Source organism: Lotus japonicus, chromosome 1 (assembly GCF_012489685.1).
Source record: "Lotus japonicus ecotype B-129 chromosome 1, LjGifu_v1.2".
Taxonomy (NCBI): domain Eukaryota; kingdom Viridiplantae; phylum Streptophyta; class Magnoliopsida; order Fabales; family Fabaceae; genus Lotus; species Lotus japonicus.
Window position 1 is genome coordinate 93,710,276 of NC_080041.1, and position 72,089 is coordinate 93,782,364.

General features: G+C 35.2%; 3 protein-coding genes, 1 long non-coding RNA gene and 2 pseudogenes across 17 annotated transcripts; 3 read left to right on the top strand and 3 right to left on the bottom strand.

Moving 5' to 3' along the window:
• The first annotated feature begins 3,077 nt into the window (after nucleotides 1–3,077).
• Nucleotides 3,078–9,048, top strand: LOC130727939 (uncharacterized). Of its 14 annotated transcripts, none has more exons than XR_009015493.1 (7): nucleotides 3,085–3,472; nucleotides 3,624–4,249; nucleotides 4,557–4,789; nucleotides 4,879–4,957; nucleotides 6,471–7,228; nucleotides 7,319–7,379; nucleotides 7,706–9,048. It is a non-coding gene; the product is annotated as an uncharacterized LOC130727939 (long non-coding RNA). The 14 variants fall into 14 exon arrangements; XR_009015489.1 differs by having other exon boundaries at nucleotides 6,471–6,616; XR_009015494.1 differs by having other exon boundaries at nucleotides 3,078–3,472; nucleotides 4,447–4,637; nucleotides 4,723–4,789; nucleotides 6,471–9,048.
• A 9,209-nt stretch (nucleotides 9,049–18,257) lies between these two features.
• LOC130727940 (GDSL esterase/lipase WDL1-like) lies at nucleotides 18,258–21,209 on the bottom strand. The gene is made up of 6 exons (XM_057579253.1): nucleotides 20,988–21,209; nucleotides 20,662–20,739; nucleotides 19,975–20,115; nucleotides 19,722–19,795; nucleotides 18,863–19,009; nucleotides 18,258–18,776 (listed from the first exon to the last, which is right to left on the bottom strand). The coding sequence occupies exons 1-6, from the start codon at nucleotides 21,096–21,098 to the stop codon at nucleotides 18,557–18,559; spliced, it is 771 nt and encodes a 256-aa protein (XP_057435236.1). The 5' UTR covers nucleotides 21,099–21,209; the 3' UTR covers nucleotides 18,258–18,556.
• A 4,048-nt stretch (nucleotides 21,210–25,257) lies between these two features.
• LOC130727941 (GSH-induced LITAF domain protein) lies at nucleotides 25,258–28,134 on the bottom strand. Its single transcript, XM_057579254.1, has 3 exons — nucleotides 27,791–28,134; nucleotides 25,758–25,884; nucleotides 25,258–25,652 (listed from the first exon to the last, which is right to left on the bottom strand). The coding sequence occupies exons 1-3, from the start codon at nucleotides 27,964–27,966 to the stop codon at nucleotides 25,569–25,571; spliced, it is 387 nt and encodes a 128-aa protein (XP_057435237.1). The 5' UTR covers nucleotides 27,967–28,134; the 3' UTR covers nucleotides 25,258–25,568.
• A 3,865-nt stretch (nucleotides 28,135–31,999) lies between these two features.
• On the top strand, nucleotides 32,000–38,640 carry LOC130727942 (uncharacterized; annotated as a pseudogene).
• A 1,169-nt stretch (nucleotides 38,641–39,809) lies between these two features.
• Nucleotides 39,810–44,997, bottom strand: LOC130712561 (aldehyde dehydrogenase family 2 member C4-like; annotated as a pseudogene).
• A 200-nt stretch (nucleotides 44,998–45,197) lies between these two features.
• LOC130712566 (uncharacterized) lies at nucleotides 45,198–46,037 on the top strand. Its single transcript, XM_057562396.1, has one exon. The coding sequence runs from the start codon at nucleotides 45,198–45,200 to the stop codon at nucleotides 46,035–46,037; it is 840 nt and encodes a 279-aa protein (XP_057418379.1).
• Nucleotides 46,038–72,089: the final 26,052 nt, after the last annotated feature.

A 72,089-nucleotide genomic window follows, 5' to 3' on the forward strand; every position in this document is an offset into this window, starting at 1 on the left:
TGTCCACCTCAAACACAAGATATGATATTAAGAGTCTATCCCGCTCTTATCATATCTTGTCTTTTTCCAGCTCCCTAACGTATTCTGCTCTTATCATATCCTGGCCATCAAACGGGCCCTTAAGGTTTGATTACTAGAGCTTTCTCTCGTCAATTTATGGCACAGTTTGGAAGAGCTTATTTGAGCTTATTTGACAGCATAAGCTCTTATGTCAGTGTTTGGGAGGACTTATGCAAACAACTTATGGCCTGCCATAAGCTATTTTCAGCTTATTTTCATAAGCTACTCAGGATAGCTTATGAAAAATAGCTTATGCTTATATACAACTTATTTTTAATTTATTTCAATAAATTTTTAAAAATAGCTTATGAGTCAGCGCTTATGTCATAAGCGCTTATGACCATAAGCGCTTAATTAAGTTGTTTTTTCAAATGGGACCTATATATCTCCAACTCTTAATACTCGAACTATCATTCATGGACGACAGTATTTTTTTTTTTTTGCTTCATCGGAAAGAGGGACGACAATATTTCATTTCTTATCACAATTAATAAAATTATATGGATGTAACATTTATTATCTTACATTAATGATTTTTAGTTAATATAGTACAATTCCATTAGTTAGATCGGGAATAAAACACCATTTAGAACCAGAAGATTTTCATTCAAGTAATAGAGCTTTATGTGTTGAAGTAATGGTTGATAAAAAAAAATCAAGAGTTACTATTTCTTTATCACTATATAGATAATTCACTTTAAATAAGATTTTCTTCCGTTTTGTTTAGTTAAAGGAACGTTGAGGGAAGCTAAATGACATTAACTTTAAGGAATTAGGGGAGACAAATTATTCCAATGTCGGACAATGTGGCTGAATTCGAGATACAACCTTGTCATCCAACTTATAGTCATGTGATTGAAGCCATGTGGCTTAGGTCGAGACATAACTCCGAGTACAAAGCATTCGAGGCAAGACCACCCAACGATACATAAACCAACAATGGTGCAAATTCCAATCATCTTATGAGATTATGAAAAGATTCCAAATTATTCCCCCTAACACCTTTTCTGTTCAAATTCATCGGGGATCACGATCTGCTGCTAATGCCAAATACGCTGCTCAAGGATAAGCTCCGAAACTCGACCTACTTCTTTCCGAACTTCAAGATACATAGATCTCGTCGAATTAAACAATATCTTTAGGTCTCGTCGAGTACATCCTCCAAGTTATGACCTACTTCTTTATGAACTCCGAGATATAATTTTTTTGTTGAGTTAAACAATATCCTTAGGTCGCATCAAGTACAACCTCTAGACCCAACCTACTTCTTTCCGAGCTCCAAGGTACAAAGATCTTGTTGAGTTAAAAAATATCTTTAGGTCTCGTCGAGTATAGCCTGCGAGACTCGGTGATAAGGTTCTGAAATGCTTTGATGCCAAATGAGATTTCACTCTGAACCTCTTGAATTTCGGATCTTACTAGGATTGTACGTAACTCAAGCTACAATATATGAAATTGAGTGATTAAACGGAGGAGAAAGATGGATATATGAACTTCAATTTAGACTTAAGAATCACTAAAATAAAATATGTATAACTCGAGATTTAAGAAAAAAAAGGACTCAAAACTTGAGAGAATTGAAAATAAAAATGATGCAAAGACGCCACAAGAAAAGGATGTGAGAAGGCGCCAAAATCAAAGATTGAAAAGTCAAAAGGAGAATTGCTACAAGAAATGAATTTCTTGATATGAGCGATAAATGGTTCACTGAAGAACCTAAGAGAGAATCCTCTCTCACGAGGAAAAAAAGTTCCAAATGATTTGAGCAAAAACCAGTCTAATTCTCATTTGGTACAATTTGTGTATATATAAGATAGCCACACTAACTCACACTTAAAGCACACTAGCTCATATTCAAATAATGAGGTTTAAAGATGAAAAACCTCCCCAAGGTGCAAATGAAAAGAGAAAAAGAAATCTGATTGGGCCACACTAGCTCATTTTTTTCTAACTATCACTTGGTGAGAATAGTAACAAACAATGAGAAAAAAATTGAAAAAATATAAAATAAAAACAACAATGATTCATAAACACTACGAGGTTCGTAGAGGTTCTAAAATCACTGCATTGTAGCCGGTCTTTTCTCACTTACTCTATGTGCTAGTTCATAGTCTAAAAGATACTAATCTTTATGTATTAATTTCTTACGCTATTTTTTTTTGTTGAAAGAATTGCTTACGCTATTAGGAACTTATTTTTGTTTGAATTAAAAATAAATATGTGTGATATTTTTGTATTTTATTTTAATTAACTTCTTATTTATATTGAAATCAAACAATTACACATTTTCTCTCTTCATATTAATCTTCATTACCTATTGAATATATACATTTTCTAATTTACCTTGTTTTTTTGACCGGGTTTTAAGCTTGTTAATTTCTTCATAATATTGATTCATATTCTTTTGCAAGTTGCTAGCCTTAGTTTTTAATGAACGTTAACTTTCCGGTTTGTTTATATCAAATTTATTGGTCAAGCCTTAGATGAATTTTGAACGTGTCTTCAAAGTTGTTGTATAATGTTATTTTCCTTTTTCTCTTAAAGAAATATTGGTCGAGTGAGTTTTATGATGATGAAAGTTTAACATTGAAACAATTTCACGATTTTATTAAGGGAAAAGAAAAAGAAAAAAATATTGGTCGGGTCACTGTTTCCAATGTTTAACTTTCATCACCATAAGGAAAAAGAAAAACAACGTAGTTAACGTTCATTAAACTTTGACGTGCATGCAACTTAGTGCAAAAGAATAAGAATCAATATTACGAAGAAAATAACATACTTAATACCCGGTCAAAAAGCAAGGTAAATTAGAAAATGTATATATTCAATAGGTAATTAAGATTAATATGAAGAGAGAAAATGTGTAAATAATTGTTTGATTTTAATCCATAGTATATACATTTAGGAAAAGATCTCAGCACAGTCATCGCTTACTTGGCATCTACTGATTGGTTAATATCAGGAAAAATCCTACGTGGCACTCAATCCTTCATTCTTCTTATCCTACACCTTTCTCCTTATCCTTCACTCATCTCTCCTTAATCACATTGATTCTAAACGCGTTTTACATCCTTTGCCGTTTCAACCTTCAAGATCATCTCTTCCGATCTGTATTAATCGCATTTCATAGCCCTTCAAATTCCCCTTCAATCGCATCTCTCTTCCCCTTTCGGTTCCTGTTTCGAATCAGATATTTTTCTCTCATCGCTCCCTTCCTCTCTTTCCCTTCAATCGAATCTCTCATGGCCCCTTCCAATTCCCCTTGAATCGCATCTCTCTTCCCCTCTCGGTTCCTGTTTCGAATCTGTGTAACTTAGATGTTTATGGGTGGCATAGAATTGATGACTTCGACTCTGTGTAAATCGCCCCTCCCAGCTTCATTCCTCTCAACGCCACGACGGCGACACCGCAGGTATTCAGGGCTTTAATTGATGTATGCTTTAGTGCCTGTATTTTGATTTTGATAAATTTGTGGTTTGATGTTTATATCAAATCCTGATTCTCTTAGTTAATAAATTCCTCACAACCTCAGACTTTGTTTCATATCTGTTTTGTTATTTCAGGGAGATTTTGTTCCTTTTTTTTCCTTGGCTTTGCAGGATATGACCCGTGCGTTCTCTTACTGTAATTCTGTATGAATCATATACTGCGTTTCTTCCTTTCGAGATTTTGTTCCTTTTTTTTTCCTTGGCTTTGCAGTATTATACTTCCTGCTCTTTCTTGTTGAATGAATTTACTCCTGGATCTAATTGAGAGTTGATATTGATTATAGTTTACTACTGCATGAATTTACTCCTGAGCCCCAACGTATTGCTTATAGTTTACAACATATACAAATGATTCATACAGAAATCCACTACGATCTAATTCTGAGTACCACTACTAGCAAATTATTTTAGAGCCTCCATTAGGATGTGTTTGAAACCGCAGATGATAAGTTTTATATGCTCTGTTTTGTACTTCAATTGCCAGACCACACTACACTTTGAATTTCAATTGCTATATAGTTATGGACTAGATTCCCCTTATACTATTTCAGCCATATTTATGTTTATGATTTAACCAATCTCTCTATCTTGACATCAGACATAAGCTTGAGGATTCCCCCGAATTTTATTTTCACCATTATGCCTTAAGTGATATCAAAAATTGCAGCAAGTTGCTTTTGGGCTATTGATAAAGAAGGCAGGTGAGTAACATGTTTGATAATTAAGAGTCTTTCATGTTAAGAGTCTCAAGTTTCTTAGAGGGATAATTAAAAACCAAAATTATCATGTACATCTTTCATGTTTAATATGATAAATATATAATGAGCAGATATTCTTACTGTTCTGAACATCATACAACACCACCAACTTATCAGTTAAGATATTTTCTACATTACAGTGTAGCTATATCAACCATGGTGATATGTCTAAACAGTATCAGTAAATCATTTGGCAAAAATCATTCAATTTTGTGCTGACTGCTCACCATCATCTATTTGTGACTGCAAGATTATCTATGCTCGTGCCTACACTTATGAGCATCAGTACAACCTCCTCCTTGGATTAGTTGCTAAAATGTCTGAAGAACCGGTGTGATGTTACTGACATTGAACAGAGTTATCTTCAATTGCAATATTATGGGATATGGAGAGTTAACAGAATTGACTTATGGCAGATTGTAGATTCAGTGGTTGCTTTGTATAGGGTGGACTTTTCAGGAAGAGGAGAGCTTGCAGCGCCAGGTATATGAATCGGTCATTTAAATTCCTTTACATCAACATTTTCCCTTCTCTATGTCATTTTTTGCTGATATGAAAAATAACCATTGCAGCCAAAACTGGCACAAATGCTTTCTTGATTGATAAAGATAGCTACAGAATTCAATGTTGCAGTTTACATGACAAATCAAGGTAAATTCTGCACTTGTGTATGAAACTTCCCCTGTTAATTCTTCCCTCTCAAGTCCCAAAACTGATAGTCTAAATGGTTTTGTTTAAAACAATAAGCAGAAGTACTTGATTTTTAGTTTATGGCTCTATAAGACTAATGCTTATCTACAAAAAAACAATTGTTTTGGTTGCAGTCATCTCTTTAGGTAATGCATAATATACCTTTTCTTTTCTTTTTTGTCTTTGTTCTGCTTTAGGTAATGTTCACTCTAGGTTTCTAAAAATCCTCCATTGGGATGTGTTTGAAACTGAAAATGCTACAGATATAAGTTTTATCAATTTGTTGGGTAGTTCAATTGTCAGTCTACACTCCACTTGGAATTTCAATTGCTATATAGTTAAGATATACTTAATTTTTTGAATGTTCACTAGCTGCTTTCTTACCATTATGTTGAATGTATTTCTTTTTTGGTTACTGAATGTATTTCCAAATATGTCTTTTGCAATTTCAAAAATTGATTCTATTAATCAGTGATTTGACTGTTATGTTTCTTTGACTTTTTTCAGAAATTAATTTAAAAAACATAATGACCCCTTATATTAAGGAGTGAAGTTTGCAGTTAAGGTAAGTCATCCATCCATAGTATATACATTCAGGAAAAGATCTCAGTCCAGTCATCGCCTGCATGGCACCTCCTGATTGGTTGATATAAGAAAAAATCCTACATGGCATGCATTCCTTCATTCCTATTATCCTACACCTTTCTTCTTAACCTACACTCATCTCTCTTTAATGTCAATTACTATTATCAAAACGCGTTTCTCCCATCTCTCATCTTTTCTCCTTCTCTGCGTTTCAACCCTCAATCCATATCTTCCAGTTTTTCCTCACCGACCCGTCCCTCCCTTCCGCAATCGTCCTTCTCTCAGGCCGCCGCCCCTGACTGCCATCTCCGCTTCTCCGTTCCGTGAATGACCTCTTCTCGGTCTGCGCCCTGCACCTTTGAAATTTCCCCCTCGAAGAAGGACAATATTGCGATACCAGGACTCAAACCCACACGAAAGCTTGCTCCATCATCGTCCTCTCCATTTCGTCTTCTACCGTCATCGTTCTCTCCGCTTCTTCATCCTTCTCATCATCCATTCAGACTGTCCCTTCTTTCGATCAACGCAGCGGCATTGCAGGCCCTCTCCGGTTGAAACGACGGTCTCATGGCTCCGCCTACTCAGATCAACCATCTCCTAACCGAGTCACGGATCAATGACATCCAAGCGATATTGTTTCTTGCCATTTTTCCTTCCAACCCTCCTCTCCTCAATCCTCATCTTTTCGAGGGCAAAGCTATAGGGATTGGAGACAGAGCCTGAATTTGACAGATTGGGGGTTTCTTCAACCAGTGGAGGTTTCTTAATTTAGTGTTTGTCTGAGTTGATTATTCAATTGTTTCTTTGTTTTACTATTTTGGTATGTTATTTACTGGTGATAGTGTAATGTTTGATTTTTCTTACCATGAAGTATTGTATCTTTGAACAGGTCGTAGCAGGTGAGGACGGAGGCAATTAGTGGTTCTCCCTCTGGATGTCTCTCAGGTGCGTTTGTTCCCTAATTTTCATCTCACAAGCGGCTAGGTCTTCCATATCTTCACCTTGGCTGACATTATGCCCTCATTGCCATCTCAGGTATCTTCAAGCTGTATTTAGTTTTTTCGTTTTTCAAATATTTTTAGGTGATTGATTAGTTTGCTGATAAGCTGCTGAATTGATTATTTGATTAGTTGCCTCATATATCACTTTGGATTGTTTACAAAAATTCTTTCATTGATTCCCACTTCAATTAACACCTACCTGTGTTATTGTTATTATTGCTCTGCCATATTTGTTATAATTGGCCAATCTTGCCAACCCATACATCTTGAATTGCTAGAGCCTTCTACTATAATAAGAAGTAGTTTTGACCAAATCTTCAACACTCTCCATCTTCTTCAAACTGCAATTTGAAAAGCATATTATTATTAGCATTTGAGATAGCTAGCTGTTGCTAGAGACATTCTTAAAGACCCAAAAATATTGATCCTTGATGAAGCCACGAGTGCATTGGATGCTAAAAGTGAACATAATGTGAAGGTCTGCTTCTGGAAACTACTCGAAGCCAGATGGAAATTACACACACTAAGTGTTAAAGTGTGTGGAGAAATATTAAGAAAACTTCAATTTCCATTATATGTAGGGTGTTCTTCGATCTGTTAGATGTGATTCTGCATCAAGGAGAAGTGTCATAGTCATTGCACACGGGTGATACTTTAGTTGTCACTTGTCAGTGTTAATTAGTGGTATTCCAATTCATAATTTTTTAGTTTTGAAATGTGTGAACTGATTTTACAGGCTTTCTACCATACAAGTAGCTGACGGGATTGTGGTGATGGATAGAGGTCATGTTGTTGAGGTTGGTATATTTTTCTATTATATTTTGAATACCTCAAATATTCTAATCAGTATTCTTTCTTGAGGTTTATTATCTTTCATACATGAGCCCCACTTTTTTTTTTGTTTCATTAACAATGTAAAAGTTCACACACATGTTGGGCTAATGCTTCTCTAACAATTCTCATTTCTTTCTTTTTTTCTCATTTCTCTGTCCACGTTTCTTGCAAATTTTCACACACATGTTGGGCTAATACTGAAGGTTGAAAAAAATGTTAATATAATTCAAAGTGAAATCATCTTGAGCCATAAGTATGTGGTGGTTTAGATGAGTTCTATTTTGAACAGGTACAAAATGTCAAGTCCTGATGGAAGAAATTATTGGATCAGCCATGAAGCAAATATTGGTGGAAGTGATGCAGATGATGCTTAATCATTCTGCCATTCTCAATTCAACAAAGTTGGACGGAGAAAGCCTTTCATGTGCTTTGTCTCTCAAGTAAATGGAATAATGAAATAAAAAAACTGCTGAAAACTATGTATTAACCAATACTTGGTTAGTTGATTTTAAGTTAATTTCTTCCTCAAATGGAATTTATTCAGTTATGATGCCAAAAAAAAGGCTATACATGTTGTGTGTTAATTCTTTTTTTTTTTTTTACTGAATTTGATTCCGGCTCGGTCATGATGAATATGGCATTTGATAGGACCATGTATACAGTAATAGTTAATGTGGAGATAAAACTCAGTTCATATTGCCCTCATAGAACTTTATGAGTACAGTATTGCTTCTTTAACATCCAATGCATTCCTGAAACTGTTTGGATTTCATTTGTTGAATGATATGGTTTTCTTTTTTCTTTTTCATTATCCTTTCTTTGCGTGACCTGAAACATAATTGTCATTAACTTCTATCATCGCAGAATGAAAGTCACAGGGAACTTATCTTAAAAGATGGTTTATATGCTTGGTTGACTAGAAAACAGGCAGATGCCATGACATTTTTTTTAGGCCAATGTTAGTTGTTAATTGTTAGTAAATTAGTTCCTTCACCAGGATTCGAACCCTGGCCCTTCACCCTGCAAATCCCTTCATTCCCTTAGCTCACCATGTGAGCTACCCTTACCCCCCAGGCAGATGCCATGACATGATTTGGGTTTCCAGTGCAGGTATTCTATTTTTCTTCTATATTCTTTCTTTTTAAAGTGGGACATTGCAACTTTTTTTTTACTTGCTGACCCAGGCATTTATAGATTATAAAAAATGGTGATGTTTAGCAAAGAAGAAAGCTGCAGCAGTTCTGGTTCTAAATGCATGGCGGCTTCAGAAAGATTTCACAGTATTAGGATTCAGGCTCTTAGGTTCAGCAGGATCATGAAACTTGTGGTATATTTGTTTTAGAAGCAGGAATATTGTAGAAATGTGGTTTGATGGGAGAAAATAAATTCCTATAAGAAGACATGCATCTGGACTCGTGTTTCTCCCTCTGCAGCAGCTTACATCTAAAACAAACATAGGCTTGCTCCATTGTAAATGTAATATTGATGTTCAACATGGATATTCAATTCATAGTCCAGATCGTCATCATGGTGGTATGACTATATAGACACTGTTCATTTAATATATGTAAATGTAATATTGATGTTTAACACTTGATTTGAAGAAATACAACTGGCCCATGATTGATGACACTTCATAAGCTCAAATCTATCAGATGTGTTTTCAAAGCTCTAATCAATATTTCTTTACCCATTTCCATGGATGGAAAACTTCATAACTATATATTACTTGATGGGGGAAACAAGTTTATAGCTTGAATTCTTCACTAAAATAATCATACTTTTCTCCATTACTTAAATAGTTTAAATACATTAATTACCATCATTTATTTTAATTATTGTAAATTTACAAAATATACTAAATGTCATGATTACCATCATTTAATTAAGTTATTAATCATTCACAAATTAATACATTTAATTTGTTGACTTAATTTAAAAAATAAAACGTATTACAACATTTAATTCAATAATAATTACTCCCTCCGTACCAAAACTATTGTAGTTTAAGGTTTTTGCACAAAGTTTAAGAGTTCATTAATCGATGTTATAATTTAACTGAAACACCCTTATTTAATGAGTTATATGAAAGAGAGAGAATGTAAATCATTGGTCAACTAATTGGTGAGAATTGTGATTGGTGGAAATAAGAGGTGATACTTGAGAGAAACAATATTAAATGAGGGCATGAATGGAAGAGAATGATATAAAGTGCTTTGGATATGTAAAAAAACAATGGTTTTGGAATAATATAAAAAAGTTAAAACTACAATAGTTTTGGAATGGAGGGAGTACTTTTTTTAAAAAATCAAACACGTTTTTTTGCCTTTTACAGCATACATTTAAGTCAAATTAGTTAAAATAAATTTATTACCAAATTAATTCAAAGTCAAACAAATAACAAATTAATACATTTAATTCGCAGACTTAATTTAAAAAGAAAACGTTAAACAACATTTAATTCAATAATAATTACTATTAAAAAAATCAATCACATTTTTCTGCCTTTTACAGCATACATTTAAGTCAAATGAATTAAAATAAATTTATTACCAATTAATTCTAAGTCAAAAAATTCAAATATTAATAAAATTTAATTCGTTGACTTAATTTAAAAAAAAACGTTTTACAACATTTAATTCAATAATAATTATTGATAAAAAAAATCAATCACGTTTTGTTGTCTTTTGCAGCATACATTTAAGACACATGAATTAAAATAAATTTATTACCACTCAATTTTAAGTCAAACATTTCAAATATTTCATCAGTTTCAAATAAAATAACATTACATTCATCATTGTATTTAAAATTAAAGGTACCAAATTTAATGCAAAACGAACGGCCATTTATTGTTTAAAAGTAAATACTCGAATTTAATGATAAAACCATAATTTCCTCCTTATAATTATAAAGAAATAAAAATAACTAAAAATAAATTTCGTGTGATAACATTCTAAAAAGAAAAATAAAACCACAAAAAATAGGCTGATTGGATAGCATCATTTAAGCGAACATCTATATATATGTATCTCCTTACTCATATCATAGCACCAAAGTCTCCTCCATTACAACACAAGTATTTTTTCATTTTCTTCTAAGAAATTACATCATGAATCCTCACGTCAGTAATCTTGACCAAATAAATACTACAACAAAAAACTGGAAAATTGTTGTGAGAGTCATCAAGGTGTGGAAAACAGAAGTGGAAGGAGAAGGGAATCCACCATCAACCTATAATCTGTTATTGATGGATCGCAAGGTTAATGACAAAAAACACCGACTTTTTTATTAATTGTCCTAATAACGTTTAATTTATTTTAGAAACTTACATCGATATGAACCTTCACCATTTGTAGGGTCAAACAATACATGCAGAATGTTGGCTAAGCAGTTCAGAATGTCATAAAAAAAGAATCAATGAAGGATTAGTATACAACTTTGAATATTTTTTCGTATGGCATAACTTCCAAGGTTTAAGTTCATCAAGACACCAATATAAGATACACTTGCTGAATAGAACAATGATATTTAAATATGATGAAAGTATGGTTCCTTTGCTTGAGCTGAAATTTGACAACGTGCATAATGTTCTTAACGATGACATCGATGAGAGATACTTGGTTGGTAAGTAAATCAATTGATTCAAATAAATTCACGTAGGTTATCAATTTCAAGCATTTACATTAACATGAAAATAGATGTCATGGGGGAAATTACGCACGTCGGAAACTATCAAGGATATGAGTGGAACGAAGTGGCGAGTGATATCAGAGACATTGAAATCAAATCTGAAGGGTAAGTTATTAGCTATTATCATAAAAAACCGAGAAAAAAAAAAGAATATTACCTACCGATAAAAAAATTAAGCGTGATTAATTTATTATTTTTGCAGGAAAAAATTTAAATGTTTGTTATACGGCGAATTTGTCAACAATTTAGATAAAGTTCTAAGTGGAGAAAATAACAAACATGTTGTTGTTATCATTTTACTGGGAGCAGTAACAAGGCATCAAGGTACATTTTATAATTTTGATCTAATTTCTAAAATAATCTTCTCTATAAAACAGTAACGGGTTTAATATGTAAATAACATCTGACCAAAAGTCATGTTCAATCCTAACATTCATGAAGCGGAGTGCTACAGAGGCAGGTTTGTCAATGCAAAATATTGAATAATCGTTTCAACAACTTTTAATGACAATTCCAACTAATAATATTTATTTACAGGTTATTTCAATGTGACGCAGTCCCTACTCAAGTTATAAATATCCTGCTTCAAAGCTTCAAAGTTATTGAAGAAGATGAATTTCTTAAACTATTTCCACGCACAAACATTGGAAATTTGGTTGCGTGCAGATCAGTATGTTTTTCACACTTAAGTCCTTAAATAATTTTAGCTGTATTTATAAAATATAAATTTAAAAAAAAAACCGGAGCATGTTTCCTTTTGTATAGAACAAAACGTATTTTTTTGCCATTCTTAAAAAAAAGCGTATTTTTTTACCTTTACTGATTTTTAAATACATTAAATTTTAATCAATTAAAAAATGCTATATTCCTCTCCTATTTAACGGAAAAATTCTTAAGATCGGCTATTTGACAGTTTTTATATACATATATTAATAATAATTTTATAAAAACAATTACTTCTGTATTACCCTTTTTAAAAAATATATATAATTGGTAGAGTTAATTGCGTATTTAACTCCTGATATATTTATTAAATGATAACAACATTAAGAACAAAATTCCATTACTTTTATGAAATAAATTTTATTAGTAAACATATTTAATGTTTTTTTCACACATAAAATTTTAGCTAAATAATAGCAACAAATACTACCATAATACATACATATTTTAAAAAAAACATGTTATTAGGTAGGTACATTTAAATGTATTAAATATACATATTTTATTATCATTATTAATATTACAAACAGTTGTTAATACAACAAAATTCTAAATCAAATATTCATTACTACAGCGCACAATATTCATTGTGTATGCTGCGATTGAGAAAATTGTGAGCACAGATGATTGGTATTATCATGATTGCAAATGTCACACAACAACATACTCTGATGGAGCACTATATTTTTGTCCAAAGTGTAACAAGCTCATCACTCCTACCATACGGTAAACTCCATTTTGAATAAATAAATTATTTTGTTCAATAAACATTACATTTAGTTTAATTATGAATGTTACTTTCAAAAAAAAAATTATGAATGTTTACCTAAGGTACAAGCTGTTGATACATGTTGCTGATAATACTGGATCTGCAACTTTGACAAATTTTTATAGCGATGGTTGTCATCTGATCAACAAAAGAAGCAACGAAATTTTGGATGAAATGGAAAAAGATAAACATATACAATTCAAATTAAGCACTTTTACGTTGAAAAATTAATTCATAATATATTAATTTATTTCATTTTATCTTAAATAAATTCTAGAACGACTGCATGGAACACCCACCAAAAGAAATTGTTGATTTGGTGCACAAGGAATTTATTTCCATGGTCGAAGGGAAAGATAGATTCGGAAAGTGGTTTAAATCAGCATTTAATGTCCTGAAAATTTGCATGGAACCACAAATTATTTCAAAATTCAAATCCAATTTACAAGTGCACATATGATGAAGAAGATCAAGGTGGAGAAGATGTAGTACCATTCCCTTAATGTTGCTTACGCATAAATATCCTTTGTGCTAAACCTTGCTTTGTATTTCTTTATCCGCATTGAGAATTTATATTTTTTTTTGGGTATATTGACCTCGGTGGTCAATTTGAATCATTTTGACAATTTTTAATATTTCATATATTTACCACGGTTGTCAATTTTTCAATAAATCGTTGTCTGTTTGGAAAATCTTAGTGCAAAGTAATATATATGTGTTATTCACCAAAAAACAAATTGATATGAAACAACCACAGAACAATTGCCCATTTTTCGGTACAATAAACCTATACACTAAACTAAAACAATAACACCCAAAATTATTTAAAAAAACTTAGAAAAAACAAAGAACATAACTGTATTTAATAAATAAATATTAAAAAAATTGTTCAACAATTTTTTTTTTAAAATAATAGAGAATAAATTCCCCCGTGCAAGGCACGGGTATAAAACTAGTATAATTAAAAAGTTAATTAAAATCAAATACAACAATCCCCTACATATTTATTTTAAATTCAAATAAAAATAAGTTCCCAATAGGTGCATCATCCTTTTTTCTCTTTTATTAGTTGAATTTAGTACTATTTTGAAATTGTCTCACCAAAATCATAAATATATTCAAGAAGTAATTATAAAATAAATAAGCATTAGAAGAACTTATCGATTCGGAGGCATGTAGAGCACTGGACTGAAGAGTATCTCGTTACAACACGTATATGACTAAATGCAAATGACCCTCCAGGATACATCAATCACTTCCTAGACGTAAAGGGGATACACTGACAGTGTAAAGTCCCTTTACACAGATATCCAATAGCCAGTGGCGGAGCCACCTTGAGACCCTAAAGGTCACAAATTAATTATTATTATATATAAAACAATGTGTAACATATCAAGAAAAGTGTGTTGTTCCAATAATTGGTACCTGTGCTCTTTCACCTCTAGGTAGTGTGTTCAATTCCTGTCCAAGACATCTTCAATTATTTTTCCATTTTGACATACAATGACTTACTGTCAAAAAACTTGGATACAATTAATTAGTACAAGAATTAAAATATTATTTTATTGCAAGAGGAAGGCTAATAGTCTTGTTTTGGTAAAATAAAAAAATAATAGTCTTAGAGGTTAGAGCATAACATTAATATATAAATGTCTCTAAAAAGCCAATGACAAAAATAATTATATTTTTTCAAGAGAAACATTTAAAAAATATAACCTATAATAAATTTTTAATGAGTATATAATTTAATCATTATTTTTTGTATATATGAGTCTACGGTTTCCTCCATCGTGAAGCAATCTGGTGCACCACTGTTGGCTTCCTTTTCATGGACGAATTTAGCAACCTCTCAAACTCAGACACATGAACCCAAATGTAATGTCAGCAACGATGAAAGCTGGACATAAAACCAACAAGTTCAGCGTCATTATTCATGAGTACAAAGGCAAATTCATTCAATTAAGAAAGAAAAAAATGACATATTCAAAATCTAGTTGCTTCCAGATCAAATTATTCGTACCTAATATCCTTCCTTCCTTATATAATCATGTTTCAGTCCTTTACATCCATCAGCAAAATGAAATTCTTGAATCCAATTTTTATCTGACGCCGAACAGAAACAAAACGGAACGTAGCACTGGTGCACCAAAGACAAGAAAAACGGAACGCAATATGCCCTGGTTTTCATCGTGACCCCTTTTTTTCACTTTTTTAATTAAAGAAAATTGTATTAAAATATAATCTGACGTGGCAAAAAGCATAAATGCTATTGAATGTCTGTGTAAAGGGGTTTTACGGTGTATCCACATTAAAATCTAAAAAAATGTATTCAATAGGTAATTAAGATTTATGTAAAGAGAGAAAATGTTAGAAAGGTTGTTTAATTTTAATATAAATAAGAAGTTAATTAAAATAAAATGCAATAATCCCCCGCATATTTATTTTATAGTCAAATAAAAATAAATTCCCAATAGCGTAAGAAATTAATACATAAATTTTAGTGACTTTTGAATATTAATTTACCTTTAGGATTATTTACTTTGGGAAAAAATTGGGTTTAATACATAAGTTATAATTTGAGATTTTTTTTTTGAATTTCTGTTTCATTCAATAATTTGAGATTGCCTCTATGGCTTCTTCTGTTACACATCATTTAGGGAGAGGGTATATATACCAGAACCAGTCCTTGTATTTGCTATGTTGTGATTGATATCCTGTAATGGAACTCCTCTTTCCCCTGTTTCTCTATTCTTTCTCTGATTCTATCTTCTTCTTTCCCTATCTCTAATTCTATCCCTATCATTGGTATCAGAGCACCGATCCGGTGCACCTGAACCAGAAAATCAAAAAGAAAAAAAATGGAAGCGTGGTGGATTTCATTCGAACAGATGTGCGAGAAGAACAAGCAAGAAGATGAAGAAAGACGCCGGCGTTTGGAAGCGGCAGCGGCGTACAAGAGACACGTCGCAGAATACGAGCGGTACATGGCGGCGTATGAGCGATACGAGGCAAAAGCAGCGGCGGAGGCCGTGCGCATCGCCGAGGAAGAGCGTGCGGCGGCGGCGCGAGAATCGTCGTTTGAACGATTTTGCACAGAACTCACAACGACGGTGACGGTTGAGGCTGAAACTATCGCGGTGGAGGACGTGCCGGCGGCGGAACGCGAGGCAGAGGTGCTCTCGGTGGCGGAGCGTGCGACGACGGTGAGGGAGGCTGAACTCGAAGTCGTTCTGGAGGCTGAGGGCGTTACGGCGTCGAAGGTGCCGGCGATTCAAGAAAATGAAGAAACATAGCGTCCGATCTTTGTCCAGAAATTGCAGGTCGGGTCTTCCTTGGCGATTCCGGCCCAAAGCGGTGGCTAATTGGAGTTCATCAGAGTCGTCGTTCCTACAATTGGTGATTCCAGATTCGCAATGTTGCAAATCAAATATCTAGGGTTCGTGGTTTCACCAATAATTGTGGATTTTGAGATTGACAGAGGAAGAAGACCTCCAAGGAAGCCACCGGACGTGTTTCTTCCCGGCGGAGACCCCTGCTGCTTGGTCAGAGATCGTTACCTTCTGATCTTGTCCAACCATCTACCGGCGAAGTCGCCAGATTCGTTCTTGTGTGGCGGTGCTTTTGTAGTCGTTGCCGGAGGTTCTTGCTTGCTGGTCATGGCGCACCGGCCGCCGGCGAAGCCTCCGGATTCGGCGGAGGACGGCGGCGAAATAAAGGGAGATGACAGCGTGAAAGGCTCGATACTCACTGTTACAGTGAAGGGGAAGAGGCCACAAAAGAGTGGGTGCCTTCTGAACCCCTCTTCCATTCGAGTGGGTCAAGCTTAAGCTGCTCAAAGAGGGAATTGGGCTTTGCTGGAGTTGGGTGAGATGGGCCTGGATGCATGGATCAGAAAGAAGATGGGCTTGCTGTTTCATTTGTTTTTTTGTTATGTTTGTTTCATTTCAATTTTCATGTTATCTTTCAGCTGTATTTTTTATTGTTTGAGGTATGTTCCATTCCATTGTTGCTTCGAGTCTTGTACTCTTGTTGCATTTAGTTTAGTTGTTCATTTTGTGGATTGGATTTTTTCTTGTGTTTCCTTGAGGGCAAGGAAAATTTTAAGGGGAGGGATATGTTACACATCATTTAGGGAGAGGGTATATATACCAGAGTCAGTCCTTGTATTTGCTATGTTGTGATTGATATCCTGTAATGGAACCCCTCTTTTCCCTGTTTCTCTATTCTTTCTCTGATTCTATCTTCTTCTTTCCCTATCTCTAATTCTATCCCTATCATCTTCTTAATAATTTGAGATTGTAGAACAAAGTATAAAACATAGATTTATGAAGATTAACAATGTTGTTATTTGATTAAGGCTTCGTTTGGAAACACAACTTAATTAAGCGCTTATGGTCATTAAGCGCTTATGGTCATAAGCGCTTATGACATAAGCGCTGCTTATGACATAAGCGCTTATACATAAGTTATTTTAAATTTTTTATTGAAATAAATTGAAAATAAGTTATATATAAGCATAAGCTTTTTTTTCATAAGCTATCCTGAATAGCTTATGAAAATAAGCTCAAAACAGCTTATGGGAGGCCATAAACTTTTTGCATAAGCTCTCTCAAACACTGGCATAAGAGCTTATGCTATCAGATAAGCTCAAATAAGTTCTTCCAAACGGGGCCTAAATGTTAGTCGGTTAAATCATAATCTATTGTATTTTTAGAACAAAGTATAACAAAAGCTTGGCTTTGGCTCAAATCAAAGAGTAGGAACTTTAATCATGCTTTGTCAGAATGGGTAAGTGAACCAATTGCTTGCTTGGAGGATATGTAGTGTATGCATTCTATGTGTTGACGTTTTGTGTGCTGCCTGGGGATTCATTGCCATTATACAGAGGATATTGTGCTTTTAAAATGGATAGCTTTCAAGTATTTGCTGGTGGAATACACGGTGGAGCTGGAAGGAATGCGAAACTGTAGTTTCTTGATGGTTTGGATTAGCTATTGAAGGATTGATTAGGATCAGAATCTGTATTTTAATTCCCCTTGGAGGTTTTGTCTGTGTCTCTATAATCTATGTACTCTTTTTCCATCTAGGTTTTTATCCAAGGGGGTTTTTCCTAGTATGGTTTTAATGAGGCATTTTTTATAGAGTCTTACCTCCATGGGGTTTTGTTTCTTTCTCAGCAGGATTATGGAGCTGTACTTTTTTTGTTCAAAAAAAAAAATTGGAATTAAAATTTAGTTTTGTAAAATGTTAGTCTTTAAAGATCTAATAACACGTGTCACATTTTTATTAGTTGAATTTAGAACTGTCCCGGACAGTACCCAAGAGGTCACCAAAACCAAGGAAACTTCTAATACTGCCTCATTCGGAGTTTCCAGCCCCCGTGAAACTTTTCTAGTTAGCTAGTGGTTTCCTTTATCATGAAATGAGGTACTGAAGCAAGTGATTGATCCTCGGGTGAGTAGCAAGAACGATACAAGCAAGCAAGCAACTACTATATTTAATTTGCTGGAAAAATGTTTAACAGTATAAACTTTGGAGAGAAATTGGATGTCTCCGGTGGTAACATGTCAGACAAAAAACACAAACTTCTTTTTCCCCCCTCTTCAAATAGCATAATTTTGTCGGGTTTTTAATCCAATCATCTTTGCCAAATATCTTGTTTTTGGTGAACACTGGCTTAATCAATGTAGACCACACCAGTTCTTAAATATAAAAGGTTAAAAGCTATTTCCAGTTCAACATTCAAACCAAGTTTTAGATAACCATGAGCATGTCCCTTACCTAGTTTTCACACGATGGTAACAATCTTCAGCCACAACCCCCACAATCAAATGAATCAATCATATGTAAGTTCTCTTTCTTAGGCACCTTTCTAAATATTCCTGGTCTTTAGTAATTGTTCCCTAAGAATCCAATGAATAAGGGCCTGTCTATAGTTTTCAAATGCACATAAATCTACTCCCAATCTTCTGAATTTTCCCCGAAGGTCAAGTTGCTGGAGACATTTATAGTTGTGATTCCATCAGGGCCAATTGGATCATAGGGTGAATCTTCTCCAAATTCAAATGGCATTGACTTCCAGTGCAGGCTAGGTTCCCATTCTGCTTCTTTGAGGACCTTCAGTATCTCTTTTGCAACTATCTTACTCCCCTCAGCTGACAGATGAACCCCATCCCTATCAAACATTCCCAATTAATCAAATGAAGGATAGGAACCTTTGAACCATTTCATTTAAGGGATATAATAAGGGATCATACTCACGTGAAGCAAACATCTAGCCAGTCTTCCCTTTTCTGGATTGCAGACCACAGATCAATGGCCTTGATATTCATCTCCCGGCATAGCTCCAAACATGCTTCTGAATATATTCGACACGATTCATTATTCCTTGACCTCTTCTGTACACCACTGCAAGTTCCAAAATTTATTAATCAGTTTGACATTTGATCATTTAAGATTGTTAATTTTTTTTGAAAGACATTTAAGATTGTTAATAGTTTTAGTAAACCAACAGATCCCCTCTTTTGAAATTATATGGTAGTACTGTTAAATACAAAATCATTTGATTTGGTTTCAGGTGATAATATAATATCAGAACCTAAGGTCTAGATGTTGGTTCACCGGCAAATGTCCCGTCCTGCAAATCATATATTCTAGATGTCTAGTCTAAGATATGAGCAGTATGTGCATATGACAAAAGTACACCTTTAAGTCCTCATAGTGCTTTGGGAAATGCTTCCCCTTGAGCTAGGTTTTGGTGTTGAGTCAAGTCCAATTTATTCTAAAATTTTCCTCTACAACTATGTCTGATCCTAGTTGTTCTATCATTCTAAATAAAATTTAATTTTCAGCATGAGTTTGGAGGGGTGTAGGGGGGCGTGTTGCTATTGTTTTCCAGCTCAAGATTTCTATTTTCAGAAATCAGCCTAACTCAAGCTAAGCTCAATTCTGAAGTACTAACATGACTCAGGTACTGGTTTTATTTATATAAAACAAAAACTATAGTTCAGAAGTTCTATGTACCAGTAACCAAGTAGTCTTAGTGTCGGCATAAGTGCAAGAATCAATTTCTTGTTTTTTAAATTATAATAATCAAATAGCAATTTTGTGTGGTCAAAACCTGTTTCCATAAATTTGTGTCTCATTGACGGCAGGAGCACTGAGAAATATAAGGCGAGTCTTCTTTGAGAGGCTCTGTCAATCATTAGGATTTGTGTCAAACTATGCAGTAATAATATAAGAGGTAAAAAGATGAATATACTGCTACTACTACTAGTGAACAACAAATTAATACTTGAAGGGTGACAGATTTCTTTAAAATACTAGTAACTAAGGTAGAATGTGTGACCATAGTGTGAACTGTGAAATTTTACCTTGAGATGGATAGCAATCTTCCTCATATTTTCGATGTATTCTTGGAGAGGAACATGTTGACCAAGGCCACTTGGATGTGGAAGAATAGAATCATTACCGCCAAAGTAGACAATTACCAACGATGGTTGCTCAGTGGCATTCTATGTTAAAGATGACAGAGCAACAGGGTGATTCCGTATTTTATTAGTCTGAGCAAAAATCAAGTAATCACGTCTTGCAACCCTGAATCTAAATGGGAAAAAATGTGCAACCTACAGATTCTGATAATTAAGAAGCTCTTTGCATAAAATTTAATATCATTATTCAATATGGTTTCTCTAACCTGCAGTATTACATAGGATAAAAAAGTAAAAAGTTTGTGAATTTGAATGCTCTCCATCCAAATCGCCCTCAATTTTCCATTGATTTTATATCTAACTGGTGAGAAAATCTCAAGGACCATGAGCTAAGACAAAGTGAAACTTGGACATTTTTTTACATTCTTACACAACTCCGATCTCAGATTGAGAGAGATGCAAAAGGATCTATCTGAATGGAGAAATCAAAGTTGAAAGTTTCCATTGAAAAAGAAAGCATTTACAAGTAAGCATTACAGGAACTACTTGTTACTCAATGACCACACAAAAACAAAAAGATGCTGAAAATGACTTTGACTGACAGGGGCTTAACACTAAGGTTCACAATACCTTAGGAAAAATTGTTTCCAGAACCTGCAGAGCGCGCCTTGAATTCCAACCCGAGTATCCTCGCAGAACTATATCTGCCTGTCATGATAAATTAAACTCATTACTCATTCACCATCATAGGATTTACTCCCCCCCCCCCCCCCCCCCACCAAAATAAGGACACGTCACATTGCATACAATGTTGTTGTTGTAGATCAAACATAAGCCTTATCAAAAATTTGACCAAGCCATTCTGTAATTACGATCATACTAGTCATTATCTTTCATGGATTCACCACAATTGAGTACAAATTGAGAAGAAGAAATGGAGTGCGTGCGTGACGTACCTTACGAGCATACAAGTGTGAAAGAATAGAAACCCAACCTTCTTTGGCATAACCGAACTGAACAATGGAAGAACCAAACAGAACAAATTGAGGTCTCACTGGTCCAACCATATCTTCTTCTTCTTCTTCTTCTTCTTCTTCTTGCACACACACTCACTCTCTGATTGGGAGTGAAGTGGATTTGGATCCGAACCTATTTGTGAGGTGATATGCTATTTTCAAACAAGCATGGCCTCGTACCGTAGGTAGGCCCAAAATAATTTAGTTACCCAAAGAATAGGACAATCCAGTTACATCGAAATGTGTGAGACTTTTCGCACTAGGATTTATTTATTTATTTTTAATGACGATCACGGAGATTTGTTTTACTTTTTTTTAAGGCTTAAATACTCTCTTGGTCCCTGAAATTGTAAAGGGAATCAAATCTGGTACTCGTAAAATTTTCACATCAAATTAGGTCCCTAAAATTATTTTTTTAATCTAATTGGGTCCAAAGTGTGTCAGAGTCTGATATGGCTTGTTTTTTATCCCACTCAGCTTTTCCACGTGGCTTTTATTTTTCTTTTTAAATATAATTAATTGTTATTCTTTTTTTTTTTAATTCCAAATCATCATAAAAAAAAATCTAATCTAATCTGAAGAAGAAAAAAAAAACCTAACCTAATCTTAAAAAAAACCTAATCAACGATTTGACAGAAAAAATCCCTGAGTTCTAATTTCCCAAAACCTCATTAACACAGATTAAATTCCTGGGTTCTATTTTTTCCCAAATCTAGCATCAACGATTTCTTTGATTTGAAGTCGAAGGAAGGAAGAGGAAGCATAGGTGAAGAGACACGTTCTGGGTCCTCAATCTGAATTTGAAACCCATATGACAGAGGAAGAGAAACCCCAATTTGGATCTGACACCCAGCTCGAAACCATTGTTTCATCTCCATCTCTTAACCCTAAACACAAAATCTTTCTCTTCCCTCTCTTTCTCCTCTCCCTCCTTTCACGCTCGTTGCAACTTTCGAGTTTTAGAGAGCGATGGAGGAGGAACCACAAAACCTCCTTTTCAGTTTCAGGGGTTCTGTTCAGAGAGTGCCAAAGGCATGGTGAAACGACATCCCTGTTCGATGAAACAACAATGGATGTTCTGGTTCCTCCTTGGGACGACATGTTCAACTTCCAAGCCACCGATTACCTTCTTCTCTTTGAGGAAGAAAGAGAAGCAGAACCCATATCGAGTTATGGGTGGGTCATGGAAGCACCAACAAAGTAGATCGGGCCTTCGTCTCGTCGCCTCCCTTTGTTCTTCCCCTCTTGTCTCTTCTTCCCTCTTTCTTTACTCTCTGTGAACGCTGCCCCTGATATTTACTTCCCCTTTTTTCTCTTTCTTCAGAAAGGTTGGGGTTTTCAATTTTCCTGGGATTGTGGTGAAGAAGGGTTACTTTGATGGAGGGTGGAGAGATTACTGAGTTTTTTTAGAACGTAATGAATGGGTTTGAAAGTAATGATTTTTGTTTATGATTTGTTATATGATGAGTTGGAATTAAAAGAAAAAGAAAAAGCTACGTGGAAAAGCTGAGTGGGATAAAAAACAAGCCACATTAGATCGAGACACACTTTGGACCCAATTAGATTAAAAAAATAATTGTAGGGACCCAATTTGATGCGAAAATTTTACAAGGATTAGGTTTGATTCCCTTTACAATTTCAGGGACTAAGAGAGTATTTAAGCCTTTTTTTAATTTTCTTTACCAAGTCAAACCAAGTCTTATATATTTAATTTTTTAGGTGTATAAGAGCATCTCTAATGCTAGTTCTTATTTCTTTAGTTTTTAGCACTATTCATGTGGGTCCGTATTGCCACATGTGTTTAAGCAACTCTCAAACAATTTTGCTCCAACCATGAGTTCTTAGTTCTTAGAGCAACTCCAATGCCAAAGTTTCTTATTTGGTTTCTTACACACTATTTAGCATTATTCTGCACTATTCATGTGGACCCATACTGACACATCAGCCTTAAGGAACTCATAAGGAACTGAACCAGATTTTGCTCCAACCCATGGTTTCTTAAATTACTATTTGAGGGGTCTCACCCGTGTCCCACCATACAACATAAATTTATAATATTTATTTTCACCCAATTTAGATTTAAAATTTAATACTAAATCAAAAATTTAATTATTTTCTTTTAATTTTCTTAATACTATAATTAAATATTAATAATTGGGCTGAAAGTTATTTTTATTAAAAGTGGGCTGATCAGAGGAGCCCAAATGGCAAAAAACCGGTCAAAAAGGGCCTAAATGACCTAAAAACCGGCTCCAGCCGGTCAAAACCGATCTAGAGCCGGTCCTAACGGCTGGATAACCGGCTGAACCGGTCACCACCTATATAAAATTTCCTTCTTTCCCTGCTTCAAACCCTAGCCGTCAACACTCACCTTCCTCTCACGCTCTCTTCTTCCTCTGTAATCTCCGGCGACCTCCACCCTTCTCTGACCATCTCCACCCCTCTCTCTCCTCTCTCTCTCTCTCTCTCTCTCTCTCTCTCTCTCTCTCTCTCTCTCTCTCTCTCGCTCTCTCTAGCACAACCCGCCTCGATTCCACCATCAGGGCCCCAACCCACCACGATCCAACCATCTCCGGCCGTCACCACCCCTGTTTTTCAACCTCTGAAGGTCTTCAATCTTGCAAAGGAGGTTCCTTTTCACACATGCAAGGCAAACTGAGGTGATCTGAGGTATGTCAGTGTTGATTTTGTTGCTTTTCTTCTGTTCTTGTTACTCTTCTTCTGAAACCCTCTCATCTCCCTTCCAGATCGGAGCAAAACGACGAATCAGAGCTTCTGTTCTTCCACCACCGTCATTCTACAGTCAAGACCCAAGACTCAAGCTTCTGTTTTTTTTTTTCCTTTTTTCTCATGTAAAAATTTCAGCTTTTGTTCAAAAAAATCTATACAGTGTTGAGTTTTGGTTATAAATTTCATCTTCTGTAATTATTCGGTTATAAATTTCATCTTCTGTTCTGGAATTTTTGTTCATATTTCATCTTCTGTTGTTTTTCCCTCTGAATTCAGTTGATGGAAGTGAGAGAAGTTAATATTATTTTAATCTAAGAAATCAAAAAGCAGCAAGGAACTCTGCACTATTGTTAAGAAACCAAAACTGCCAAGTAGGCAAACTCCAATGCAGCCACAAAATAAGAAACGTTTCTTAGCAACTCCAGCTGGGTTAAGAAACCAGCGTTGGAGTTGCTCTTAGTTCTTACCACTATTCATTTGGTCCCACCAACCACATTATTTATATTTTTTATTTTCATAAAGTAATAAAACAAAACTCATAAAGTAATTTGAATGAGAGAGAAATAATTAATATTTTAAGCTAAGAACTCAAAAAACAAAACTCCTTATATAAGAACTGAGTTCTTATTTTTAAGAACTAAGGAGTCAATGTCAGCACCTCCAATGGTAAAATTCTTAGTTCTTAGTTCTTAACTCTAAAATAAGAACTAAGAACCTTGCATTGGAGATGCTCTAAATGATGCTAGATAAAGTTTGAATTAAATCACACTAGTTCTAGATAGACTAATGATATTTAAGATAAGTGATAAAATGTGAAATTTTTATCCACTTAGGATTAAAAGGCAATTTAACTCAAAAGATCCCGAATATACTTCTGTTGAGTAAGAAGGGCACCACGAGAAGCAGATTTCACCTCAATGCCCATCAAATAATTGAGGGAACCAAGTTGCTTAAGAGAAAAGCTTGAATCAAGCTTGCCAATGAAGTCTTGAAATAAAAAAGAATTCCCTGAAATAATTGTGTAGGAATACTCTATATATTCAGAATCATCAATTCATTCATGTATAATTCTCTGCATGATGTCAAACATGCAAGTTCTTCATTTGACCATCCCATTTTTTTTGGAGCACGAAGCACCCCATTAAAATGAGAGAAAGGTTACAAAATCAGCTCCATATATTAACTTAGTGACGGATAGATCCCTAGTAAAAAGCACAACAGGGGAGGGATGCAAAACCATTCTTTTGCCTTTAATACCACAAAAAAAAAATTCGGTTCTAGAAGTGAAACAGCTTGCCTTGGAAGGGGGAAACAAACTACATGAAAGAGCTAAATTCTCGTCGCTATACTTGAGCATTATCAGCTTATCAAAAAAAAAAAAACTTGAGCATTATCACAGACACATCCAATCTTTTCAGTAAAATTAACACGAAAATTGTAGTAGGAATATGAGAGGTTGAATATCTCCTCAGCACCAAAATAAACAATTCAATCCAACTATTTCCTTATTTAACTTCAAACAAGACAACCAAGGCAGAAACAAACCATGCTGATAGTATATACCTGCAATTCTCACTCAACTAAACATGAGTATATTGCTGCTATACAACAGATGTAAAATTAGATAACAAAAGTCCATATCAATTTCAAGAGCAGAAAGCAACTAGCATTCTTCTCTTTGTCGCATGCACATGTAACAGGTAATTGTTACGAAACTTAACAATGAATAATGCACATCCAAAGTTACAACTTTCAGACAATGCCCCAAATTCCAGTAATACAATTTTCATACTATCCAGACAAAGCATAGCTCTCCTGCGTCCAATGTGGTGGATCCATCACAGCACAGGGGTCTGATTTCTCAAAATCAGCAACCTATACACGAACATAACAATGATGACGTTAAGTTGCAATTTAACATTTACATTAGCGATATTCATGCAAGAGACAGTCTTATTGGATGAATTACAATGATACTACCTTTTCATGGCATTCTGGACAGTAGTGATATTTGTGCCAGAGGCAGTCCATTGAAGGACAAAGAAAGCAAACTCCAAGCATCATTGGCATCAAGCATCCAACAAATGCTGCCAGACTGGGTTTTGATCTGTGTTTCAGATAAAACAAAATAAATTCATAAGAAAACCAACTCAATCAAGTTTAAAAGTACAAAAACTTGTAAAATTCTAAATGGGCAAAGCTGTGGGATTCTCTTTCATGTTATACACACTCAACTTATATTGGAAAGCAAAAAGAACATACATAACGTAAAGAATAAATAAAGAGAGACAAGTTTTAAAAATAAAAAGAATTGCATAATTCTACTCATGCTTATCAATCCCAATTTACTGGTCATCAAGAGACTCAAGCCAGTGCCTCTAAAGGTGAACTTTGTTTGCAAAAAAAAGTAAAGGATAAGACAGCATAAAAATACTTAATGCATGTATAACCTAAGCACAATATAATCCAAAAGTATAAAAATATCCAACTGTTTTTTCTTTCTCTTCTTGATAACTCTCTCTCTCTTGAGTCTCCTGCTCTCCCTCAAGTATTGGTGATGGGCATTAACTATCAAATTGCAAACAAAATAAAATTTGCCCTTCTCAACTATTTATATTGTGTTGTTGAGCTTTGCTAGCTGTGCCTCAGAGTGCATCATGTTTGGTTCAAAAGAGGGGAGGGGAAGGAAGGGGAGAGTTTTTAAATAATATTGTGTGTTTGGTTACTTCAATGACCCTTATTTTAAAATACATTTACTTCATTGGTTATAACCTCTCCTGTCAGTATTAACATTTCTGCAGAAGAAATTGGTTTAATGAGAAGTGCATTGAAGGTTCTTCTGGTATTAATGTTCGTGTATGAAAAAGATCAAAAAGTGTCTGTGACTATTGAGGAACAATGCAGCAGGTGGTGTTGTTCAACTCTCGTTGAATGTGTCCTAGGCTGTTTCATTCAGTGAATGAAAGGGCAAAACAATTTGGTAGCTACGCTGTTTCAATCAGTGAATGAAAGGGCAAAACAAATTGGTGGCTAGGCTGTTTCAATCAATGAATGAAAGGGCAAAACAACTTGGTGGCGGTGAGCATTTTGTTGCTGGCATATAGGTGAAGGCATAAGCAATTTGTTTGATCAGGTCTTTCTAGAATATGGTAGAGAATAACAGGTTGGGTACTGTCATGTTTTGGGGGGCTTTACTAAATGGCCATACGCCCATATCTTGGTTCTGTTTATTGGGGGTGTAACAAGAATTACAATGTTCATTTTGCTTCTGTGGTATTCTAGCAGCTGCCTCTGATTTTTTCTTTTTCTTTTTTCTCTTTTTTTTCCCTGTCTCATCTCTGACTCTATGTTGCATTGGGTTGATGTACCCCTTTTATTTCTCATTCAATGCATTCTTTAGCTTCTCATAAAAATAAAAATAAAACATAAAAGCCTTTAGGACCTGGAACAGTGAAACGTAGGTGTTGTTCATTCACCAGAATGGTTAAACTGGGACCTGCCATGACAACGTCACACCAAAAATCCCATCCCGCGGTATCTGAACTAGTAGCATTGAAAGCAGATGAGGATATTTTTGGAGAAGACACAAAATTGAGTTATGAGGGGTTTTGGTCCCTTCCTCTCTCCCCTCCTAAAATTTGAACAAAACATGATAAATTAAAAACAAACCCTCTCCTCCCCTCCATTCTCCTACAACCATAAATCCTTCTTACACAACCTAAAGATTGAAAACATGAATTACACCAACTTTAGTGTATGCTCTCTGACTCTCACGCATAAACCTCAAGCAAGATCATCTTTTCCAACTACCTACTAATTCACATATAAAGAGCCAATTTTACCCACACATACAGCCAGAGATAGCACAAGATAAATGAACAAACAAAACAATATATTTGTTATCTTGCATACACGCCTAATTAACATGATTAGAAGTTCAAAAAAAAAAACATGATTTGATCAGAGCAATGAACATAATGAAATGGAAATTAGAAATTTAATAACATTAATACCTGACATTAGTGAGACCGGTGTTACCACAAAAATGGCAGTTGAAGGGAGCAGGAGTGTCCCTGTAAATTGTTTGCTGGATAGGGATGCCCATGGCCTTGGGATCTCCGACCACCGCCTTAGGCGGCATCCCTCCCACCGGCACTCCCACCGCTACCTCTTCCCCGTTTTTCTTCATTCTTTCTCTTTTCCTATTCCTCACAAGTCACAACTAAATTTTCAACTCTTTCCTAGTATTTATCAATAAATAAAAAATTAATTAATTTCAAACCAAACCAAACGCGTTTCTTACTTCCCAATCCAAATTGCAAATACTTTTCTAGACCTTCTAGTTCCTTTTACTTTCAGTTTCCCCCATTAGACCACCGTGCCATACATGCTAGGAACAATCAACAATGGGATCACACCAGCTGTCAGAGTAGAATTCCAAACAGGTTGGTTCTATCAATGGATTGTTATTGTCACCAATGTTCTGAAAATCGGACCGGTCACTAAACCGGTAAAGACACTGATTTAAGGTTTAAAGATTCAATCGGGATCAAACCGGGGTCCAACCGGTTATATTTAAATAGTATTTAAAAAATAAATATTTATTATTAATACTATTAAAAATATAATATATACTATATATAACACTTTTTGGGTCACATCTACTATATATATATATATAGTACCACTTAATTTGACAAGTTTTTTTTTTGAAAATAATTTGACAAGTTTTTTAATATAATAAATATGACAATTTAAATACTAAAGTTATGTTTAAAAAAAATAGAACTTCGTAAATGATAGCGAGCCCCACCTAGGTTTTTTTTTAAACTACCTAGGTGATGATTCCATTACATTTCAAAGTATTACATTGCATTTTTTTTTACAATCGTTGCACAATCTTACAATATGCTTATATTCTTTTTGTTTTTTTAGTCAATGGAGTAAGTAGTAGTAAATGCTCTATTTCTTTTTTTGAAACTAGGTAAATGCTCTATTTCAAAATAATAATAAATGTTCACAGCAGTCTTTTATGGAAACACCCAATATTAATGACTGGAATGCGAAAATCAAGGGGGTACCAGCTTGAAATCAGAGCAGATACGGACAAGTCTGATTGGAAAAATAAATTTTTTAACTAACCGGTTGAACCACATAATCGCCGATTTTACCGGTTTTTACCGGTTTTGACGGGTTTTGACCGGTTTGATAGTACCCCGGTTTTAGCAGTGTTCAGGACCGATGGGATGTCCGGTTCCCGGTCTGATCGGTCGAACCAACCGGTCCGGTCCAGTTTTCAGAACATTGATTGTCATCATGTTAGAAATCTCACACTGCTTAGAGATAGAGCATAGATAATATTTATAAAGGTAGTGCAAACCTTAACTCTTGAGCTAGCTTTTATGGTTGAGTATAAGCCTCCCAATTTCTAATATACATCTATTCATACACTCCTTAATTTTGAAAAAAAGACTAAAGAGACCCTTAAATTTTTTCGCTTGCACAACCACTATCAAGTTCAATTTCTGAAACTCTCAATTTCCAATAAATACATATGTTAAACATTATTTTGACGGTTAATTCATATGCTTCATCAGATGCTATATATAGAGGTTTATGTGTTTCTCTTTCTCACACAATTCTACTATAATTTCTTCTACTTTCTTCTTCCTTGGGTATAATGCATGGGGTTGGGTTCCTTGAATTTCATTCCCAACATTAGCAAGTCATATTTGATGTTGGATATTTTGATTCAGATATGAAACTTGCTATCGTAGGTCTTGAGTATCCCTTTTCAGATATAACAAACTTGCCAAGGTTCACTCTAAACAAGGTGGTTCAACAGGTTGTGTCCTTAAGGCAACAACAACTTGCTTGAATCAACAATCTCAGGAGCTAGGAGACTAATGTCAGTTCTGGAGAAATGATCAAGAGGATAACATTTGAGGAGGGAGTTAATTGTCATAACATGTGTATGGCATAATGTAACAACATCTTGTCTGGATCAACAATCTCAAGAGATGACAGATATGAAAAACTTGCTAATTTAGATTGTATGTAAAATTGCATGCATTTGTGCTCGTTTGGGCTTTTAAGTGCGTTACCATCCCACTTTCAAGCGCGTATGTAATGCACTTAGCAGTGCGTACATAACACTTTTTCTAAGTGTGTTATCTACACACTTAGAAGTGCGTTACCTACACACTTGAAAGTGCGACATGCCTGCGAACTGCGGGAAAAAAAACTAAGCCATGAACTGAACATTAATATATGAAACAAACATAACTAATACAAACTTTCATACACAAAGCTAAAACAACCATCAACCAAAGTCCAAACACCCACAATTACAAACTAAAACATTCGTACACCATACACATAATCCACAAAACAAACATAATTACAAACATATCCTAATGTCTTCCACCCCTTGAGCTAGGTGAGTCTTCCTTCCTCTTTTTCCTCTTCCTGCCACCGCCACCGCCATTGTCACTCTCACCCTCATCATGCACAACCTGTTGTATGATGGCGTGCATGTTCAGGTTTGCCTCCCATATCCTCGTTCTTTCATGATATCCTGACTCATCAAGGTTCACGGTTATTAAGAACCATGTTCTAAATTTCTCAAGAACACGCTGATAAAATGTAGAGCAATTCAATATAAGTGTTATACTAAATCCATTTAACGTATTTGCATCACAAAGAAAAAAGACTCACCCCTGGAGTCGATGCACCATCATCCCTAGTCTCTGGAGGAACCACTATGGAGTGGAAGACTCCCATATACCTCCTCAAGTAATCGCCAAATGCTTGAGATGGGTATTTGGAGAGTGCCCCTTTAACCGTGTGCCTAGCAAAATCTCCAAACTTCTCATCAACATCCTCACATGTGTGTTTATCAAAGGGTGGTAGATTAGGACCAGTCGGCACAAACCAAAACTACCTCAAAACTCCCTCCTACAAGAGAGGGTGTATCATGCCAAAGTGGCGGATGAACCCGCTACAAAGGCTAACCGGGTAAAACAACATGTGCTGCCTGTGGCTGGTGTAGGGTGCCCAGATGACGGAGCCTGCAGAAAGATCATCCAAGGCAATCCTCTTCAGGTGGATGAACATATTCCCCTTCTTTGATTTCCATCGCATAACCCTCGGCATGGCCTCAATGTAGGTAGGAAAATGCTCAAAGATCCAGGCCTGTAATCAAACAAAAGTAATTATACTTACTAAAGGAAAAATGTTAATTTAAGAGAAATCAACAAACAAAATGTAATAAACCTGAAACAAATTCAAGAACCCTCCATAACTGTTGGTGATGTCCCTACTAGCATCCTTAAGATGATCATGCAGAAAGGCTAATGCAGCTGCACCCCAAGCATAATTCCTTCCTTAAAAGTAGGAACTTATTTTTTACAACAAAACTACATAATTTCTTGTAGCACGTGGTTTATCAAGGGATTTTACTCAGATAACGGACTTAGGTCAACCACCTTCCACATTTCAAGGCTCACATCGACTGACGGCTAATTAAGCTAACGACTAACTGACAGCCGATCCAAAACGGCTAACTACCTGGCCGCTAATTTCGGATAGTCCAAATTAACTCATTAACAACTCATACTTATTTAGCCGTATTTTCCCCTATTTTTGAGTGCCAACATTTATATTGAGCAATGAAGACGTGCATATCTCACATATGAGTTTGTTTCTTGCAATTATGGTAGTAGAATGGTGGTTTCATCAAGTAAGATCATTATTCATATTCATGGGTAGAATGGTGGTTTCCTCATTCTCATGACCCAAAACTTCACAAGAAGACCCCTCGTTTTGAAAGACCCATTGAACCCGAATCGGAACTCCAATATGTACTCAAAGGGAAACATTTGGTCAAGGTAGCAGCAGAACTAAGAGGGTAAGCTTCCCTAATTGTCTTCACGTACGACATGTTTACTGAAATAAGCACACACAAAAACAAAATAGAGATATGGACCAACTTTTTTTTTTTTGGTCAATGAGATATGGACCAACTTAAGTGATACTTCTGTGCCTTTGTTTCAACTCTTATTTACTAAGAAAATCACTTTATCAAATATTTAAAAAGGACATTAGGGGCGGATTTATGGCCCGCAAAAAAAATTATTTGGGCCGTAGAGAAAAAAAATGGTGTTTTTTTGTTTGTTAAGCCTGGTCCATCCCTCAGTCAAAATAAAAAAAAAACGTAAAAACTTTCTCACTCACCTCCTTCCTCTCTCAGCCGCAAAAATCCCTCTGTTTCAAACCGACTCCACGGCCGCCGCTGCCAGCCCTCACGCCGAACGCAGCGGCGCAGCCCCGGCGGCGCGCCCACACGCACCGCACCTACCACACCTCTGTTTCGCAGAGCCACCACAGTCCACCGGCCCACACAGCCCTGGCTTGATTTTACAGGTAAAAGCTTTGATTCCATTGATTTATGTGAAACCTTGATCCTTGAATTATCAATGGAAGTAACCGAGTTTGATTTTTTCTTAGCATATGCATCACATATTTTAACTTGTAATGACACATGAATTTGTTCACTCAGCAATTCAAGTTCCTCACCTGATTAATGTGTGTGTCGTTACTTATATTTTAAGCATCTCAATTGCTGCTGGTTATATATTATTCATAGAAATCTAAATTATGGGACTGCCAAGTTCATGATAAGATATTTAAGTTGTTGTAAACAAGGTTGAATCTCTATTTTATCAATATATTACACTGATTTACACTTATATGTGCCCTTCTTGTGATTGAGTCATTCTTGCTCTGCTTTTCATTTTTGTTTGCTCTTTGGTATATTTTTGGCATGCATATCATATCAACACACATAATTGTCTTGGCGGATTGCTGATGGTAAATTTTCCAATATCAAGTAATTTTTTCTGTTTTGGAACAGGGTGGGAAATTCAGTGTCTTGTTTTTCAATCACCATGATGTTAGGTTCATCAGCCATGGAGATTGAAGCTGGAATGTTCACTGTTCACCAAACAATCAGCAGTGTTTTGTGTTGCATATGTGGAATTCCCATGCAACCCAACGCTGCCAACATGTGTGTCAAGTGTTTATCCTCCCAAGAGGACATCACAGAGGGGCTCCTGAAGCGTATTAAAATCTTTCACTGCCCTGAGTGTGATAGTTACTTGCAGCAACAGAAAACTTGGATCAAACATCTTCAATTGGAATCCAAGGAGCTGCTCAAATTCTGCTTGAACATGTTCCAGAAGAAGTTGAGTACCAAAAAAGTGAGGATGGTGGATGCTCGTTTCATCTGGACTGAGCCTCACTCCAAGAGGATTAAGGTTCATGTCAAGGTTCAGAAGGAGGTTCTGAATGGGGCGATTCTCGAACAGTCTTATATCGTCTAGTATGTTCAGCAGGAACATATGTGCGATTCTTGCACCAGGGTGGCGGCTAATCCTGATCAGTGGATTGCTGCTGTGCAACTTAGGCAACACGTTTCGCATCGCCGAACCTTCTTTTATTTGGAGCAGCTGATTCTCAAGCATGGTGCTGCGGCCAGGGCTATAAGGATAAAACAGATGCATGAGGGCATTGACTTCTTTTTCTCCAACAAAAACCATGGTGAGGAGTTTGTGAAATTTTTAAGGAAAGTAGCTCCTATAAGGAGCAATGGTGATAATATGCAACTTGTTTCTCATGATACAAAGAGTAATGAATACAATTACAAGTTTACATTTTCTGTTGAAATCAGCCCCATTTGCCGTGAGGATTTAATCTGTCTGCCTCATAATGTTGCTCTAAGTTTGGGAAATCTTGGCCCATTGGTAATTTGCACTAAGGTTACCAACAACATTGTTCTGCTTGATCCATTTACCTTGAGGCACTGTTTCTTAGATGCTGATAAGTATTGGAGGGCCTTCAAGTCTTTACTTACTAGTAGACAGTTAGTGGAGTATGTTGTGCTGAATGTGGAGGAGGTTGTGCCATCTGAGGTGGTTACTGTTGGCGGCACAAAATATGTTTTAGCTCTTGCTGAAGTGGCTCGTGTGTCCGATTTCGGAAAGAATGATACAAGATTTTCCATTAGGACTCATCTTGGTCATCTTTTAAATCCTGGGGATTATGCTCTTGGTTATGACCTACATGGGGCTAATTGTAATGACATTGAATTGGACAAATTCAAAGGACCCCTTCCTGAAGCAATTTTAGTAAAGAAGAGTTATGAAGAGAAGCGCCTGAAGCAACGTGGGAAGCCTCGTTCATGGAAGCTTAAATCACTCAACATGGAGGTTGATGATAAGGGTAGAACTGACCCAGACAAGATGAACTCAGAATATGAACAATTCTTAAAAGATTTGGAAGAAAACCCTGACCTGAGGTTCAACATATCATTGTACGAAAATAAAGAGTACCAGCCATCAGATATGGCATCTGTGACTGATGGGGAAGAGCTACCTTCTGTTCCACTGGAGGAGTTACTGGCTGATTTTGAGCTGGGTGAGGAGGATGAAGATGAAGATGAGGAGGAGGACTACATGATGGAATAAACAAAACAAAAGCAGCTTTAATTTATCCTAATATAGAATTTTATGAATCTTGGTTTTGTTTACTTCAATGGTGTTTTTTTTAATGTTTGTTTTAATTTGTCATCTCTGTTGATGTTTTGTTTATTAAAAAATGAAAAGATGGTTATTTTGCTGGAGATAGTAATAATACATACAATTGGGTGTGTTGTTTTAAGTTTCAACAGTCTTTTATCAATCTTGGAAAGAAAGCTGTGATGTTCTTGATGTGGCGTCTATTTTATTGTACTTTCAGCAGGGTCACTTGCCATGGCAGGTCTAGGTGTGCAATAGAATCAAACCACACCTGACATGACCAAAGTATATAATTACTAAATTCAGCTTACATTGCTTTCACTACCCTTTTTTTCATTGTTGAGTGGGTTTGAGTGTGATCAGTGGTTTGGTTGGTCTCATTCTCTTGCGGATGTATGCTTCATTAGTTCATTCTATTGTAGACTGGTATTGAAGGTCATTTCCTACAGGTTTGTCACTCTCCCTTGGCTTTTTGGGTTTGCTTGAACTATCATGAACCAAGTCGTGCAGATGTCATTGGAAAATTGTTAGTAGGAGAGGTTTTTGGCAGTTGCTGTCAGTTAAAGGGTTCAGATGCTATAACAAAGTTTATGATTGTCTTGCACAATGCACTTGGTGGACAAGATACAGATAAATTCCCTTTTTCATTTCTTGACCGGCATGGAAAATATGTGCAAACTTTCTTGACTGCAAATAAGAGGGTTAACATAGATGGTCAGATCATTGGGGCTTTTTGCTTTTTGCAAATTGTAAGTCCTGATCTTCAACAAGCTCTGAAAGTCCAGAAACAACAAGAGAAGAATTGCTTTGCTAGGAGTAAAAAATCCCTTGAGTGGGATACGCTTTACAAACTCTCTTTTGGAGGCTACAGGCTTGACTGAGGAGCAAAAACAGTTTCTTGAGACTAGTGCTGCTTGTGAGAAGCAAATGTTAAAGATAACACGGGACATTGATCTGGAAAGTATCGAGGATGGGTGAGTTTTCTAAGCAATCATTAAAATCTTAAAATTGTGCTGGAAGTGAATGTTAGTGTTGTAACATTTGGCTATATAAATCCGGCATCCATCATATGAAACCTGCTAGGCTTGAAACGTGACGAATTGTAGGAATAAAATTTAAGTTATATCGCATTGAAAAGTAATAGCTTTTGTTTTTAGAGCAAATGGTACTTTGCCATGGGATTAGGCTACCAAGTTGTCCTAACTGTTCAATCTTGTTGCTCAACAGTTCAGGAACAAAAATGTCAGTATAAAATTGTGTGTACATTCATTACTAGATAACTTTAATTTCTGAGTCTGATATCCCCACACATGGCTTGCAGGCTTTTCATGTGAGGGATTTAGAATTGTAAAAGCTATTCTTAGGCCCTTGCTTAGTAGTTATGCTAAAGGTAAAGAGACTTTCTCTAATGTTGTAATAAGATTCATGAAGGCATGATATTATGCTAAATGGGTAAGAAATTCGCACTTGTCAGTCAAGGTATATGATTATTGAGAAATGCTAACAACACTATCTTTTCAACACACACTCTCTCATATTGGTTGAAATTCATGTGGGGTCTACTAGGTCACTCTCAAATCTCAATTTGATGCAACCCCCATGAATTTCAACCAATAAGAGAATGAGTTAGGAAGAGTGTACGGCTAGACTCCTCTTGATTAATTTATTTCAAATGAACTTCTCATGAAATGCTAAAAAAAACCTGGTTTAGTTATTAAGTTCACTGCATCGTCTTTCCCCCATATAATAAGATAGTCCTACTCCTGATACTATTAGATAATACTGACTGGTTGATGATAAAGAATGAGAACATGAGAATTCAATTGTCTGTTAATGATGGAAAGAAATAACGAGTTGAATAATACCTTGTGTTCTCGAGAATCTAGGTAAAGCATGCTGGTACATACTCTTGCTGATCATAACAAGATGAAGATCTAATCATGTATGTTATGTTACAATTTTATTAACTAACTAATTGAGAAATTGGTAGCTTTCTTTTCTTTTGATATTGTTCGTTATAACTGAGGTTAAAAAGTCTCAGTTTATGTTGTCATTTAGAATTTTCTAGCATTCTGCAAAATAGTGTGCAAATTAACTTAATGCAGTCAATCCAAGGTCTTTTAGAATTCTTTTTTTCTGATTGGCTTTGTCCCTATCCATGTTTAATCAATGTCATGAAGTTTTGTGATGTTTTGCTTTGATCTGACAAAATAGAGCAACACCCTAGATTATCAATAGTTTGTCAAAGGTCCATGTTTTACGTGTTTGTCAATGATGTGATTGTGAATCAATTTCACTTGTCTTCTATGATTCTATTAAATAGACTATCTCAGCCAAAGCACTTATTAATCAGATAAACATATATACTGCCTTCTTGGCTGGATATGTACACTTGGAGAATCATATCTATCAATGAATCTAAAACATCAATTCTATCCTAAATTACCAGGGTTTGCTAGTAGGTTGATACTTTCATGTTTTGAGGTCTTTGGTAGTCTGCTTATTTGATTTAATGTCCTTCTAAACTTACTGCTTTGGTTTTCCTTCGAGAAAGGCGGGATTCATGTCTTTATTTCCTGTTGGAGTTAGGTCCCTGGAGCTTGAAAGGGGAGAATTCTTGCTTGGGAATGTCATAAATGAAGTAGTTAGTCAAGTAATGGTCTTGCTAAGAGAAAGAATTCTACAGTTGATTCGCGATATTCCTGAAGAAATCAAAATATTGGCCGTTTATGGTGATCAGTTGGGGATTCAAGTTCAACAAGTATTGGCTGATTTCTTATCAAATGTTGTGCGGTATGCACCATCTCCAGATGGCTGGGTAGAGATTCATGTATACCAAAAATTAAAGCAAATTTCAGACGGGCTCACCCTTCTCCATGCTGAATTTAGGTACAGTGGCATGATCTTCATGTTAACTACTTAACTTCATTACTTTTTTCACTCGAATAAGGTTTTATGAATGATAGTTACATCTTTGGTTTACAAGAACCCCAGGTTTACATACTGTTTTAACATGACAATGAAGTATTTGAATATTCTGAACCATTGTAATGTAGGCTGTTCTAAAATTTGAATTTCCCATTTGAACTCACCCTTAAGATGGAAGATACCAATACCTTTTAATTAACCATTCAGTGACTAGTAAATTGTGGATTACTGAAAAGACCTTCCCTATGCCTCTCTGGCAGACCATAAAAAGAGGTTTACTATTAGCATCCCATATGTTCACTTGACATTTCACATAATTTTTCAATGAGATTACATAAAAGAAGATAAAGTTGCAAATGCATTGTATCATTCCAGTTCTTAGATGTATATATATTTAACAACTTGTAGTTTAGTGCTAAAAGAATGGTGTTTTTCTGTCTTAGAATTTGGGTTGGGTCTAACTCTACCCCAAAAGCTAGCTTAGAGCTGAGGGTTGATCTACCCTATATAAGGATTTATTAGTCATATCTCTAGTTAAAATGAGACTTCTTAATACACCCTTCACGCCCAGGACTGGACATAGCGTAGAATTTGCTAGAATAAACATCTGCGGGTGGTCCATCCATATATGGGTGGATTCTAATACACAGATCTAGGACAAACTCTAATACTATATTAGAATTTGGGTTAGACCTAACTTTCTGTATAGTCAATTTTCACCTGGATACTATTTTCAATTGGATACTATTTGAGAATGTTTGTTTTATTCCATGTTATGTGAAGGTTGGTATGCCCTGGTGAAGATCTTCCTCCTGAATTGATTCAAGACATGTTTCATAACAGTCGGTGGGCGACTCAAGAAGGCTTAGGGCTATGCATGAGCAGGAAGATTCTGAAGTTAATGAACGGCGAGGTCCAATACAGATAAAGAGAGAGAAATGCATATTCATTTGTTATTCAGAAAAGGCTAGCTTTCACCAAGTTCCAAAAAAATACAGGGTAAACCAGCTTTTATTACAGAGAAGGAAGGAATGTACAGGTGATGGTGGAAGAGCAATGCAAGGACAGGGGAGTAGAAAAGCAACAATGCGGATTTTTGCAGATAAAGATTATACAATTATTAGTAAACATGTAAACAAGTGGTCTAAGCTGTTACTTTCAGAACAGAGCAGGAGATGCAATGTTGTGAAAAACTAGATTCTACGTAGAATCGGAGAGGGGGTTCAAAATCGTATAATCGTATAATCGTAAATTGAATCGTAAGATTCTACCATAAATAGAAAAACAAAAAAATAGCATTGATATCTTGTAAGTCACATCATTTAACAAAAATTGGAATAAAAATTCATCAGATTAACATCCATATAAGTCATAATCTCAATCCAAAATCATAAGAGTACTAGAACATGAAATTAAAAGATGAAACAGAGACGTTGAAGAATGAAGGAAAACAAAGATGTTGAAGAATGAAGAGAAAACATAAGAAGAAGAGACCTAGATAGAGACTACAGAAAACAGAGCATGAATGTGTGATTCAATTCACTCTACTATGAGTGAATTAAATAGGCAATTAGAGGCATGAAAACGGTCACATGGGTTGATTTTTCGAAATATACAATCAGTTATTAATTCTTGTCAATTAACCATTCAAATTTGGCAACTACAATCAATTAGAGCTTCAATTTCGAAATCCCCTAAATGCTGGGTGGTGGGTTGTTTTTTCCACAAAGTTAAAAAACTCTCTAGTTTCCCCAATTTTAGGAATCAGCTTCAAAAATTAAAAAAATACTAGAATCGTAAGATTCAATAGGATTTTACGATTTTACGATTAAAATCTAAGATTCTACGGGATTCCACCAAAAAAAGATTTTGCATGCGTTTTGAATCGGAACAGTGCTGCAAAATCGTAATTTGCAAACATTGAGGAGATGAATGCAGATCAATCCAAAGAGTAGTTTCCATTGCAGCTGCTAATGAAGTAAGCATTTTGCCTGAATTGTTTTGCAGTAAACCCACTTGGCCATGAAGATGTACACATACCGGTGACACAGCCCTTCATCTACTCTGCCATTAGTTTATCAGTAAGATTTAAGGTTACAATTAGGTACAGATTAACTAGCCACTCTTGCCGCACTGAACAAGTTTTGTCAGGGTGCAGAAATGGCAACCAAATTTGATATAATTAATTGTCACAGGGATAAGTGGAGAACTTAAGATGTTAATATTACATTTCTAACATGGCCCCTCACACAAGAGACTATTGAGCAACTTTTTATTAGAATGATAGAAGGGAGCCAACAAAGATCGCCATTTGGTCATAGAGACTCTTATACTATGTCATGAACCAACTATTCCGAAAGCTTTAGCAGTTGGATCAAGAGACATATGGGTGATTTTCTATTATATTTCTGACTTGAACATTGTATAGCACTTCTTCGTAAACAGTTAACAGGAAAACCATAAAGTTGATTTTGCACAAGCCTCTTAATTCCTAATTCAGTCTTTTGATAGCTTAGGATAACTAAATTTCAGTTCAATAGGCTATTAGCATATTTAATATCGAGCAAACTACTAAATTAGTCCTTCAACAAATTTTAGGGGAGCAAATTAGTCCGAGGGATCTTGAGGGACCGGTTTCGCATGTGAAATAAGGTTTGCGGTTATTTTTGCAGATGGATTTTGTGAAGTCTATGTTCTTTATCTCAGGTTGTGTTTGTGTCGTAAGATTTTCTGCACTGCAGGGCATTTCGGTCCCAAAAACTATTTTTTCTGGCGGTCTCGGATCAAGGTTGCGTCCATAAGAGTTTTGATATGAATCCAAATTCCTTCTCTGGTATTTTATTTTGAATTTTGAATTTTTTTATTTACCTATAAATCTTCAAATATTCTATCTCGAGTTTCACTGTGGTGGTCCGATAATTTTTAAAATTCATTATCATCACTAGATAACGCCAGAAACTTTTATTGTTCAGAAACCAGAAGAAAGGATAAGACTTAAGCAGTTAAAGATACTTGTATGTTTTTAGTGTTTACAAGCACAGATGAAAGTGTCAAAGCCATGGAGAATTGTAAATAGGAGGTGCAACTGATTTTACTTGAAGAAACTTGTGAAGTGCTTCCAGTCCGTAATCTCTTCCAAATCCGCTCATCTTGTAAGGTATGAAACTTGAGTTCCACATTGGAATTTAGAAGTATCACATTCTAATTTGAGGTTCATAAAATCTTGTACTTTCTAACTATAACGGCTAACTTTTTTTATACTAATTGAGTGATAAGAAAAAGGAGTATAACGTTTATACTTACTTGAACTTATACCATTACAGGTCCAAATATTTCATCTTTTACTATTACCATGTGACCATGTCCTCCTTAACATTGGTGAAGATAGTAGGCTGAATGTAATATCCCATGTTTCCCACTGGCTTGCCCCCAGTCAACAATGTGGCTCCTTCATTCTTTCCAGGCTCAATATAGGAAAGGATTTTATCAATTTTTTCCTCACTAGTCTGCATAGAAAACCATGTGCAGAGGAGAATTATGTTAACCTTTTTCTTTTTCTGCAAGCTGCTACATGAAGATAGAAATAGAATACAATGGGAAGCTCAAATGGATCAATGTTTTCACAGTCGATTTTGGATAAAATGGATTTTGATAGAATTGATTTTAGTACAAGTGGGTTGAAAGTGAAGTGATTTATGCTGGGATGGATTTATGAATGAAGTGACTTTTGTAGGATATTGTCGTGAAATCAAGTTGTAAAATCTCTCAATTGACTATGTTACTCGCAAAAGCATCTCTTAGCTTCTAGAAGAATTTATTTTAGAACTGAAATCAATTCTAAAAAATGACTATGATATATTGCCGCTCAGAATTGATTTTACTCTCTCAGAAGTCGCCAAACAAGGAACCAAGCATACTAAATTTTGTGCTAATTTGAAGTATCCTTACTTGGGGTCCTTGCTGTACTTTAGGATCAAAAGGGTCTCCCACTACCCAACTTTTGGCCTTCTCCCCTACCTTCTTCTCAAACTCATCATATATCCCTTCCTGGACAAAAACTCTGGAGAATGCAACACAGACTTCTCCCTGAATATTAGAGTTAGTTACTTGGGGTATAACGAGTCTTTGTTCTTTTTCTTGTGACAAAGATTTCCTTGAAAGAAACTACCTTGTTGTGTAGGATGCAAAAGAGAGAAAGTTCAACCGTTTTGTCTACATCAGCATTGTCAAAAATTAAGACCGGCGACTTGCCTCCTAATTCGAGTGAAACGGGTAAATGGCCAACTTGGTCCCTGAATGTGTTAGCCGCCTTCAACTTGGTCCTTAAACTTCTAAAATGTCTCTCGTGGTCCTTGAAAGTGTCAAAACTCATTCATGCTAGTCCCTGGGTTAAAAAAGGCAGACAGACGTTAACGGAAGTCTGACCTGAAATTTTTTTTTGTCATTATTGAAACTTACGTGACAGTTAACTGTTAGAAAAGTTTTTAAGACTTCAATCTAGTCCTTGAACTTGAAATTTTTTTTTCACTCCCCCATCTTCCTCTACCTCTCCCCACCACCATCACCCTCTCTCCATCTCCATCTTCTTCTTCCCACTCTCATCCCCTCCCTCTCACGTTCTCCCTCACCCCAACTCTTTTTCCCTTCCAAAAACTAAAATCCTTCAACCCAAAATCACAAAACCAAGAAATAAACTTAAACCCAGAAATTTAACCCTCTTCCAAAATCATTTCCATAGCCACCATACTACTGCACCTTCAATCTCAGAAAAACAAACCCAGACAATTTTTTTTTTAAAAGTAAAAACTCATTTTAGATGAGCTGTTTCCAAATCTGTTACTGTGTCTATTACAAGGTGATTGCTAATTAAGCTATTAAACTCTCAACGAACACGAAGCATGAGAAAGCATATATTTTTACATACTCAACAAGCACAGTTTTCTAAATACAAAAGTGGAACTAGAGAAATTGTAGTGGTATATTGGTGAAGAAGTATTAGCAGCCACACCTAATTCTGATGATGGTGTGCAGCAGATCTAAACCCAGTTAGGTACCGTCTTGCTGGAGGCAATCTTTGAAGGATCATCCAAAACCTTAGCAAGGGAGCGATACTGCAACTTTACACTCTCTGCATTGTCCAATGTCTTCACCATACCATCCAACAAACCAAAAATCGCAGATATGCTGGCTATCAATCGGCCTCCACTCCTTGGTCTGAATCTTCAACTCAATTTTGTGAGTCAAGCGCATAATACAAACACGAAGATACAAGATCAAGCTTGTTAACCACAATAGCAGCAATCATCATCGATACAAGAAGCTATTTCAAACAGTTTGTGATTTTGGTGAGGGAGAGCGTGAGAGGGAGGGGATGAGGGTGGGAAGAAGAAGATGGAGATGGAGAGAGGGTGATGGTGGTGGGTAGAGGTAGAGGTAGAGGAAGAGGGGGAGAGAATTTTGTTTTTTTCAAATTCAGGGACTAGATTGAAGTCTTAAAAACTTTTCTAACAGTCAAATGCCACGTAAGCTTCAATTATGACAAAAAAAAATCCAGGTCAGACTTCCGTTAACGTCCGTCTGCCTTTTTTAACCTAGGGACTAGCATGAATGAATTTTGCCACTTTCAAGGACTATGGGTGACATTTTAGAAGTTTAAGGACCAATATGAAGGCGGCTAACACATTCAGGGACCAAGTTGGCTATTTACCCCGAGTGAAACAGGTTTCAAGTTGCTCATGGCTGCAGCCTTCATTACTTGACGACATGTTTCTGTTGAACCTGTAAAACTGACCTGTAACATATCATAGAAAACCTTATGGGTTGCTAGTGCCTAGCTAGTTGGTATGGAATATACAATGCACTTTCGACTTAATCAATTCTATAGAACGTTTTGGCACAAAAATTACAGCATCAATGTCCATATGTGAGGTAATTGCAGCACCAGCAAGTCAGCAACTGAGCCAAATCCGGGTACTACATTGAGCACTCCATCTGGGATACCAGCCTTGATCAAAAGGGAAAACAAGAAAAACCAGTCAGCTTATATTACCATTTATGTATTAGAATACTAAGTGCGAGCTTGGATCAGAGTTGTTAGAATTGATTTTCAATAGCATTGGTTTTGGTAAAATTGATTACGGTAAAAGTGAGTTGGAACTTGGAAGTGACGTGATTTATGTTCAATGATAATTGATTCTAAGATCCCAAAAGTGAAACCAAACACCATTAAGGAACTAATGTTTAATAAGAAACTCATCCAATTTGATTAACCATATACCTGCTTAGTGCTTAGCAAGACGAGCGTAAAAGAGTGATGAGAAAGGTGTTTGCTCAGCAGGCTTGAGGACCATGGTGCAGCCAGCAGACAAGGCAGGGCTGACCTTAGCAAAGAACATGATGGTTGTGAAATTCCAAGGGATATCCAACTACACCAACTGGTTCCATTAAAGTATACTACAAGTGAAGATCCTGGGAAGTTTTGCACACCCCTCCATGAATTTTATCGGCAGCGCCGGCATAGTAACGCAGGATATTGGCAGCTTCAGGGACGTCCACAGCATTACACCAACTGTATAGCTTCCCCCATCAATGGTGTCCAATGCTGCTAATTCTTCTATGCTCTGTTCAATTAGCTCTGCCAACTTCATCATAATCTTTGCTCTCCCCTGACTAACCAATATCCCATGACCACACCATATATTAATTAATACATGTTACTTCCTACTTGAGAAACACTGCTTTTGTTTATGTGAGAGCAATATTGTTAATCTTTTAATAGTTTTTTTTTTAACGAATCTTTTAATAGTTGATCCTTCGACATACTCTACGTTTCATATATTTTCTATTTGAGCTGTTTTAAAAACATTTTAACCCATGAAAATCTTCTGTTCAATTAATTGTCCCAGTACTGAAATTGACATGTCACCCTGAAACACGTTGTGTGGATTGGTAACAAACTTATATGTCGCACTTTTTTTAATTGGCATGAGAAAATTTTATAGGAAAATTGTTTCGGTATAGAAAACAATAATGACGGTGATAGACCCAAAACCCTAGCGGAGGTAAGGTTTTGTAATAGTCTAGCAACCTATGTAATAAAATTCAAAAAGCCCTTTTTTTAAGGTACAAGTGTTCCTTTTTATAGGGGTATATGGAAACTCTAGGAAATAACCTAATTGAGCTATTTGGGCCTTATAAGTCTCGGCCCAACAACCCTTACAACAATTCACTCGCCCTATGCCGATTGCTACCCGGTCCCTATGCATTAGTCTCTGTTTGTTCGTCCCAAACGCCCAACACGTAAACAAGACTTTCAAAGTAGTATTTTCTTATCATTGTTTTTTGTTAGAGAAAATAAAGCGACTCATAGATATACATATCTACAAGCATTAAATTACGACTTAGGGTTAGGCTTCCATGAAACCGATATCTCATTTATTTCTTAATTCATTTTATTCAAAAGAAAATGATTTATTAAATAATAATCGAGCCGAGTAACAAGTCATCTCGAAAAATGGCAAACCACAACACCACAACGTGATGCCAAAAGCAAACTCGACAAAAAAAAAAACAACAAACACCAAACCTAGCCATAATTTCAGGTGCAACATTCAAGATAGATTTGTTTATGGTCTTCTCCTTTCTCCATCAATGTATCATTCACTATTACCTTACTTTGGAGAATTGGAGATGGTTGCAAGGTTGATATCCTTCATGATAAATGGTTACCAAATGGGGCTCCTGTTATTTGTAGGCAGGATTTAATGGCTGAACTTGGGGTGTTTAAGGTCACTCATTTGATTGACCATGCGTCCAACTCTTGGAAGCATGACCTGGTGGATTTTATTTTCCACCCAGCTACGGTTTCCATTATTTTACAAATTTCTTTGCTTTGCATGGTGGTATTGATACTCTTATGTGGCCTGAAACTGTGGATGACAATTATTGTTCCAAATCTGGATATGTTTTTGTTCACAGGAAGGTTCTTGGTGCTTGCTCTTCAACATCTTCTCAGTCTTCGCTTCCTGCACCCTTGTGGAAGAAGTTTTGGCGTACCGATGCTCAGCCCCGTTGCAAGGAGGTGGCGTGGCGTGTGGTCTCTGGTTTGCTGCCTGTCCGTGCTTTCCTTCGCCGGAGAGGCCTTGATGTTGACCCTTTGTGCCCGTTGTGCGCCTGTGATGAGGAGACGGTATTTCATTTGTTTGTATATTGTCCTGTTGCACAGAGCTTCTGGTTTGGTTCTCCTTTATCCCTTCGGTTGCACAGGTTTGGAAACATGGAGGAATTTTTGGCTAATTTTATCCCTGCGGCAGATGATGATGCTCTTGCGGTTTGGCAGGCAGGTGTGTATGCTCTTTGGGAGACGCGTAACCGTGTTGTTTTCCAGGATGGTGAGGTGCCTGTCCCGGTTGCTGTTGTGGTACAACGCTGTTGTATGCAAGCTGCTGCTCTCGTCGTGGACGCAGCCGTGGTGCCCAGACCAAGCTCGACGCTACCATCTTCTTGGGTAAGGCCGACGCACGGAATTTACAAGCTAAATTTCGATGCAGCGGTGGCATCCACGGGGCTGGTGGGTTTTGGTTTGGTTGTGCGGGATAGGCATGGTGAGGTGCTTGCTTCTGCAGCACAACACCTCCTTCATACTTCTTCGCCAATCATGGGGGAGGCAATGGCTCTTAGGTGGTCTATGCAGCTTGCTGTTCAGATGGGTTTTCGGCGTGTGCTGTTTGAGACGGACTGTTTGCAGCTCTTCTAGCGTTGGAAGAAGCCGCCAGATGGCAGATCTTATTTAGCTAGTATTATTGCTGATTGTTTCATGTTATCTCGTTTTTTTTATTATGTTGACTTGTCTTTTGTTCGCCGGGGGGACAATTCTGTTGCTGATTACCTAGCTGGTAATTAGGGGTGTTCATCGGTTCGGATCAATCCGATGAAACCGACGAACCAAACCGAACCAAAGCAATTGGATTGGTTTTTTTTATTATTTGGTCCAAAACCGATCCAAACCGATAAAAACCAATGAAGATTGGTTCGGTTCACGGTTTGAAAAATTAAAAACCAATGAACCGATGAACCGAACCGATGATAAATATTTATTTACGAAATATTTAATATATATATATATATATGTATTTACTAAAGTAATTTTTTTGAAGAAATAATGCTCATGTTAGACTTTTTATGTTTGTTAGACTTATTATGTTTTTGTTTTCTATTATTAATTTGTAATAGTACTAATATCAAACACCAATTTAAGCATTTCTACATTGTTAAGTAATTAAGTTGTTGATTATGGATTTGTGATTAAGTTATGGTTGGGTTATTGATTTGTCATTTTTATGCATTGTTAAGTTGTGAATCATATGTGATTGCTTTATATTTAAAGTTGTGGAATTGATATTGACAACTAAAAAAAGAAGTTGTGAAATTGATGAACCGAACCGATCCAAACCGTTCATCATCGGTTCGGTTCGGTTTTGAATTTTTTTTGGTTAACAATTGGTGGAAACCGAACCAATGAATTTTGATTGGATCGGTTTTCGGTTTCACCTAAAACCGGTCCAAACCAAACCGCGAACACCCCTACTGGTAATGCTTCCAATTACTCTGACATGGTTTGGTTGGAAGAGGTTCCAGTTGACGTTATTGATCTGGTTCATGCTGATGTAATGACTTCTATGCCTACTTTTGCTTAATATAATTGCAGTTTCCATTCAAAAAAAAAACCTTGTTTCCCATATCCAAGTCTTGAGTAGGAAAAGAGTTCTCTTTCTACTTTCTTGATGCTCGAGATGTTGAACCTCGACCCTGTGATGAAAACAAAAATAATGAAAATAACATTAGTTTGTCAAACTCGGAATATTACTTTTCTTGTTATTTTGTTCTAATGTGCAATATAAAAATGCGTTTTCTTTGTGAATTTTTAATGAAATATACTGGTCATATGCTATAATTTTTACCTGTCTCTTTCTTGTACTCTTCCTACCATAATTGGGAGGAGGAATTTCATGAAGCACAAAATCGATTACTGCTGGTTTAGATCGAAATTCTTTTTTTAAAGATATGTGCTCAAAGTACTACACAAACCGTAAGATATATCAGTCATCAAAGTTAGAATTATTTCAATTTTTTTGAAGAAGTGTATTTGCATCAAGATTGAGCCGTGGAAAAAATATTTAGATATACAACTTTCCCTTAAAAATACAAAAAAGTTATCGTAATTTTGGATTTCATAAATAATGTAATATGATTTTTTTGAAGTATTTGTAATCTTATCTTATAACATCTTGCTTTCCAATATTACGTTTCCTTTTTCCTACGACCCAATTGTCTAGTCTTTCCATAATATTACAAGAATAATAATTTATTGGAAGAAATTTTGTACATACATTATTGATGTCAATGCTCTTATGCCAAAAAATTATCGGAAGCTTAAAGGAGAAGTGCTTTCTTCCAATGACCTCTGTTGTCTTTTGTCGTCTTTTTTGCTTGACCTATCAACAATATCAGAAAAAGCCGCAACATTGCTGGACTCACTTTGCTCAAAAAATTTCATCGCCACACTAAACTCTTGCTCGGAGGAACTTTAATCAGGAAAATAAAGCCTATAGAAACAAGAGGTGGTAGAAATTAAATGTTGTTGGAAGAATATGTTGTATTTTTATGTTTATTATAGCCTACTAATCATATATATAACAAAAAAACTGAGTGTCGTTTGAAGGGGTGCATATATTTTTTGGAAAATATGAAAATCAATTATCAAAACAAAACAAACCCCCGGAGGAGTACTCAAGGTTCTATATTGTAACCTATTCCTTAACGATAGAGTTACGTCCAGTCCCCGGAAAAGCCGAGATTTCAATAAGGGTGAGTGTCAAGGACTCCTCCTTACAAATATTCTTCAGCTTGCCTCCTCATGCAAGAGTATTGTTTAGCAACTGCATCTCTAGGCATTGATTATTATTGCCTCTCCAGGCCATTTATTATTTGTTCCAGCCTCTCCAGGATGTTGAGTATTATTCAGGCCTCTCCAGGCCAAGTATTACCTTTTCAACCTGCCTCTCCAGGCATTGAGTTTTGTTTGTCCTGCCTCTCCAGGCAGTTGCAAGTATTATTTGCTCCAGCCTCTCCAGGCATTGATCGAGCATTATATATAAGGACTTCTCCTAAGTGAATTTTCTCAAGACCACTTCTCCTACTTTTACAATCTCTTCTTGATAAGGGTGATAGTAGTACTATTGAGTGCGAAGAACTATAAAGTATAATCGAGTTACTTTATGTTCTTTTACAATAAGAAGAAAAGAAAAGATTTGACTCCTAAGTGCATTTCTCCTTGCTGCAGAGGCTGATGAAGATGTCTTCGCTTGAGCTCCAGCCTCTAAGCTTTTCTCTAGACGTTAAAGATGTGATCTTTAGAGACCGTCTGGGCGAACTTAACTGGCTTAGGATATTCTGATTGAATCCCAATTCAATTCTTAAAAGGTCTAATGTTTGGACTTGCAAAAGCCACCTTGTGAAGTCTTCACGTCTTGGTATTTATAGCTCCAGGTCTTCTGTGAGTAGAGATTTAGCCATTGGATGGTCTTCACAGAAATATGATCGCTGCACCAAACTGTGATGAAGGGGTAAAACTTCGATGCAGACCTATTGCTTTGGAGTGTGCAATAAGATTAAGCATATGTCGGAGCTATTACCCGCTGATGTGACCAAAACAACACATTGATGGATTAGGCGTTGTGCTTCAGCCTTGGTCACTGTGCAACTGCAGACTGCTGATGTCGAGACTTCTTTGACTGGCTTACTTGTGGAGCTTCTTCGATTAGACGATGAGGTGTGTTCCACTTGAAGAGGTAGCCTGACAGTGAGCAACATCGTCTCTTCATCTTTCAACGAATATCCTTCTTTTGCCTTTTTTATGTCGACGATGGCTATAGGAAAAAGTGATTTGAGACTTCTTCCTTGGAAAATGGATGAGCTGCAGATGCGTCAGTAGACGAAGGACTTCATCCTATTTCCAAGGAGAGAGAGAAGGAGGGAAATCTTTGAGTTTGAAAGTTATAATGATTTTCCTTGGTCATTGTGCATATTTGATGGTTGCGTGAAGCAATGCATTTTGACCTCTCTCTCTCTCTGCTGTGTTGTCAGATATCTTTATCATATTGAAAAGATGTTTGCTTTCTCTGAACACAGTTTCTTCTGATTGGTTGGCTTGAGTTGGACGATGATCCTTCTCTGCAAGTTCTCCTTTCTCCCTTCTACTGACCATCGCTTCTTCTTCATTAGACGATGTTGCTCTTCTGCTAGAAGGTCTTCTGATCTTCTGTGACAGCTCTTCTGTTTGATGTGTGCTGTCTTATTTTCTTTTTAGCTTCGATCAGAATCTTCCCGTTGAAGAATCGTACTTTCGGATCTTTGGAAATATCTTCATGAGACGATCTTCAACTTTCTTCTTAAGCTCCTTTATCATCGCGGACGATGATATGCCTTCTTGAGCTTTGTCCTTTCCTTGTGTAGACGATCCTTGTAGATATGGTTTTTCCTTAATGGGATCGTCTGAGCAGAGAACTAATTACTTAGACTGTCATTGTTTATCTCAAATTCCAATTCATATGAAAACTAAGACAAACTAGTAGGTCATAAGTTCTTAGTCTTTGACTATGCTTGTTTGTCCGATCCTGAAATTCAATTCATATGAGATTCCAAGATGTAACAATTTATTCACATTTGATTTGCCCCTGAAAAGTAAACACAAAGGATTCATTAGATTGTATTGAAGAACTCTTGAAAATTATTATCATTCAACACAAGGTATACGATGAAGGCATTTGAACTTAACAGAGTTTTGCACACAACATCCTGAATGGGCCAAACATCAGGATCCAGTAGGGATGGCAATGAGTAGGGTCTGGGTAGGGTACTATAGTACCCATCCCATACTAGTGTTTTCAAAAATTAACCGTACCCGTCCCCATACCCGCGTGGGTAGCAATTTGAATGTCCGTCCCCGTACCCTTTGGGTACCTATATGCCCGTACATGTGCCCATTACCCGTAATTTAACTAACCAAAATACATTTTTCACTATTTTTGTTAATAGAAAACAAAAATACAACTAACTTTTTAAATAAAAAACACTAATAAAAATACAAAATATTATCAAAATTCTTAACAAATAAAATCATTCAACTAAACATATTTTTTTTAGAAGGAATAAGCGAGAAAGATATAACTTTAAATTGAAATTTTAGATTTATAATATAGTCCTAAAGTTGTAGTTATTAACTTACTAATTTAAAAAATAAGTGGAACTAAGTTAGCAACGATTATGAATACCTTAAATACTCACATATTTTTTTTTAAAAAAGAATAAGTCTGAAAGCTATAGCTTAAGTTAATTTGTTAATATATTACCAAATAATAATAATAATAATAATAATAATAATAAAAATAAAAATAATAAGGCTTAAAAGCATTTGTTGCCCCTAATGTTTCAGGTTTGTGCAAAAGACGCCCCTCATCTATTTTCGTCTATGTTTGTACCTTCAATGAAACAAAAAAGTGTAGCTAGTACCCCTCCGCCAGTTTAACGTTAGAAAACTAACTGAGGGAATGACGTGGTTTTTTTTTTTCGACATGCCACGTGGATAATAATAACAACATTATCAAAATGGAAAAAAGGGTTGAAGGATTTGATCTCAGGACTTGGACTTAAAAGTAGCTAAACACATACTTAACCAGTTGAGCTACATACATACTTAATACATATTGCAAGAAAATATAATTTATATCATTTCCTTCATCATCATCATTAATTAATATTATTATAAGTTATAAATTATATAATAATAAAATAAATTAATTTGGAGTTAGGATACTGAAAGAAAATATATAACTGGTATCCTATCCTGCTCTATCCTAGCTCCCCCCTCAGGATAACTTTTACACATGACTGACAGGATAGGATAGGAGACAGGATAGTGTTATCATATCCTGCTGGCGCAACAAACAACAAATAACAACAGGATATGATTATTATCCTGTCTTATCCTATCCTGTCCTGGTCACCAAACGGGCCCTTGATATCAATGGTGGAGAATTTGGAAGCAACGCCTTCATCCCAGATTGGAGAGAAACATTGGGTGATGTAGAGACTATGTCGTTCCCACTTGCAAGCTTGGACCTTTCCAAATTATTAATCATCCCAACCTCTTGCCTCAATTCCAACATAGATTATTCATCCTCTATGTCGCGCCGCTGTGGTCATCCTTTTCCGGCATCACCACCACCCAACCATCTCCACCCAAAAACATTACCAAGCTTGAACCTTTTCTCCCAATCAAACCCATCGACGCACCCCAAAGCCAACACCACCAGCTCGAACAACTTAGTTCAGCAACCCATTGCCATTGCGACCTGAACTATCGTCGTCCAACTTTGCCGCCATCAACGCCACCATCGCAGTCCATAATATGAAGATCTACCCCCAACCCCCAACCACCAACCCCCCTCACCCACCACCACCCGAGAGAGACCTGGGCCTTGTCGGCGATGTGAACGACGAGTAGTTGATGCCGATTGCGGCGGAGAGAGTGCTTACTGGAAGAGCTTGGGATGAAGAAGAGGATATGTAATTGATGATGATGAAGGAAATGATATAAATTATATTTTCTTGCAATATGTATTAAGTATGTATGTAGCTCAACTGGTTAAGTATGTGTTTAGCTACTTTTAAGTCCAAGTCCTGAGATCAAATCCTTCAACCCTTTTTTCCATTTTGATAATGTTGTTATTATTATCCACGTGGCATGTCGAAAAAAAAAAACCACGTCATTCCCTCAGTTAGTTTTCTAACGTTAAACTGGCGGAGGGGTACTAGCTACACTTTTTTGTTTCATTGAAGGTACAAACATAGACGAAAATAGATGAGGGGCATCTTTTGCACAAACCTGAAACATTAGGGGCAACAAATGCTTTTAAGCCTTATTATTTTTATTTTTATTATTATTATTATTATTATTATTATTTGGTAATATATTAACAAATTAACTTAAGCTATAGCTTTCAGACTTATTCTTTTTAAAAAAAAATATGTGAGTATTTAAGGTATTCATAATCGTTGCTAACTTAGTTCCACTTATTTTTTAAATTAGTAAGTTAATAACTACAACTTTAGGACTATATTATAAATCTAAAATTTCAATTTAAAGTTATATCTTTCTCGCTTATTCCTTCTAAAAAACATATGTTTAGTTGAATGATTTTATTTGTTAAGTATTTTGATAATCTTTTGTATTTTTATTAGTGTTTTTTATTTAAAAAGTTAGTTGTATTTTTGTTTTCTATTAACAAAAATAGTGAAAAATGTATTTTGGTTAGTTAAATTACGGGCAATGGGCACATGTGCGGGCATATAGGTACCCAAAGGGTACGGGGACGGACATTCAAATTGCTACCCACGCGGGTATGGGGACGGGTACGGTTAATTTTTGAAAACACTGGTATGGGATGGGTACTATAGTACCCTACCCAGACCCTACTCATTGCCATCCCTACTGGATCCTGATGTTTGGCCCATTCAGGATGTTGTGTGCAAAACTCTGTTAAGTTCAAATGCCTTCATCGTATACCTTGTGTTGAATGATAATAATTTTCAAGAATTCTTCAATACAATCTAATGAATCCTTTGTGTTTACTTTTCAGGGGCAAATCAAATGTGAATAAATTGTTACAAAATTGGGATTCCATGGATGGTATGGTTGTTGGCCTGTTGCAAATGTTGTGGTTTGAAGATGGAAGAGAAAGTGAATGATGGAGAAGAAGAAGAGGATATGTAATTGATGATGATGAAGGAAATGATATAAATTATATTTTCTTGCAATATGTATTAAGTTTGTATGTAGCTCAACTGGTTAAGTGTGTGTTTAGCTACTTTTAAGTCCAATTCCTCAGTTCAAATCTTTCAACCCCTTTTTCCATTTTGATAATGTTGTTATTATTATCCACGGGGCATGTCAGAAAAAAAAAAACCATGTCAGTCCCTCCGTTAGTTTTCTAACGTCAAACTGACGAAGGGGTACTAGCTACACTTTTTTGTTTCATTGAGGGTACAAACATGGACGAAAATAAATGAGGAGCGTCTTTTGCACAAACCTGAAACATCAGGGGCAACAAATGCTTTTAAGCCTAATACCCACTACTTTTCCCGGGTAATTATCCATACTCAACCCCATACCCATCTAGCGGATTTTTACCTACCCATAATGGGTACTTTTTACGGGTACCATATGGGTCAGAGACACATCGCCATCCCTAGGATCCAGAGTGGTGCATGTATTTGATTTGATTGTAGTACATATCACAAAGCATTATTTTAGTAGACTTTACTTTTTATATTGACTTTTAGAAAAATATTATTTTTTATATTATTAATAAATATGGCATTTAATAGGGGTTACAAAGTTCTTTACTTTTTTATAGTCAATTTTTTCCCAAAACGGTTTTGCATTTAATATATTTTCTGTGATCCAATTGTCTTTTACCAAATCAATACTTTTATTTATTTAAGGTAAGTGATATTAGTGTCGATCTAAAATTTCATTTTTGTAATATAGATTTTTTGTTCTTCAATTTTTTTAATATTGTGTCATATGGTTATATATGAGCTTTTATATCATAATTATCTTTAATTAGTTTCTAATCAATATAAATTATTTCCCATAATATCTAGAGTTTAATTTTGAAGCACCGACGGTGTAAAGTTTTTTTACACCGTCAACCAATCAGATTTCAAGGATGTGACATGTCAATTAAAGAAATTAAATGAAAAGAGAGATTTTCTCACATCTTTGAAATCTGATTGGTTGACGGTGTAAAAAAACTTTACACCGTCGGTGCATCAAACTTTTTCTCTAATATCTATTATAATTATATTTAATAATAATTTACTTTATAAATTCAATACTAATAAGTAATAATTTAGCCCTCAATATGCATGGATTAGTTAATTGTAACCCATAGGATTAGTTAATTGTAACCCATAGGATAAGAGGGCTAAATTTTATTTAAAGAAAATATTTAATAATTATTACTTGAGTTTTAAAATTTTAATTTCATCCCTTAATATAATTAAGTGCTCAGATTCAAAAATAAAAATAAAAATTAAGTGCTCGTTCAAAAAAATATAATTAAGTGCATCAAATTTTTAAATTTAACAAATTAGGCCACTTCAGCGTTAATTTTTTTTTTTGACAGTAATAACATCTTGAAGATAAGTAAGCATCAATTGAAAATATGCTCATGATGATTTATACTCTTAGATTTCTATTTAATATAATTTGAAATATGAAGATTAATATATATCAACAAATTTATTTAAGTAAAATATGAATTATTAATTATTAATTTTATAATTTTTTAAAAACATTTTTTTGAAAAGAGAATTATATAAAAATAAGAATAGTCCTCTCCCTGGTAAGCACAAGGCTAGTTCATACGAAACAGAAAGGAAAAGCAATAGAGGAACAAGCATAATATATATTAAGAAAACCTCAGCAAGGCAATGACAACCAGCAAGCAAAAAAACAACCACCATAAGCAAAGGGGATGAAACAGCAACAGAGAAGTACATCGTGTGCATCAGAGAAAAACATAACAAATTCACACTCTTAGCCACATCCATCTACAAATAAGATCATGAAGTGGACAAATACAATACAAGAATTAGAGGTTTAATTGCGTTCATAAAAGTTCTTTTCTAACTTTAAGAATTTAAGACCTTGTTAAATGAAAAATCTGTGTGATGATATTTAAGAAGATGCTAAGAGAAAACATCACTAGAAAAAAAAAACACTCCTGTGTAATGAGTCAAAAACCGATATTATAGTCATTTGGGACGTTAAAAGGGTTAAAGTAAACTCTTAGTGTCAGCTCGGAGGCCGACTCTAAGTATTATCGTTAATTTATCCGATTGTAAGTCGCCCCTATAATATGTGGCTGGTTCCATACACCTAAACCGTTTCCTCATCCCTTGTTTCCCAAGAGGTTGCTTTGATGTACTTTTATTCTATTAAATTAGACTTTTTTGTTTTCGAAAGGTTTTCTAAGCCACCCCTAGCCTACAACCATTTTTCTTAAAACTTTTAGGAAATAATCATTCTCCTAGCCTACTTACTTCTTGAGCCGTGTTCAAAACTTCACACCATCTTTCATAAAGACATATATGTGTCTTCTTAATGTTCACGACTATAATTAAAAAGACTTACAGTGTAGTATTTTCTTATCATTGTTTTTCTTAGAGCAAATAAAATCGACTCATAAATATACATATCCACAAGCATTAAATCACGACTTAGGATTAGGGGAAAAGCCAAATTTATAAATATGAAGTGAAAGGATTGTGGCCCATACAAGAGAAACAACACAAAGATAAAACTATGAGCCTACATACCAAGGGGAAAGCATAATTCACCTTGGTAAAAGGCACCAAGAACCGGTTTAAAAACTAAACTAAGAGACCTATAAGAGTCCGCTAACAAAATCACCAATGGTCCCAAAACAAAGAAAGGCCTGCTGCAACAGATGGAAATAAAACACAGCCCAAGACAAAACCACAAAGCCACAACGTCATGCCATAAGCAAACCTGCCAAAAAAATAAGAAACAAAACCTAGCTATAATTTTATGTGCGACATTCCAGATACAATTTTTATGGTTTTTCTCCTTTCTCCATCAATGTATCATTCACTATATTTTGTTCTCCATTTCCAAGACTTGAGCAGGAGAAGAGTTCCATTTCTACTTTCTTGATGCTCGAGATGTTGAACCTTGATCCTCTGAGAAAAACAAAAATAGTTACAATAACATTAGCTGCCAAATTCTTAATACTACTTTACTTATTATTTTAATCTAATGTGCAACATGAAAATGAATTTTCTTTGTGAATTTTGAATGAAATATATCGTTCATATGCAATAATCTTTACCATTGTTTCTCTTTCCTGTACTCTCACTACCATAATTGTGAGTAGGAATTTCTTGAAGCACGAAATCGATTACTGCTGGTTTCGATCGAAATTCTTTTGTCAAAGATATGTGCTCAAAGTACTGCATAAAGATATATAAGTCATCAAAGTAAGTTAGAATTTATTTCAATTTTTTTGGGTATGTGTATCTGCAAAAAGATTGAACCGTAGAAAACAAAATACAACATTTGTAATCTTATCTTACCACGTCTTTCTTTCCAACTTCACGTTTCCTTTTTTCTATGATCCAATTGTCTAGTCTTTCCATAACGTTGGAAGCACAATGTTTCTCCAGCACCTGTTGAAAATTTGTAATAATTTATCTTCCAAATATAATTATTACTTTGCACAGTTAATCATGGAAGAATAGAACAACACAAAAAAGAAAAAGCCTGGAAGAAATTTTAGACATACTTTATTGATGTCAATGCTCTTATGCCAAAAAATTATCGGAAGCTCAAAGGAGAAATGCTTTCTTCCAATGACCTTCGTTGTCTTCTTTCGTCTTTTTTGCTTGACCTATCAACAATATCACAAAAAGCCACATAATTTTTGTTTTTAGGGTACAAATGAGAACCATCTGACAAAAAAACTTAGCTCGTTGACTTTGTGCAATTCACTCTACATTTCACCGTAATAAGATGAAATTAACAATTTTCACACTGACAAACCAATAAATCGAAGAAATAAAAACATTAATTACTTTGTTTTTTGATCCATCGTCATCATTTGACCCTCTCACTTGCTTGAGTAATGCAGGCTCCAGATCAACATCTTTTAATTCATTGGTAATTTTCTGGTGTCAAAGATAAATGAAATTGTTAACCCTTTAGACCATTATCAGTATGAAGTTCTTATGCTTTAGTGTAAAAACAATTAGATTGACTTACCGTCATCTGCAAATCGAGAGATTTACGAATCATATTAATGAAATATTTCTCTAGGTTGTTTGTAGACTCTGTATCTGATGAAACTGCAGCATTGCTGGACTCGCTTTGCTCAGAACTTGTCATCGCCACACTAAACTCTTGCTCGGAGGAACTTTAATTAGGAAAATAAAGCCTATAGAAACAAGAGGTAGTAGAAAATATGGTTGGAAGAATATGTTGTATCATGTATTTGATAATATTCTAGAACATATCACAAAACATTATTTTTTAACAGCCTTTAATTTTTATATTGAATTTTGGAAAAATATTAAATATTTATATTATTAATAAATATGACATTTAATGGGGGTTACAAAGTTCTTTTACTTTTTTATAGTCAAGAATTTTTCTATGTTAAAATGGTTATATGTTTAATGTATTTTCTTTAATCCAATTTTCTTTTACCAAATCAATAATTTTATTTATTTATTTAAGGTAAGTGATATTAATGTCATTCTAAAAATTCATTTTTGTAATATAGATTATTTTTTGTTCTCCAAAAATAATTTTTATATTGCATCATATAGTTATGTGTGTTTCTCATTCTGTGCTATATATTTTATCAGCTTTTATATTATAATTATTTTTAATTAATTTCCAATCAATATAAATATGGAATAATTATATTTATTAATAATTTATTTTATAAGTTCAATACCAATAACATACATAGCTAATTTTTCTAATATGCATGAATTAGTTAAATGTAACCTATATAGGATAAGAGGGATAAAATTTATTTAAAAAAATTAAATAGTTATTACTTGAGTTTTAAAATTTGAATTCATTCAATCATGTTTAATATAATTAAGTGCATTAAATTATTAAATTTAGAAAATTTAGGTCAAGAGTCTAATTCTGAGTGAAAAGATGAAGAAAAGAAAAAAAAAATGAGCTAAAGAGTTAGATTCAGATCGAAGAGTTGAAAGTAAAAAAGAGAAAAGCATAGCTAAAGCGTCAAATCCATATATGCTAAGATGAAGAGAAAGAAGAACAAGAGATAGAAAGCACTGATTGACGAGGAGCAATTCTCATTGATTGAGGAAGTGCATCTTCTAAATGAGTTCAACAAAGATGAAGTTTTTAATTCAATCATGATCCATGTAGCAAGAAAGAAGAAGAAGCTCTCTAAAGTTGAGGATCCAGTTCTAAAAGTTCTAAAAATTTCATATCTAGAAAATCTCGAACGAAGGAGCTATAGTGAAGATGAAGAAAAGCAAGGCTGAGCTAATTCAATGACAACATATATGCATTTTCTAGAAGTGAAGAATGAAAAATGATCTTGATCATGAACCTTCAACTTCTACTCCAAATGGTGACCAAGTCAATTCAAGAACGGATTGAGAGCATCTAATTTTTATGAATTATATCCTATACAACTAGATATGAATTGACTTTATTGTGCATCTCTATATACATCTCATAAGTCTATATGAACAACACCCTCAAATGTAATAAATTCATATATCTAAGTGCTTGAAAAGCACGAAAAAAGAATACTTGTAGTGCCTGAAGAGGCACATCAAAGAATTCTCACTATTAGGGTTGTCCATCGGGCGGTTTCGAGCCAACAGTGGCTGTTTTGGCCGGTGAAAAATGTCACAGAACCATGCCCGCCACCTTCCGATGAGCACCTCGGTTACGACGGGTTGCAGGTTGAATGGGTTAGGGTTCAATCGGGTGGGTTCAATCAGGCTCACACAACCAGAAATTCAAATAAAAAACGCTAAGAAATCAAAGCAGAAATTGAGAAGAGAGTAAGAAAAAAATCCATTCCAATGAAATAATCAAATTAATATATACATAAGTGAGAAATGATACAAGATTACAAAACAGAAAACGAGATGATAGTGAAAACCAAGAGAAAGTTGATACCTTGTAGTCATGACCGTCATGTCGCCGTGGTTTTTCCAGATCTACGGTGTGGCCACTCAGATTTTGACTCACAATGGAGCAGATCCGAGGTGATGACGGTGAAGCATGCAACTGATGAGGATGTTCTTCGATGGAGAGAAAATGTTATGCCTTGTGGGGTTTGTTGCAAAGAGGAAGTGGTGGTGTTGGCGGTGTTGCTACGGCTCGAATAGAGAAATGGTGGCCGGTGCAACGCTTGGGCGGAGAAGAGAAGTGGTGGACGGTGCGGAGATTAGGGTGGTGGCTAGTGGCTCAGGCCGATGATTTGGATGGAGGACGGGAAGTGACGACTAGGGTTTGTAAAAGAGGATAGAGGCTAGGGTGGATGGGATAGTGGGAGTATATATAGTTAGGGTTGACAACAGACTTGGGTTGGGCTTGTAATTTTTTTTTTAATACAAGAGCTGGTTCGGTCGGTCCGGAGCCCAAACGGGAACCGACCGACCAAACCCACCTGAACCCATAATTTTGGACCGGCTAAACTTGCGGCCGAACCGAACCGGCCCGTTTAATAAAAAAACCGACGGTTTGACCAGGTCCGGTTCGGTTCTTTATGGACAACCCTACTCACTATGCCTGAAGAGGCAGGAGAAAGAATACTCAACAATTCTTGGAGAGGCAGGACAAAGAATATTCATATTTCTAGAGAGGTAGGGGATAAGAGAATACTCATTATGCATGGAGAGGCAGAGGACCAAAAAATACTCGTTATGCCTGGAAAGGCAGAGGATAAAAGAATACTCATAAGTTTGGGAGGGAGGGGATAAAAGAATACTCAACAAAGCCTAGAGACACAGGATAAAGAATACTCATTTGCATGGAGAGGTAGAGGCCAAAGGATACTCATTGTGCCTGAAGAGGCACGTACAGTTATAATTGTAAGGATAAGTCTTTGATACTTGAACGTGAAAATCTTGATTGTTTCCAAGGACTGGACGTAGTCCACCGATATAGGATGAACTAGGATAAAAGATGTGTGCATTGTCCGCTGCTTAAATCTTTACTTTAAAGTATAAAAAATATGTTTTTGCATGAAGTGTCTAACTGAAGTTAACCATCCGCGACATCCAACATAATCTAGTCAATCACGATCGAATTATATGGACACAATCCAACCCCCTTTTATTGTGTCCATGTGGTCGAACCTTCAAAATAAAAAATAAAAAATATCAATATTTCTTACATAAAAAAATATATTAACTACTAAAAGTTAAATATTATGTAATAAGTTAAGGGTCCGTTTGGTGGTCAGGATAAGATATGATATGTGAACATGATAGCGACAGGATATGATAAAATCACGATAGACTCTTATCTTATCCTGTGTTTGGGGTGCACATGATAAGGATATGATATGATAAGGAAAAATGTATCAAATTTATATTTGAATAAAAATACATTTAAAAATTTATCATTCTATTAAATGTAATTTTTTATAAATTTTCATGATTGAGTCTATATTTTAAAATAACTAAAATTAATTTAAATTTATTAATTACCTTATTTTATTGTTTTGAAGATAGCCTATATTTTAAAAAAAATTAGGCAACTAAACAATTGGTTTTCCCTGACAATAAAAGTTAACTAAATTAAGAATATTATTATTCCAAAAGTATTTTATATTTAAATTATAAATTATTATATAAGTAGATAAATAATTTTAAATAATAGGAGATGAAAATAGAAAATTAGTCTATTACTATTAAATAAATCAATATTTGTCACCAATTGGTTTTCACTTAATTGTGATATGTGATAAATAATAAAAATTAACTAAATTAAAAATATTATTATTTCAAAAGTAATTTATATTTAAAATACTATATAAGTAGATAAATAATTTTTAAATAATAAGGGATGAAAATATTAAATTAGTCTATTACTATTAAAAAATCAATATCTGTAAGTAATAAGTCTATTTTACTATTTATGAATAATAATTTTATTTATTTTTTTATTTTAGTTAAATAATATTAAAAAACAACCACCATAAGCAAAGGGGATGAAACAGCAACAGAGAAGTACATCGTGTGCATCAGAGAAAAGCATAACCAATTCACACTCTTAGCCACATCCATCTACAAATAAGATCATGAAGTGGACAAATACAAGACAAGATCTAGAGGTTTAATTGCGTTCATAAAAGTTCTTTTCTAACTTTAAGAATTTAAGACCTTGTTAAATGAAAAATCTGTGTGATGATATTTAAGAAGATGCTAAGAGAAAACATCACTAGAAAAAAAAAAAACACTCCGGTGTAATGAGTCAAAAACCGATATTATAGTCATTTGGGACGTTAAAACGGTTAAAGTAAACTCTTAGTGTCAGCTCGGAGGCCGACTCTAAGTATTATCGTTAATTTATTCGATTGTAAGTCGCCCCTATAATATGTGGCTGGTTCCATACACCTAGACCGTTTCCTCATCCCTTGTTTCCCAAGAGGTTGCTTTGATGTACTTTTATTCTATAAAATTAGACTTTTTGGTTTTCGAAAGGTTTTCTAAGCCACCCCTAGCCTACAACCATTTTTCTTAGAACTTTTAGGAAATAATCATTCTCCTAGCCTACTTACTTCTTGAGCCGTGTTCAAAACTTCACACTATCTTTCATAAAGACATATATGTGTCTTCTTAATGTTCACGACTATAATTAAAAAGACTTACAGTGTAGTATTTTCTTATCATTGTTTTTCTTAGAGCAAATAAAATCGACTCATAAATATACATATCCACAAGCATTAAATCACGACATAGGATTAGGGGAAAAGCCAAATATATAAATATGGAGTGAAAGGATTGTGGCCCATACAAGAGAAACAACACAAAGATAAAACTATGAGCCTACATACCAAGGGGAAAACATAATTCACCTTGGTAAAAGGCACCAAGAACCGGTTTAAAAACTAAACTAAGAGACCTAAGAGTCCGCTAACAAAATCAACAATGGTCCCAAAACAAAGAAAGGCCTGCTGCAACAGATGGAAATAAAACACAGCCCAAGACAAAACCACAAAGGCACAACGTCATGCCATAAGCAAACCTGCCAAAAAAATAAGAAACAAAACCTAGCTATAATTTTAGGTGCGACATTCCAGATACAATTTTTATGGTTTTTCTCCTTTCTCCATCAATGTATCATTCACTATATTTTGTTCTCCATTTCCAAGACTTGAGCAGGAGAAGAGTTCCATTTCTACTTTCTTGATGCTCGAGATGTTGAACCATGATCCTCTGAGAAAAACAAAAATAGTTACAATAACATTAGCTGCCAAATTCTTAATACTACTTTACTTAATATTTTAATCTAATGTGCAACATGAAAATGAATTTTCTTTGTGAATTTTGAATGAAATATATTGGTCATATGCAATAATCTTTACCATTGTTTCTCTTTCCTGTACTCTCACTACCATAATTGTGAGTAGGAATTTCTTGAAGCACAAAATCGATTACTGCTGGTTTCGATCGAAATTCTTTTGTCAAAGATATGTGCTCAAAGTACTGCATAAAGATATATAAGTCATCAAAGTAAGTTAGAATTTATTTCAACTTTTTGGGTATGTGTATTTGCAAAAAGATTGAACCGTGGAAAACAAAATACAACATTTGTAATCTTATCTTACCACGTCTTTCTTTCCAACTTGACGTTTCCTTTTTTCTACGATCCAATTGTCTAGTCTTTCCATAACGTTGGAAGCACAATGTTTCTCCAGCACCTGTTGAAAATTTGTAATAATTTATCTTCCAAATATAATTATTACTTTGCACAGTTAATCATGGAAGAAGAGAACAACACAAAAAAGAAAAAGATTGGAAGAAATTTTAGACATACTTTATTGATGTCAATGCTCTTATGCCAAAAAATTATCGGAAGCTCAAAGGAGAAATGCTTTCTTCCAATGACCTTCGTTGTCTTCTTTCGTCTTTTTTGCTTGACCTATCAACAATATCACAAAAAGCCACATAATTTTTGTTTTTAGGGTACAAATGAGAATGATCTGTCAAAAAAACTTAGTTCGTTGACTTTGTGCAATTCACTCTACATTTCACTGTAATAAGATGAAATTAACAATTTTCACACTGACAAACCAATAAATCGAAGAAATAAAAACATTACTTTGTTTTTTGATCCATCGTCATCATTTGACCCTCTCACTTGCTTGAGTAATGCAGGCTCTGGATCAACATCTTTTAATTCATTGGTAATTTTCTGGTGTCAAAGATAAATGAAATTGTTAACCCTTTAGACCATTATCAGTATGAAGTTCGTATGCTTTAGTGTAAAAACAATTAGATTGACTTACCGTCATCTGCAAATCGAGAGATTTACGAATCATATTAATGAAATATTTCTCTAGGTTGTTTGTAGACTCTGTATCTGATGAAACTGCAGCATTGCTGGACTCGCTTTGCTCAGAACTTGTCATCGCCACACTAAACTCTTGCTCGGAGGAACTTTAATTAGGAAAATAAAGCCTATAGAAACAAGAGGTAGTAGAAAATATGGTTGGAAGAATATGTTGTATCTTGTGTCTCTATTATAACTTTATACTCATATATATAACAATAAAACTGAGTTCCCTTTGAGGTGGTGCATGTATTTGATAATATTCTAGAACATATCACAAAACATTATTTTTTAACAGCCTTTAATTTTTATATTGACTTTTGGAAAAATATTAAATATTTATATTATTAATAAATATGACATTTAATGGGGGTTACAAAGTTCTTTTACTTTTTTATAGTCAAGAATTTTTCTATGTTAAAATGGTTATATGTTTAATGTATTTTCTTTAATCCAATTTTCTTTTACCTAATCAAGAATTTTATTTATTTATTTAAGGTAAGTGATATTAATGTCATTCTAAAAATTCATTTTTCTATTATAGATTATTTTTTGTTCTCCAAAAATAATTTTTATATTGCATCATATATTTATGTGTGTTTCTCATTCTGTGCTATATATTTTATCAGCTTTTATATTATAATTATTTTTAATTAATTTCCAATCAATATAAATATGGAATAATTATATTTATTAATAATTTATTTTATAAGTTCAATACCAATAACAAACATAGCTAATTTTTCTAATATGCATGAATTAGTTAAATGTATCCTATATAGGATAAGAGGGATAAAATTTATTAAAAAAAAGTAAATTATTATTACTTGATTTTTAACATTTGAATTCATTCAATCATGTTTAGTATAATTAAGTGCATTAAATTATTAAATTTAAAAAATTTAGGTCAAGAGTCAAATTCTGAGTGAAAAGATGAAGAAAAGAGAAAAGAAATGAGCTAAAGAGTTAGATTCAGATTGAAGAGATGAAAGTAAAAAAGAGAAAAGCATAGCTAAAGCGTCAAATCCATATATGCTAAGATGAAGAGAAAGAAGAAGAAGAGATAGAAAGCAATGATTGACGAGGAGCAATTCTCATTGATTGAGGAAGTGCATCTTCTAAATGAGTTCAACAGAGATGAAGTTTTTAATTCAATCATGATCCATGTAGCAAGAAAGAAGAAGAAGCTCTATAAAGTTGAGGATCCAGTTCTAAAAGTTCTAAAAATTCCATATCTAGAAAATCTCAAACGAAGGAGCTATAGTGAAGATGAAGAAAAGCAAGGCTGAGCTGATTCAATGACAACATATATGCATCTTCTAGAAGTGAAGAATGAAAAATGGTCTTGATCATGAACCTTCAACTTCTACTCCACATGGTGACCAAGTCAATTCAAGAACGGATTGAGAGCATCTAATTTTTATGAATTATATCCTATACAACTAGATATGAATAGACTTTATTGTGCATCTCTATATACATCTCATAAGTCTATATGAACAACGCCCTCAAATGTAATAAATTCATATATCTAAGTGCTTGAAAAGCACGAAAAAAGAATACTTGTAGTGCCTGAAGAGGCACATCAAAGAATACTCACTATTAGGGTTGTCCATCGGGCGGTTTTGGGCCAACAGTGGCGGTTTTGGCCGGTGAAAAATGTCACAGAACCATGCCCGCCACCTTTCGATGAGCACCTCGGTTACGACGGGTTGCAGGTTGAATGGGTTAGGGTTCAATCGGGTGGGTTCAATCAGGCTCACACAACCAGAAATTCAAATAAAAAACGCTAAAAAATTAAAGCAGAAATGGAGAAGAGAGTAAGAAAAAAATCCATTCCAATGAAATAATCAAATTAATATATACAGAAGTGAGAAATGATACAAGATTACAAAACAGAAAACGAGATGATAGTGAAAACCAAGAGAAAGTTGATACCTTGTAGCCATGACTGTCAATGCGCCGCGGTTTTTCCAGATCTACGGTGTGGCCACTCAGATTTTGACTCACAATGGAGTAGATCCGAGGTGATGACGGTGAAGCATGCAACGGATGAGGATGTTCTTCGATGGAGAGAAAATGTTATGCCTTGTGGGGTTTGTTGCAAAGAGGAAGTGGTGGTGTTGGCGGTGTTGCTACGGCTCGAATAGAGAAATGGTGGCTGGTGCAACGCTTGGGTGGAGAAGAGAAGTGGAGGTGGATCATGAGAACTACTTGCAACGGCCTGAAGAGAAGAGAAGTGGTAGCCGGTTAGGAGATTAGGGTGGTGGCTAGTGGCTCAGGCCGATGATTTGGATGGAGGAGGGGAAGTGACGGCTAGGGTTTGTAAGAGAGGATAAAGGTTAGGGTAAATGGGATAGTGGGAGTATATATAGTTAGGGTTGACATCAGACTTGGGTTGGGCTTGTAAATTTTTTTTAATACAAGAGCTGGTTCGGTAGGTCCGGAGCCCAAACGGGAACCGACCGACCAAACCCACCTGAACCCATAATTTTGGACCGGCTAAACCTGCGGCCGAACCGAACCAGCCCGTTTAATAAAAAAACCGGCGGTTTAACCAGGTCTGGTTCTGTTCTTTATGGACAACCCTACTCACTATGCCTGAAGAGGCAGAAGAAAGAATACTCAACAATTATTGGAGAGGCAGGATAAAGAATAATCATATTTCTAGAGAGGTAGGGAATAAGAGAATACTCATTATGCATGGAGAGGCAGGGGACAAAAAAATACTCGTTATGCCTGGAAAGGCAGAGGATAAAAGAATACTCATAAGTTTGGGAGGGAGGGGATAAAATAATACTCAACAATGCCTAGAGAGACAGGATAAAGAATACTCATTTGCATGGAGAGGTGGAGGCCAAATGATACTCATTGTGCCTGAAGAGGCACGTACAATTATAATTGTAAGGATAAGTCTTTGATACTTGATAGTGGAAATCTTGATTGTTTCCAAGGACTGGACGTAGTCCACCGATATAGGATGAACTAGGATAAAAGATGTGTGCCTTGTCTGTTGCTTAACTCTTTACTTTAAAGTATAAAAAATAAGTTTTTGCATGAAGCGTCTAACTGAAGTTAACCATCCGCGACATCCATCATAATCTAGTCAATCACGATCGAATTAGATGGACACAATCCAACCCCCTTTTATTGTGTCCATGTGATCGAACCTTCAAAATAAAAAATATCAATATTTCTTACATAAAAAAATATATTAACTACTAGAAGTTAAATATTATGTAATAAGTTAAGGGTCCGTTTGGTGGCCAAGATAGGATATGATATGTGAACATGATACCAACAGGATATGATAAAAGCAGGATAGACTCTTATCATATCCTGTGTTTGGGGTGCACATGATAAGGATATGATATGATAAGGAAAAATGTATCAAATTTATATTTGAATAAAAATACATTTAAAAATTTATCATTCTATTAAATGTAATTTTTTATAAATTTTCATGATTGAGTCTATATTTTAAAATAACTAAAATTAATTTAAATTTTATTAATTAGCTTATTTTATTGTTTTGAAGATAGCCTATATAAAATTAGGCAACTAAACAATTGGTTTTCACTTAAATGTGACAAGTGATAATTAACAATAAAAGTTAACTAAATTAAGATTATTATTATTCCAAAAGTATTTTATATTTAAATTATAAATTATTATATAAGTAGATAAATAATCTTAAATAATATGAGATGAAAATAGAAAATTAGTCTATTACTATTAAAAAAATCAATACCTGTAGCCAATTGGTTTTCACTTAATTGTGATACGTGATAAATAATAAAAATTAACTAAATTGAAAATATTATTATTTCAAAAGTTATTTATATTTAAATTATTATATAAGTAGATAAATAATTTTTTAATAATAGGAGATGAAAATATTAAATTAGTCTATTACTATTAATGAATGAATATTTGTAAGTAAGTAGTCTATTTTACTATTTATGAATAATAATTTTTTTTATTTTAGTTAAATAATATTTTTTCCACTGGGTTTTGCCTTGCAAGGTTTTAATGAGGCTCTTTCTTGAGAATTCGTCTATGTCATTCTGCGGATTGGTGGTGGGTTTATTTTTCCAAATCATGTTGTACCTTGGTTGTCTTGATCAGCTTGTGAGACTTTGTTCCTGCCTTTGGTTGCTTTTGACTCAGGCTTTATTCTTAATAATATTCATTTCTCTTTCAAAAAATATTCATTAATTAATATTATTATAAATTAAATAATAATAAAAGAAATTAATTTGTAGTTAGGATACTGAAAGAAAATATATAACTGGTATTATATCTTGTTCTATCCTAACTCCCCCCTCAGAATAATTTTTACACATGATGGACAAGATAAGATAGGAGACAGGATAGTGTTATCTTATCCTACAGGCGCAACAAACAACAGATAATAACAAGATATAATTACTATCTTGTCATATCCTATCATGTCCTGACCACCAAACGGGCCCTAAGTGTATATATATATAAATATATATATATATATATGTGTGTGTGTGTGTGTGTGTGAAAACAGAGGCAACGTGAAAAAAAAATTCAAGGCATGCGCTTGAACCCCTCTGCTAGGGTTTTAGGGGAAGATGGTGCGAGGTTAGCGGCGGCGGGTCTAGAGGGAGCGACAGGTGCTCGCGACGGTGGCTTCGTGGATGGCGAGATGGAAGGCGGAGCTCTGGTTGGCGAAGCAAACGGTGTTCCAGTCGGATTCCACGGCGGAAGAAGGAGCTGTTACTCTGTTTTTATCGATGGGATTGAAGATAAGGCTGATTACTTACATCTTCGCCATCTCTACTCGAAGTTCGGTAAGGTTCTCAATCTCTTCGTCCAACGGCAGAGAAAGAGTGGAAGGATTTGGCGGTTTGGCTTTGTGCGCTTCGGGTTGCGAGAACAGGCGCTGAAGGCGGTTCGAGGCCTGAATGGGTTTCGTTTGGGGAACGCTTCCCTGGCGGTTTCCATGGCCAGGTCCCCTCAGGGTTTCGGTTCCTCTTCGAACGCTGTTGGGTTTCGGCCTCAGGTCGTTTCTGCTCCTGGGCAGAGATGCTTTGGTTCTTCTCTTTCCTGGCGCGACGTTGTTCTGGGGCAGAAGAAGGCTATTGGGTTGAGTCCTTTTTCCGGGGATGAGTTAAGGATGTTGGATGGTGTGGGTTGTTTGGATGTAGAGGGGTCGAGAATTCCGTTTTCGGTTCTCTTTCCAGAAATTTCAGCTGTGGAGTCCGTCTTGGATGTTGAAGGGAGCGGCGGAGTTTGGTCTGGCAGTGCTGATTCTGGGTGCGCGGTCTTTGATGCGGATAGAGAGGAGTCTTGGCCGAGAGGTGGGTTAGGGGTTGTTGAGACAGAGGGTGCGGTTGTTGCACAGAGGGGTGCTTCTGTTGCTTCTCTTCTTGGCTTGCGGGGATTTTGGGAGAATGGCCTAGCTTTTCTTCTCAAAGGTCCCTCGGCTGGGAGTTGGCCTCGTTTTCTTCCCTCTGGTCTCCGTTTCAGTTTGTCCCCTGCTCCCTCTCTTCTGTCGGATTCTTTGGGCTCTAGGAGCTTGGCGGCTTGGAGGACTTTCTCTCCCGGGATTCTGTCTCTGGATGGTTCGAGCTATGGGTTTGAGCTTTTGGAAAAGTCCTGGTTTTCTGGTTTGGCTTCCTCAGGTGCGTGTGCAGTCAGGGTTGGGGTCTGTCCGCTTCAGGTGACCCCGCTGACTTTGCCAGAGCCTCCTCCTCTCTCGGTTGTGGCTCCTTTTGCTGGGAGGGTGGAGGTCGCTGGTTCTGTGTCTGAGGTGGGCGCGTCTGGTATGGCTCTCTCTCAGCTTCCCCGACGGCGCGATCGTCCTAAGAAGTCTCCTCCTTCCTACGTGAGTTCTTGTGCCCGCTCCCCGGCGTGCGAGGAGGTGCGGGTGGTCGATGAGGATCCTTCGCCCTTGTCATCGCCGACTTCTTTTCCTTCTAGCGGTGGGCCCTACTTCACGCGTTCGAAAAAGACGTGGCTTCTTGGCAAAGTTTTGGGTCTGGAGTTTGAAGGAAGCGACGTTGAGGCTATTAGAGGTTTGGAAAAAGTCTACGAAGATCATTTCACAGCATGACCTTTGGTTTTTTCGAGCTATGGTCCTAGGAATTGTATAGGGTTTGTCTGTGCCTTTTTTCCCTGGTGCGGGTTTGTTTGTAATCCGGTGTTGATCCTTTTGTGCGGTCTAATTGGGTTCCCTTTGTGCGTCGTGGTGCCTTGTTTTTTTGGGGCTTCCTGCGCTCCCTAAGGGTGCTGTCCTTAGGGGTTTTATTGGTATCTTTCAAAAAAAAATATATGTGTGTGTGTAAAAAAAGTTAAATTGTCTTGGAGTTTTACAATATTTAAAAGATTAAATAGTTATTTATTTTCATTTTCATTATTATTTGCATTTTAATTATCGACTTAAAAGTTTATAAAATATAAAATATAGAAAACTTACACAAAGTAATATCTTTTATATAAAATAAACATCCTAAATATTGAAATTAGTCAATGATTAAATTTATTTTGTAAATATATATTTTGGTAATTATTTTTAAAATCCTATATTAATATGTATGTTGTTTAATATTAACTACAGTAGAAACTCTTTAAATTAATAATGTCAGGACCGGGAGAAATTTATTATTTTAGAGAGTTATTAATTTATCAATAAATTAATAATTATTAATTTAAAGAGTTTTTAAGTAATTATACTGTACATACAAAATAAAAAGGCAACTTTATGATACAATACAAAAAATACAACACCTGGGCTATTGGATGCAATAAGAAAAGTTAGAGATGAGCTCCAAATAGACTTGAACTTTAAAGGAAAACAGACAACTATTGAATCATATTTCAATAGAGTGTAATATTTTTTTTTTCAGTTTCTATGAATTATTAATTTATGATTTTCTTGGGACGGAAAATTATAAAGGGATCTCCCGAAAAATTATTATCTTATTATTTTATCGAGTTTTTCAATTTTTTACATTGGCACAAGTCGGGACCGGACAAATTTGTTATTTTTAAGAGTTTATTAATTTACTGAGTATTAATTTAAAGAGTTTCTGCTGTATAATGAATTTTTATTTAGTTTTCGAAAATAAATTTAAAGTTCACTTGATTTTGTTTTAATAAAAATAGCAATAGATTAAATTTTTGACAACTATTTTATGTTTTTTTTAAAAACTAAATTACATATTATGAAAAAAGTCTCCAAAAACAGGCAAGCATTAAGGTACATGTTCATGACACATATAAAAAAAACCCTACCCAATGACCACATGGTACATGAAATTTTGGTTCTCGCATAGGACATATGTTCTACGCGATGCTGAGACAACTGGTTCGACAATCGACTAACAGTAACAACATAAACTTTAAAAAACATAAGTAAACAAGACACAGTAATTGTTAACCCAGTTCGGTGCAACATCACTTACATCGGCTTCGCCCAAAGAAAGGAAATCCACTATCTCAAGATTTAGGAACTACAGACACTCATGAACACCTCAATTCATAGTTCTTTTTCTAATCTACCCAGTGTTTTTCTACTTAGTATATCGACCTAAGTATGAGAGTCTCTCTCACTTTCTCTCAATCACTGCCACAGTGATTGGTAACAACAATCAACACATGTTTGAAGAGATTACAACTCAACAAAAACAAACCAATCCTATGACATATGATGATCAATGAAGGCAGTAGAGTGGTGTACAAATAACATAACAAGTACTCACAAAACACAACCCTAAAACCCGATCCTTGGGTGCCCAACGCACACTTTACAACTAGGGTTAAGCCTCCTTAAATAGACGTTCTTCTGGTCTTGATCTTCAATGGGCTTGCACAAAAGTAGAATCCATAAAACAGATTTGGAACAAATCTTTTAAACCAGTAACAAATCTTATCAAATAAGATTTGAACAAAAAATAACAACTTTCACAATTTAAACAAATCAAATCCTCTTCAGCAGATTTGATTCCACTATAATATATTCCAGATTGCAAATAGAAGCTTATTCAACAACCCTAACTTGTTGATCACGTAAAACAATTCAAAACTTCCATAACAAACATGCAACACACAGAAGCCCCGCAGGGACAAATGTCACATGCACGATGTTACAACATCTGCTTCGACACCAGGTTGTTTTTGACAAAATGTAGACAACAAAAAATAACAACAGTGCATGTTCATGACAACTATTTTATGTTATTAAAACTTCATAGTTTCTTATAAAAATAATTTATTAAATATTAATTAAAAATAGTTAGAATTTTAATTATCAATCATAAATTAAGACAAAAATATAAGAGTTTAATAGATATGCATTGTCTGTGTAAAACAGTTTTACACCGACAACCAATCACAACATACCACGTAGGGAAAATAATAACTTTCATTTTAAATGTTAATTAAAACAAATATATATTTAATTATGTGGTAGAATTCAATTGGATGACTATGTACACAAAGTTCACACCGACGGTGTACTTTAATTCAAAATATCTATCTATAAAATATAAAAGTGAAGTTTTTGCAACTTTGAGGGTAAGATGGGAATTCAATAAATCAATGCACATGAGTGAATATTTTTCCATG

What these genes read in the sequence shown, in the direction of transcription:
- LOC130727940 (XM_057579253.1), bottom strand. Translation starts at nt 21,098, where the DNA reads ATGGTTGGACCAGTGAGACCTCAATTTGTTCTGTTTGGTTCTTCCATT. An exon ending in ACACAAATTTATGGAAACAG is followed by an intron (nt 19,010 to 19,721) that starts GTTTTGACCACA and finishes TGGAACTTGCAG; the next exon opens with TGGTGTACAGAAGAGGTCAA. An exon ending in TGGCTAGATGTTTGCTTCAC is followed by an intron (nt 18,777 to 18,862) that starts GTGAGTATGATC and finishes AATGTTTGATAG; the next exon opens with GGATGGGGTTCATCTGTCAG.
- LOC130712566 (XM_057562396.1), top strand. Translation starts at nt 45,198, where the DNA reads ATGTGGCCTGAAACTGTGGATGACAATTATTGTTCCAAATCTGGATAT.
- LOC130727941 (XM_057579254.1), bottom strand. Translation starts at nt 27,966, where the DNA reads ATGAAGAAAAACGGGGAAGAGGTAGCGGTGGGAGTGCCGGTGGGAGGG. An exon ending in ACCGGTCTCACTAATGTCAG is followed by an intron (nt 25,885 to 27,790) that starts GTATTAATGTTA and finishes TCTGAAACACAG; the next exon opens with ATCAAAACCCAGTCTGGCAG. An exon ending in GTCCAGAATGCCATGAAAAG is followed by an intron (nt 25,653 to 25,757) that starts GTAGTATCATTG and finishes GTTCGTGTATAG; the next exon opens with GTTGCTGATTTTGAGAAATC.